Below are 72,089 nucleotides of genomic sequence, written 5' to 3' on the forward strand. Positions count from 1 at the left end.
GATGATTTGCTTATACCATTGTTGGAGAAATATTTTGAGTGAAAATACATTTTATTTAAAAGATAAGGAGGCTTCAGAGATTTTATTTTGTGACCTTCAAAAATGACTATTTCATCTAACTCATAATGAATTTAATTTTTCATAATTTTATGACATTTCTATTCAAATTTTTGTCATCTATAGTTAGGTTATTTCTTTCTAGTTGAAGGAAAAATAAATACTATCACAATCATTTATTTCTTAATTATTCTATAGAGTAGGAATAATATGAATTTCCTACCATTCAAAAATAAGTTGTATTCATGTCTATAGAAATAATTGCATAAGTCATGGAATATCTTGCTTTATCTCATATGGAGATTGATTCAATTTCTAAAATTGACTGTTGACATAAAATACATGATATTCAGTGTTTCTCTGAAATGTCTTGTTACTCAAACCTCAGAGATAAATGAGCAGTAATTAAGATTTTTATATACTCAAAAATGTATGAATCTATATTTTATGTCAAAAATGTTTAGGTTTAAAAGAAGAGAAAACCATGTGACCACAGTAGATAATATTTAATTTAATGAAAAATTACTTCATTCACCCTGACACAGCCTATTGCTTTTAGCTTACATGAGAAATTTAATTAACGATCCCTTCATCACTTTTGAATATTACAGTATTTCAATTTGTGCAAAGATTCTGTCATTTAAATCTTTGAGTGTATATTTTTTCATAAAAATGAAAACTTTTTTCACACTGCAGGTTCGGATTCAATAACTAAATAAATATCTAAATGTTAATTTGTTAAATTGAGCCTCTAGAATTCAAATAAAAAGAAATTTATTTTATTATTACATGTATTATATCAATGCTGAATATGGGTATCTCCAGCTTGTAATCCTCACTAGTCAGGAAGCTGGGGTTCAAAGCCAGCCTTGACAACAAAGTAATCATCTTATAAATATGTTAGAAACAATTACAAGAAAAAAACATTTGAATACTTATTTTAGAGTCCATTTCACCTAATATCAACTTATCTGACCTTTGCTGCTTGTCTCAGACAAGTCCCTCTCCCACTGCTTTCATTATATTTAATGTTGGTATAATTTGTGGAGGGGAAGGGAAAAACTAATGGTTTAAATAAGGATAGAGGTGGATCCATTGCAACTATGAGGTGTAAAAGTCGGTAAGTTGAAAAATGAACTTTACAACTTTGGCCGAGTGAGGGGCAGAAGGGGGGTAGATGGGAAGGGTTGGGAAGGGGAAACAAAGGAGATGGCAACAATGCTTGATAAGAAATGTACTCATTACCTTGCCCATGTAATTATAACCCCTCTGTATGGTATTTTCACAATAAAAAATAAAAATAAATTTAAAAAAAGCCAGACTTGGCAAGAGTTTGTGAGTCGCATTTCAATTAGTCACACACACATCACAACACACACACACACACACAAAGCCAGAAGTGGAGTTGTGGCTCAAATATTAGAGCAATGTCCTTGCGAGGAAAAAAATCAAGGAATAGGTCTGGAGTTCAAATCACAAGAACAACACACACACAATATTATGTATAAATTCTTTAGTTTGAAGAAATAAACAATATCGTGGAAAGTAATATTTGTTACTTATCCTGAAATTTTGTGAAGTTGTTTTTATTACAATTTGTCTTAAGATATAACATAGGTTATTAAAATTAATATTAATATAGTATATTTATAATTACTCATAACTCCTTGGAGTATAACAGTTGGTATTTTTTCAAAAGCCATAAGAAATAGACTGAGTAAAAGAAAGAAAGGAAGAAAAAGAATGAAAGAAAGAAGGAAAGGAAAGGAAGGAAGAGAGAAAGAGAGAGAGGGGAAGGGATGGAGGGAAGGAAGGAGGAAGGAAAAAAGAAAGGAATTAAGGAATGAAGGAACAAAGAAACGAAGGAAGGAAAGGAGGAAGGAAGGGACAAAAACAATTTAATTTATAAAATGTGCTATTTAGCCCAACATAAACTTGTAATTAACCCTTTAGTAAATGCAAGTTTGCAATTTTCATTTCTCTGCATGTTCCCCATGCATGAATAAAACCAACAAATGAAGGTTCAGAAATAACCAGGTGAATCTGTTTGCATCTGTAGTAAATGTGTAAGCAAATCTTTTTCTCATTTTCCATACATCATCAAATAATTATTTGGAAACAATTTACATTTAGTTATAAATATTCTAAAAATTGAGGTAACCAAGGGATGTCAATATATTATATAATGTGAATACTAGTAATTATAATGCTATTAATATTAGTCTTTATGTTATATTAATTGTAACAATTTTATTATGTATTTTATCAGACAAATTAGCATACTCTGATTTTGGTGTTTGTGGGAGTCCTAATAGCAGACAGTAATTAAATGAAAGGAGATCTGTATTTGTTGGCACAAACTAATATTTTTTAAAGCAATTAACTCATTGGAGATTTTTCAAATACATCAGAAGGGCCTTAGAAAGGCTGTACCACGTTAACATGGTTACCTATGATGTGATTCACGAGCCACTAAACAATCATACTTCACTTTGCCATCCCTATAATTATTCCCATTGTAAGAAGAATCATTCACATAATTTACATGAGATAATCTTGTCCTTGAGTTATTTTGATCTGTGAAATAATATCCAAATGTACACCACACTGAGTTAAAGCAAAAGTAGCAAAGTGTTTGGACCATGTAACTCCTTCCAGATACACATGTTAAAATTCGATTCCCCTGACTGGTGACATCAGAATCAACCTTTCAGAGATGACCCTGCAATAATGATCCTGACGAAAGAATCCCAATATAATTACTCTGCCATGTGAACGTCCAGCAAATAGATTATAATGAATCAGAAAATAGACCCCCATAAGACAAAGAATTACTTTGAATAACCATTTTTAAAATCAATGTTTAAGCTTCTAGAATATGGATAATATACTCCTGATGTTTTTAAGCCACTTATTTGAAATATTTTAACAGCCCAATGGCTGACAAAAAGCAAAGTTTTGATTTAAATTTCACAAATTCTGAAAACAAAGATTCATAGGGTTTTATTATTTGAATTTTATTCTCCAAGTCTCTGGGTTAAAAATATTTTTAAATGGGAATTGAGTTGTGGTTCAACTCTCTATTCAACTATCATAATTAATTTTTTGAATATTTTTATTATCTTTAGTTGTACAAAGGATTTGCCATTCACTGAAACAGTGTATGGATACAGTGCATCTTAATCAGTGTCACCCCTTTCAACAGTCTTATCCACCCCTACCAATCATCTCCAATCCTTATGTATCTCAATATTATGTTATGCAATTTCTTGCCATTTAATAAAGCAGTTTATGTGTACAATGCACCTGGAATTGTGTTACCACTTCAACATCTTCAACCCCATTTCACACTACCCCTTGCTTTGTATATTTCAATTCTGAGAAGTATACAATGGATTCTTGCCTGTATTCTATCCTTTTCCCCTTCAATTTCCTACCCCTCTCACATTGCCCCCCACTATCCTCTCTTGCACTACACATTTACTGGTATTTATTTTGTTGGGCTTTGACTTAGCCTTTTAAGAGAATTATAGTATTTTCACTCTCCATGGACTATGACATTTCAGATAATTCATTTGTACTTCCTTGCATACAATCCAGTGTGTTTACTTTTACATTTATAAACACTTCTATCTACCACAAGTGAGGAAAGTCATGCAAACTAAGTTTCTCTGGGTCTGCTTTATTTCACTTAATATTATTTCTAAGTGTTTCATTTTTCCTTTAGAATAGTGCAATATTATTCTTACTGATGGATGAACAGAATTCCATTATGTATGTATTTATATGTTTGTATGTATATATATATATATATATATATGTATATATGTTTGTATACATACATTTATATACATACATATATACTTGTTAATTGGGACAAATAAAATTAGATATATATGTATATATATATATATAGTTTATATATACATATATAATTCTTGATCTCTTTTTACAATGAGAGGCATCTGGGATGATTCCATATGTTGGCTACAGAAAATAATGCAATAATGAACATGATTGTTCTGGTAGCTTCAGTGTGGCCTTGTTTCTGCTCTATTGGATAAATGAGCATAAGTGGATTTGCTGGATCATAGGTAGGTAGCACTCTATACAGTTCTGTGAGCAATTTCATAGTATTTTGCAGAGTGATTGAACAAGATTACATTCCCACCAACAGTGTAATAGAGTTTCCTTTGGGCCACATCCCTATCAATATCTGTGATTGTTCGTTTTTTCATAATGATATTGTAAGAGGGGTGAGATGAATATAAGTGTTGTTTGGATTGGCATTTCTTTTATGGAGAGAGATGTGTCTATTTTTGATTCTTACTTCTTCTTCTAAGAAGTTTTCTTTAAGTCTTTATCCCATATATTAGTTGGGTTCTTGTTTATTTGAGGGTTTATTTTTGTTGGGTTTAATTTTTTGATCTCTAAATATGGGTTAGTTATAAAAACACTTGTCTAATGCTTAACTAGTAACAGTATTCTTCCATTCTGTTCTCTTTCTATATAGCCTGCTATCTTTTCCTGTTGTCATGTAGAAACTCTTCAGTATGATGCGATTCTATTGATCCAGAAAGAATGATATTACACCATTCATAAGGAAATGGAAAGACTTGGAAAAAACATATTAAGTGAAGAAAGACAGACTCAAAGAAATATAGGTTGCCTAAATTCCCTCATTTGTTGTAGAAGAATGTGCCTGTAATTCTACAAGTAATCACAGTTGGGTGGTAATAGAGAAAACATTACTCTTGGACATTATAAATTTTATGGGATTCTAAACATTTATACAGTGAGATCAAAGGAGGATGCCTTTGGAGAGGATCACAAAGGATCAATAGCTGTATGAATATTATCATATAAAACAATGTTCATTAAAATGATCTCCAAGAAATGATTATGAGAGTTTGTTTATTATTTTGCTTTTTCCTTCAGTGTTCTGATGCCGTTTTTTTTTTTAATTTTTGCACCTTTGGTCTTATATGTACGTTTGGATAGGGCAAGGGGGAATACAGAAATCGTGGGACAAAGGCTTAAATGCAGCAGTGCTACTCAATAGACACTACATTGTAAATGAACTATACAACTTATGCGAGAGGGAGGTTGAAAGGGAAAAACTGGGAGAACATGTGTGAAGAGGTGACACTGTTCAAAAAGAAATGTGCTCATTATCTGACTTATGTAATTGTAACCCTTCTGTACATCATATTTACAAATTAAAAAGGACTTCATAAACAGGCTAGAGTAGCTATACTAATATCAGATAAAATTGGCTTTAAAATATAAGTGGTATGCAAGTAAAAAGAGACAAAGTAGGACATTAAATATTGACAAAGAAAACTCTCCATAAGAGGGATATAACAATTCTAAATATCAATGTCCTGAAACCTAGAGCTCACAAATTCATCAGAGAAATACTACTTACCCTAAAAACATGCATACATCCAAATTAATTGTTGGTTGTTTGAACAAATCATTCTTACCTCTGGACAGGCCACCCAGGTAAAAACTTAGCAAAAATCTTTAGAGCTAAATAACTGTATTGACAAGCTATATCTAACAGATATCTACAGAGTATTTCACCTACCAGTATAACAATATATACTCCACTCAGCAGCTTTCAAAATTCAAAAATAAAAATGAAATTACTCTTTGTATCCTGTCAGACCATGATGGGACCAAATTAGATCTCTACATCCAAAGGCATCACATAACATTCTGAACTCACAGAGACTGAATAACACATTGCTAAATCATCAGTGAGTCACTGAAGAGATATGGAGGGAAGTTCCAATGTTTGTGGAATTCAGTGGAAGTGAACACACAAAATATTACCTTCTCTGGGACATAGCAGTAGCACAGACAATACTCAGAGGAATATTTATAGCTTTGATTATGTACATCAACAAATTAGAACAATATTTTTTTGTTGTTGTTCAGTCGTGGGGCTTGAACTCTGGGCCTGGGCCCTGTCCCTCAGCTCTTCAGCTCAAGACGAAGGCTCTACCACTTGAGCTACAGCGCCACTTCTGGTTTTCTGGTGGTTTATTGGAGATAGGAGTCTCATGGTCTCTCCTGCCTGGGCTGGCTTTGAACCGCGATCCTCAGATCTCAGCCTCCTGAGTAGCTAGGATTACAGGCATGAGCCACCAGCGCCTGGCTAGAACAATCTTAATCAGCACTAATGATGCACCACTAAGTCTTTGACAAAACAAGAAAAACAAAATCAAAAACCAATAGACAGAAATAATACAAATTATATTAAAGAAATAAATGAATCAGTCTCAAAAAACATACAATCATAATTGACTTTTATCTACTAGTAGCTCAAAAATTTGCCCAATGAATGTCAATGTAGCTATTTTCAGAGATAGACTCAACCAGCTCAAACCAGTGAACAAAACAAACTTCTAGGATTCTAAGAAACAACATTTTGTTTGCCTTTTTTTAACAGAAATTTGCTCTGTTGTTCTTATTAGGGTGATTTATAGATGGATTACAATTACAAGGATCAGGTAATGAGCACATCTCCTTTTGTGAAATGTCTTCAGTTCCCACACTTGTTCCCAGTCCCACCCTCCTGTCCCCACCCATGTGTTAAATAGTTCACTTTCATCAATGATCAATGAACTACACTGCTGCAATTTTCGACTCTTTTCCCTAAAACACTGTGCCCACCCCTCACCTTCACAATGAATATACCAGGCATAAGGCAAAAAAGACAGAATTATCACAAACTATAAACAACAACGAACACAAAACAAAAAATAAGTTTTCTGTTTCCTTATCTCATAGTTCGTTTGAGTATGTATATCTTGTTATATAAATCTAATTGTTTTTTATCATGAAGTCAATTCAGGGGGTAAGGTGTGATAAGATAATTTTGCTCTCTATTTAATGATATTTTTTATTTTAATATTAAATTTGTAAGTAACACAATTGAAGTACTAGTGAAATTTGAAAGTTCAGATTTAAATGTTCCAAATGTCTAATAATTCCATTTTGGCAACCAAAATGAAAAACAGGTATGTTTTATCCTCAAGAATGTCATTATTTCATGTGTAAAAAAAATAAAATAAATGTAATGTTAATTCAGTGGACATAAGGAATCAAATACTTATGCAATGCATCAGTGCCATAGATTATGACATCTATTAATAAAGTTAATAAAACTTGTTTTAAGTAGATTACTTAAGACATGAAGCAAGTGATAATTTTCTTTTCTAAGTGAAGTTATATAGAAATCACAGTTGAAATATTCCAGAATTCTGTGTGCTTTATACATGTCAATTTACACATATGCTAGGCTCATCTCAACGTTATTTGAAGATAACTGAGAAAAGGATTAGAATAAAAAAATCACGCAAATGGTTAGCTGTATTTTGTGACTAACTAGGTCTATTTTATATCTCTATTTTATTTGAAAAATCTGGAAAATTTATTTAAGTCACATCAAAAAAATGAGAAACACCCTTAGCTCCTTAAAAGACAATAAAAAAAGGAAACAACAAAGAAAAAATTGAACTTCATTTTGCAAGTGGTCTTTTTATATTGTGGTGCTTTGTTATTGTGGATTCTGTGACTATCCCATGAATCTGGGCTCAAATCACAAGGGCTACAGGAAGAAAATTTCAAAATCTAGAGCAGCTAATACAGCTCTGCAGTTGTTTGTAGGTTTCACTAATGTCGCAGCTGGACATAAACAGTACAAAGGAAATAATTCTACTGCTTTGCAGGCAAGAATGTGATGAAAACCATACTGTTATCTTCTTAGATGAAATAAGAAGACCACACTTTAAATGCTTACTAAATGATCAGCCCTTTGAATAACAGTGCCATTTTTAATGCACTCTAGAAAATTCAAATCCTTCATCCCTCCACAACCATTAATGACATTCACAAATAATTGCCGAGGGGAATTTCCAGTTTTATTTGATATTTCAAATGGATTGGGAGTAACATAAACAATGATTCAAGTTGTTGAGAATATTTAATTTAGAATAAGCAAACAAATCAGATTCAACTCCATAGCATAACCTTTAAGAAAAATGAATTAAGGTATATGGCATGTCCTTTGTAATTTAATTATAGACATTAGGGCAAAATGCCAGAAACACTATGCAAGAAGGAAACAGAAGTCTTTGACAAGATATATTAAAGATTACAAGTAATTTTACCTACAATTTCTATTATATGATAGCATATTTTTTCTGCCAATCAGAGACAAATTTATTTTAAATTATGATATGAAAAATGCATGATCATGAATGAATGAAATCAGGGAGTAGATGGCTCAAGTGCTGGTTGGTTCTGTTAAATGTTCTCATTATTTTGAATGATCTGGTGTTTTTGTCTGTGTGGAATTATGAATGTATTTTATGTCTGGGCAGGGAAATTTGATTATTAGATCACTGCTGACACCCAATGTCAGGAATCTAACCTGAGTCAGAGTGGAAAATATATATGTGTATGTGTGTGTGTGTGATTGTGTGTGTGCCTGCAAGTTTGTATTTAGAAGGAAGTATCTTATTTCCTTCAGGGTATATACTTAATTCTATTAGATATACTTCATTAATGACAGCAGATAAAAGTAATTAACATTTTGAGACATATGTTTATGTTCCTATGTTTGCATGAACAAACTAAAAAGTTATATTTTGGGTATGAGTTTTGTGGAAGGTCAGCTGAAAGTATAAATATCTTGAGAAAGATGTCAATGACAATCATTTCAGTGTAGATCAATTTTAGACAACACTTGGAAGGATATGTAATCATATATGAAAATGCAACATTTATTGATTTTCAAAAGCTACACTATTCGAGAAATATTTAGGAAAACAAGTTAAATTATGGAAACATAAAAGGAATATTATTTCTACTGTATAGGAAGGAAAACCCTAAATATTACAGTTTGTGTCATATTTCACATTGAGAAGCTTTGTCTATATCAATGTTTATTTCTTTTGTTTCTGCTTTCCTATTCATAATTCTGCTTCTCATAATATTCTTCTAAGGACTTTTTCTTTCTGCCAGTTTGGGGCTTGAAAATACATTATGCTCTCAGGTTTTTGTTTTTTTTTTTGGTAACACAAGTCAGTCTACTATTTGAACCATGTCCCAGCCCAGAAATTTTTGTAGTTAATTGGAGATAGAACCTCATGAACTTTCCTACCAGCCTGAAAAACCATTATCCCCCAAGTCTCGTACTTCTTAATCACTAGGATTATAGAGATGAGTCTTGGATCAGAAGAGTCAATGACTTTTCGTGTTTTATAGCTTCCACATGTTTGCTAGTAATTGCAATAAGAAACTACCACAGATTGGGTAGCATTAACATTGTAAATACATTTTCTCTGAGTTGGTGGAATTTGAACTCCAAGATTAGAGTTGGCTTCTGATTCCTCTTTCCTTGGCATATTCAAGGCATTCTGCTTCTCTTGGAGTAGACTTCAACTTAAATGCTACATTTGAGATTCTGTTTCCATATGCAGTCACTTTGTAAGACAATAGGTTTTTTATCTTTAGGCTGAGTTCAGTGGGACATAACATATTGCTTAATAGATAGAAGAAAATCTCTAATATGAAATTATTTGTTTGGGGCATGGAAGTTATGGTTATACTTTTAAAAAATAGCAGAAGAGGTAAAGGTTTTATTAGAGCTTGTAAGATAATTATGAAGTCTTGACCTTAGACATGACATATTTAAATTCCCAGTACTACTGGAGGATTGAACTCAAAACCTACACTTGTGAAATAGCATCTCTACCACTATCATACCTGCAGATTAAATTTGATTGCTTATTTTGAGGTAGTATCAATATGCCTGGGCCTGCTTGGACTGAGGTCCTCCTAACACAAGCATGAAACATTTTGCCTGGAACTGGAATTCTCTAAGCTCTGTTTTCCAAGTCGATAATATTATAGATTTGAGCCACTTTATCCAGTAAAATTATACAATTTCAAAATATCTTGATATTGCCTATATTTGTGCTTAACATATATAGCTAGCCTTAATTTTCTCCCTCTTTTGTTTAGTACTCTGGGTTGAAAACATTGGCTTTCTTCATATACATGGCTTTGTTTTGGATGGAATCCCATCACAATCAAAAAAGTCTCTTAAAAGTTTGTCAAAAATCATGGAAAAAAAGGCTTCAGGTTGGAAGAAAACACTGATCTTTAAGTTATAATTGCACTATTATTTATAGTGTTAGTCAATGCTTGCATAAGTATCAGGAGGAAGGCAGAAATGTGAGAGATGTCAGGTCAATGTAGTAATTTTGTAGTTGTCACTTCATGTTATCTTCCTTCCTTAAAGCTTGTTTTATTAAAGCTCTCTGGGTTTATATTTGTTGGACTGATTGGTAATCATCTCTGGAAATAAAGCTGATTTTAAAAGGTTGATGGTGTGGTAAATAAAGGAATGGTCAGAATGAGCACAGATATTGTCACAGATTGAGCCGACCAGGTTAATTGCTGAACAGCCAAAAAAAAAAAAAAACAAAGTTTCAAGTTTGATGATTCACATTGGAACATATACAGATAGAGAGATACATACATATACATATACATATATTCACGAAAAATTAAATCTCCAGCAGATTATAGAGAAACGGCGTGACAGGTATTAAACTATATCAAACTGGTTGCAGGAAAGGTACAGTAAAATATAGATAGTTTAGCATAAATTTTGTAAAGGATGAAAATTCTTCCTTCATTATATACTTTAGAAATATCCTTATTATGTTTTAAGTTTTTTTGTGCAAATAACATACAGAGATGTTACAATTACAGGGACAATGTAATGAGTACATTTTTATCAAGCATTGTTACCTCCTCCTTTCTATCCCTTTATCATCCCTTTCCATCTCCCTTTCCTGACCCTCTCTCCCATCTTGAGCCAAAGTTGTAAATTTCATTTTTCTACAAAACATCTTGTACATCTCATGGTTGCACTGGGTCCACCTGTTTTCCTATTTAAACAATTTGGTTTTTCCCTTCCCCTACACAAATTATACCAACATCAAATACAGTGAAAACTAGGTTAAGTTTTTTTATATTGTAGTAGGAGCATCGATACAATGCTGACAATTTGAATTACACAAAATATGCAGCATGGGTCGGCACTGCTGGTTCAAGGATGTAATCTTAGCTAGTTAAGAGGCTAAGATCTGAAGATCACAGTTCAAATCCAGCCTGCATAGGAAAGTTCATTAGATTCTTATCTCCAATTAACCATCAGGGCAAATGGAGTTCCAGTGCAGATTGTATGTCGAGCACTGGCTTAGAACACAAAAACCCCATCCAGGCACTGAGTTTAAGCCTTGGGATCAACAGAAACAAAAATATAAAATAAAACATGGAATTAGATATTTTATAATGAAGCATAATTTAATATACTCTACATTGTTAGAAAGACTAGACTTCTGTGTTAGCTTTATAACCTACCATAATAAATGATGTTGTCGACTTATTATACAGAAATGCTTATTTAGATTTACAAGTTTGAAGTTTTCAGTGTATGGTCAGTTGGTTTCATTACTTTGGGAGCCTGTGACAAGACAATGGCAAGGTGGGGAGTAGGTCAAAGAGAAAAGTTTTTGACCTAGACTGATTAAAAGATAAAATAAGAAAGTAGTTGAGAGTCTATGTTCTCATAGCTTTCACGCTGAAGAACTTTATCTTCAGAACTATTCAGATATTCTCCACAGTCTGGGAGGAAATAGTCATTTTTCTTTAACACATAGATCTTTCTGGGGCGTTCTAAATTCAGTTGGCAACACCTTCACAAATGATGACTTATCCAGGGGAAGACACAAGTAGATATTTCTGTAAATTCTAATCAGAACTCAGAAGACTAAATGTTTTATGGAATTCCTATTAAAATATTTTCTTGCAGACGGAGTGGGTCTTTATACTACAAATGTGTGTATCTGTGTGTTTGTATGTGTGTATGTGTGTGTTTCAATAAACTAATATAACAATGTAGCAGAGAAAAGTATTAGTGGGCCTGGGAAGATGGCTTAGTTGTGGAGCCCTTGACTTGCATGCATGAGGCCCTTGGTTCAATTCCTCAGCACCACCATAAACAAAAAGAAAAAAGCCAGAAGTGGTGCTGTGGCTCAAGTGTTAGAGTGCTAACCTTGAGCTGAATTGTTGAGCAACAACGCCCAGGCCCAGAGTTCAGGCCCCACAACCGGACCCAAAAAAAAAATTAGTATGGCCTTTCGTTTTTCTTCTTATACTATGAAAGTCTGTCACAATTCCCAATGAGATCTTATCCAAGATTCAAACATTAATGCTGTCCCAAAAGTTTTGCATGCATGAAGGGCTGGGAAGGTTGCTCAGTGGTAGACCACATACCTTACTTACCAAAAGTTTTGCATGCCAACCCAAGTTCATCTACCTCATTTAAGATGGCCATGGTATATAAAATTTTAAGTCCTCCAATTACGTTGTCACCATGGAAACAACATACAATACTTCTTTTAAAATACCTAGATTGTAGAACACTTCACCCATAAAATTGAAGGAATATACTTTATGGGATTTAATTTACATATTTAGTCACTGAAATGGATGTTCTCTATCCACAACTCAGTGCCCTATTAAACTACATAGTTGCAAAACTCATCTATTACCATCTTGCATGAATACAGTCCTTCCTGAAAACAAACCAGATGTGGTAAACAAATTAACATGTACGACATTGTCAAATGCAGCTGTTCTAAAGCATGAAACTGACAGAGCAATTAATGCCTGTAAACAGCTGGTTCTAAGGAGTATGGAAAGTGATTTTTCCACTATAAGTGGAAAAGTCCACAGATTTTTCAGATTGTGTTTCGTTGTTGGCATTTGTGATATATTTTGGAAAGCACAATGAATGAAAGCATCCTGTTTTGTAAAACTTTGCTGGCTGACACACCAGGGAAGAAAAACTTTTGAAGTGTTTCAAATGAAAAGACAAACAATAGGGTGGGTAAGTTGTGGTATGCAGTTTAAATACAGACTGAAGCAAACCAAAGAATGGGAAAAAATCATTTTCCTTAAGAAATGCTTTCTGGGTATATTGTGCTATACACTATAACGATGAAATGATAATTTTATGGAAAAGTAAAGAAAAAAGACTTACCTGTTGAACTTCTTTTTAAAGTGAATCTTAAATGACAAGGATGAAGAAATTTAAATGGGTTCATATTATTATTACTTTAATTTTTGATTAAAAGTTAAAACAAACTGACAGGTGATTAGTCCATGAAGATTTACAGATTAAGTTTCTAGCATATATTTTATTTTGTTCCTCTTTTTTGGGGGGTGATATAAATATTTTATTTCAAAAAGGCTACTTGGTTTTAACCATTTATGCAGTCATAGAATAAGAAATGTTCTTGATTAATTTAAGACAATAGTAGGCTCATTTTATGCCAACACAATATATAAAAACCAATGACATTTTCACTGAACAACTATAAAAAATCATGAAATAATATAGTAAAACTCCAGGTCATTTTTTTTTGTTGGTTGTGGGCCTTGAAATCTGGGCCTGGGCACTGTCCCTAAACTCTTCAGCTCAAGGCTACCACTGTACCACTCGAGCCACAGTGCCATTTCTGGTTTTAAGGTGGTTTATTGGAGATAAGAGTCTCACAGACTTTTCTGCCCAGGCTAGCTTTCAACCACTATCCTCAGATCTCAGACTCCTGAGTAGCGAGGATTACAGGCATGAGCCACCAAAGTCCAGATCCAAGTCAATTTTTAAAAAGCAAGCTTATTGAAACTTTTAGCTTTTTCCAGTAAACAATCTTACTTTTTCAGAATTAGCTTATAACTGAGTTATTTTTAGATGTAACCATGAAGTATTTTTATAGAATCAAATATAATTCTATTACTCAGTATTTCACAAAAATCCACTGTAATTGACTTTCCCCAAAATCAATTATTACATACTATCTCACACACTATAATCATTTCATTCTAAATAGTCTGGACCATTTCATATAAATTCTAGGTGCTATTTTACATTATAAATTCACATCTGTGGTTTTAAACAAAGGAGAAAAGATTTGAAAGGTAAAATCAAATATGAATGTGTAGTGTGGACCAATTAAACCAAAAATTGTGAATTCATACAGACAAAATTATTTTCGTTCCACTAAGTACGCTGAAGTAATACCATCGGAAATAGTGAGGCAGGCAGTGGCAGAATTCAAATCTCTTCAAACAATGTCTCTGTTATTCTGCTAACCCTTCCACTAAGAAGACGTCCCTTTTCCCAGTTGTCACAAAACTTCAAGTGTCACTCTTAGAATTCTATTTGGAAAAGTTCTAAATCACTGATTCTTTTTGTATTTTCTGTTATATGAAACAAAATATAGGCACAAAACAATTGAACTAAAATGCACACATGTGTTGAAGTCATCACAGCTGGAAAAACAACCAACAAATTGGAACTTCTCCAGGAACAAAAACATATTGTGCCCAAATTATTTTTTTAAACTTCAAACACATGTTAATTTAAGTAGAGCTATAAGTATAACTGTCTTTCAGAAATAAGGTTGTGTTAATTTGTAATTAAATTCATCTAGATCAACCTAATATAGAAAATCCCTTGAATGGATCAAATTGTTTAAAACAAATGTAACTGTATGTAAAATAAGATCTGCACATACTTAAAAGAAAAAATGCTACAGTATTAAATTACAAAAATCATAACATTGTTAAAAATTCCGAAATGCAATTAGTAATTCCAAAATATCCATAATGAGAACTAAACACTACTGACTTAACAAGAACAAAATGTGCAAATAACAGAATCTGAGCAGTGTACATAATTTAAAAATACTAAACATTATACGGTTTTGACAAGACTGAATGTGGATTATCTAAAGGAAAACATCAGCACATCATATAAATGAAATTAAAAAATCTCATGAAAAGAGAGAATAGTAGTAGTTTCTGGAATATAATATTTTAATAAATCGTGGTCAAAATCTAGTACTGACTAAATTGTATACCTAATTAGTTAGATCCAAAGAAGACCCAAGTTACTCCAGCTGATTCGAAACTTTGGCAAAGTAGTACAATACAACTGTAACACTATTATGGATGTTGACTCTGGCATGGAATTCATTTCCTCTTTGATCTGACAAATGAATATATGAAAGAACATAACTTCTCCAACTAAATATCAAGACCTAACTAAGCATATAACTAGAAAAGTCATCATGCAATCCATATTGCAACTAGGATAAAAAGAAAAATCAGTCATATTAAATGTTGGCTTTTTTCATAAATTATTTCCTTTGTCTTGCATTTTTTAAACATTGTGTTAAATGATTTATATCTTGGTAACTAAATTTGGATGCCTCCTTAAATTTTGTTCTGGGTATAATATCTCACTTCAGTTCCTAACCAATGAAATGATGTTGTTTACAAAACAAATGCTAATAACCACTGCTTATAATACACAAAATCTCATAAGCATGATTTCAGGAAGCATAGGTTAACATTTTCATATCGTGGTCTCATGACTGATGAGGCCTATCTGCATTAGTAAAGTTGTACCTAGATTTCCCAGCCTAAATTTAGCCACTGTTAAAAAGTATTTATACCTTTATCTGGCACCCACCAGAGATTAAACCTGACATAAAGTCTAAGGAAAATCATAAGGTAAGAATTTAGCTCTTCTGGATATAAAGTAAACCAAAATGCAGCTTAGAGTAACTCATTTGACTAAAGTCAACCTATTTCTCTAAAACATGTTAAGTATTCCTTACAATGTGTATTTTTCTCAAGAAGGGAATGAAGAATGTGAGAAGAGGACTAAGCAAGTATTGACTTCAAATATACATAATTTGGATTTACCGCTTTATTTCGTTATAGGCATTTTTGATAAAAAACTGTTTGGATAATTGATTTCCTGGTTAGGTATAATATATCCTAGTTACATATTCCAAACTGCATTCAGAAAATGGCATATAGTAATTGGGTAGAAAAATATTCAATAAATAGCAAAAAGTATATACCTGTAGAGTAATATTTTGAAGACTCAATTAGAAATATTCTAATATAATAATTTGAACAACTTCACATTGACAGTATTTACCTAGAATACTTTAATGCTAATTGGACAAGATTGTCCTTCTAAATGAGCAAAACCTATTACTCCTTTTACTTTATCAGGTAAATATCTGAGCTAAAAATGGAAATTAACATATAAATCTATAACAACTGGAATGAAATTTACTTTTTATTAGCAAATATTAATTTCACAAAAGTATTTTATTGTGTTATAAACATATGTCCACATAATGCAGCTTGTTACATTTTATTCATTTTATTAATTTCATTTTCCTATTTTTATACTTATATTTTATTATGCCATCATACTAACATATGAAATGTTTGAACATATTTACTCCACAATATTTCTCTTCATCTCCTCTCTTACTTTTTTCAAAACTTAATCAGTTCCATCTTTTACACCTGGGTCATTCATTTCATTTTTCTGGGTCTAGAGTCTGTATATGAGAAATCTAATATTTGTTTTTCACAGTACCGCTAATTGCTTTGATCTGAAGTTTTCCCATTCTATTTTCTTGAAGACGATATGATTTCATAATTATGTGTGGCTAAATAGTATATCATTGTGTGTATATACATATATATATATATATATATTACAGTTTCTCTCTTCAATGAGTGATTAAGGAACATGCAGTTAATTCTGTAGTTATTTATGCATTTTTATGTGGGAGAAAGAAGGATGGAAATAATGATGTTTGGAATAAGAAACATGCTCTTTATGCAGGCAGTCTACTATTTGAAACATCTCTCAGCTGCTCTTTCATCAGTATTTCAATAATGCATTGTATTTAAAAATAAAATTTAATTACATTTACAAAGGTGTTCTTTTTCAGTATTATATATATATATATATATATACATATATATATATATATATTTATTACAATGTTACATTTAGTATGTCATGTGAGTATGGTGATGTATGTGAGCATGAAAATCTAGGCATGTTTGTACATGGAGCTGACTCGAAGGAAACTGAATCTATGTGAGATACAGGAATCAAATACAAGTTTGAGACCTGTAAGTTGCTAAATTGATGTATATGTCCAGTTTGTGGAGTGTGATTTCAAGATCACATTTTGGTAGGTTTTATACCAAGTAAGTAGATGTTTCTAATCCAAAATCGTAAGGAATAAAACAACAACTCTGTTTCATAATCATTCAGTCTTAGTACTCCAGACATTGTAATAAGTAGAAAAAAATGATTGAAAGTATGGTGGGTCAGTAGTAACCCTTTAGACACTCTACATTTTCCCGAAAATCTTCAGATGTACTCTTTTGATATAAATTACAAGTGTATTTATAAACATACAGGTATAGTATGATCTTATATATGTAAATATATGTATATATTACAAATACATCATATATTTACGTATATTTGAAATGTGTATCACAAATATTGATTTATATTTAAATGTAATTCAACTCATCATACATAGATAGATAGATAGATAGATAGATAGATAGATAGATAGATAGATAGATAGATAGATAGATAGATAGATAGATAGATATTTCTTTGGTCAGTCATGTGGCTTGAACTCTGGGCTTAGGTGCTGTCCAAGTGCTCTTCAGCTCAAGGCAAGAGCTCTACCGCTTGAAACATAGCGCTACTTCCAGTTTTCTGGTACCTTATTGGAGATAAGAATCTCATGGAATTTCCTTCCTGAGCTGGCATTGAACTGTGATCCTCAGATCTCATCCTCTTGAGTAGCTAGGATTATAGGCATGAGCCACGGGCACCCGACTATACTTATATCTGAGATTTGTTAATGTAACAAAGGGTACAGAAACTATTATTCTTATCATGAAAGGACTTCACACTGACAGATATGATTACAAGAAGAAAAATAATAACTTTTCACAGTGGCACAAAAATCGTAGGTATCTAGCAAGACAGCATGTGTTTCCCGACAGAGCAGTTTGCAACCCAAGCGACTGTGGAAGGTATTGGACCCTAAACAAACCTGACAATTGCATAAACACAGCGCTCTATGACAGATTTAGCAAGGCCTATCTAAGAGATTCTTGTTAGGGACATTATGAAAAAATGTATAGTTTAGTTGTGATTACAGAACTCTTTTACACATATCACTCAGACATTAACTATATTTAATATAGTTCCTATTGCTCTAACTTATATTTTCTTGGCTCAAAAAACTGTTTTTTGTTTGTGAAAACTTAGCTGTTCAAAACATAGACCTTGGTTTTTAATATTTGTGAAATTACTGTCTGCATAGTGTTGTATGAGATGAGCTTCTCTTTACCATATCATAGGAATAAACTTAATCTGATTCAAACTTGGAAACAGGTAGCTTGTTCTCTCTCCTAGAAAAACATCTATATAGACTTCTTTACATGTAAACAGACCCTCATTTACTAGCAATAGTCTGTCAGTGAGTCAAGCCTAACTCACCCAAGTGAGATGAATTCTTCTCTTATGCTTCCTTTACATTAAAAATGGTAAGAACTGTTCAATAATGTGCATACTTTTTATTATGAAGTGTGACTCCTATTTTTCATAATATGAATCAAGCAGAGGAATCAGTTTAAGATGTGAAAGAGCCTTAAAAAGAGTCTTGGACCTTGAAAATTGTCCTGGGTATGAATTTTTGGAGAAATATCCCTTTTCAAAGAAAAAGGACTCATTTTTTTTAATATTGTGCTGGTACTGGGATTTGAACTCCTGGCCTTGAGCTCTATCTGGGCTTTAATGCTCAATGTTTGCTCTACACCACCTGAGCCACACCTTCACTTCTTCCATTTACCACAAGTGGAGAAAAGAATCTCTTAGGATTTTCTACTTGGAATAGCTTCGAATTGCAATTGTCAAATTTGAACCTACCGACTATCTAGGTGTAAGCCACTGGTGCTGTGCTAGAACTCACTTCTTAAGAATAAAAAATCTCAAAAAGAGGAGAAGAAAATATTTGTTCAATTATTTATGTGTTTTCTGATAAACCAAAGCACTTGCTACTGGAGGAGAAAAAGAGAGAAGATAGAGATGAATATGCAGGAGAGAGACACAAAGAAAGAAGAAAGGAAGGGAGTTTAAATGAGGGGAGGGGAATAGAAGGGAGGATACGAGAGGGGGGGTAGATGAGTAGAATTGTCTACTCCTCACTAAGGTTTTGTTGAACAATCAGTACCTTTGCATTTATGTAGCCAAAGCTTTTTATTTTTGGTAGTAGTAAGCTGAGATATAAAATACCAATTTATGGGTAATAACCTGTTAGTGTGCTTCCTCTGCACCAAGGAAGCCACAGTTAGGTTACTGTCAGAAGGCAAGAGTAAGCAATTTGAGTGATTCTGAGAAACAATAATTGACATGCCAGGAATGCTCCCTTGTATGGTGAAGTCAAGCATCACTCTTGTTCCCTGCTCCAGTCTTCCTCTCAACAAAACCACAGAAACAGAAGAGGAAGGAGATATCTGAGTAATGATCATCTCTCTGTTTACCCTTATCCCTTGGTCTCTCAAAAAATAAAGCAAAAGGAGATTTAACCTGAACTAGTGGGGAACATGGGAGGAAAAAGTTCAGTCTTTTAAAATAATTGGAGCAGCATTTCAAATACTGAAATAAAACTTTTTAAATTATTAACAAAAAGTAACTCGAAATTTATCGAAAATTTAGAAGAATGCAGGGCTCACTACATAGAGGAATCTGAAAATTAAAACTGATTCCTGCTTCTATCATCAGAAATTGAAGATCGTCCCTAAACTTCCAATACTAGGTAAATTACCCTTGATATTCACTTATACTGTGTGAATATAATGCAGAAAATATGACTTTATATTTAGACTGCTGAAGTGAAAAGCGATGGGAATTCATGATGGATAACATAAAGCTGACAGCATGGAAATTATTTCCCTTCCATCTTCAGTGTGTAGAGAATAAAAATGCTCTATCGGATGGCCCTGAAAGTCCAATTCTTAATTTAGGACAGAAGGTGAATAGTAAAGGAGATCTATCTTAGCCATTCAGAGATTAGAAATGTGGAGAAATATATTCATTTATGTAGGTCAAACATGGAAGAGAGGATGTGGCAAGCCCATAGCCAAATGCCAAAGTAGAGATATTTAACAAAATACCATGAAGTTGAAACAAGTCTTAAAAAGGGGTCTGGGCTAAAGGGAGTAGTGTAGAAGAATGGAGAGGGAAATGGTGGACTAATACAGTCATAACATTCAATGTACACATGTCAGAATATAAGTAGGAAACATGAAGGGATAGGTGGGGTTGGGGTAAAGGAAGGAAGAAAAATGTGAAGTTTGAAAATGATCCAGATGCACTGTATATTGAAATGCACATACACTTTATTCAAAACTGACACGATGAAGCAAAACCACTTTACAACTAGCTAAACATACTCTTTTGAAGTTATAATATTAAGAGACCAGAAGCATAAACCTTTAGAGATAAATAAGAAGAGAAAATTGACATATTGTTGAGGCTTGTTTCCCTTTCAAAAGTTAACGTGTCAAATCTGCTGAAAATGTAAATTTTATTTTGCCTATTCTTTTAAGCAAATTGCTTAGAATGTAGCGCCAAGCCCAAAGAAATAAAGGTCCCATGGTTTCTCTTATTTGCAATATCTAGTATATGTATGAGTCAAGCAGAAAAGGTCAGATAATGTGATATTATGAAAATGAACCCCTAGATATGCATTTAAATGTTTTTTTCTTTCATGCATATGTTTCTAACGCATTTATAAGATTATTTCTTTGTTGCTTTGTATGTTCCTCCCCCACAGTATAACCCCTGCTTTCACTATATTTGATGTCGGTATAATTTATGGAGGAGATGGGGAAAAACAAGCCGTTTAAGGATACAGGAGGACCCACTGCAACAATGAGAAGTACAAGTTGTCATGTCGAAAACGAACTTTATGATAATGTACTCATTATCTTGCCGATGTAATTGTAACCCCTCTGTACAGTATGTTCACAAAAAATAAAAAAAAATGTAGAGAACCTAATTTCAATATCCTTTCATTTCCAATAAAAAAATCTTTGGAGGGGGAGATTGGGTGGGGGGGTGAGTGGAGGCTAGGAAGAGATGTGAAGGGTAAACAAAGGAGGAGGCTGCAATGCTTGATAAGAAATGTACTCATTATCTTGTCCATGTAATTGTAATCCCTCTGTACAGTATGCTCACAAAAAATAAACATTAAAATTAAAAAAAAAATCTTATGCACATTTAAGTTATTTCTAAATACCTTAATGCAATGCATTATTGGAACTAATTTCATTCCATATTTAAATTTATTTTTTTGTTTTTGTGAAAATACTGTACAAAGGGGTTTCAATTACATGGGTAAGATAATGAGTACATTTCTTATCAAGCATTGTACCCTCCTCCTTTGTTTCCCTTTCCCATAACTTCCTGTCCTCTCCATGCTCCCCACCCAATTCTCCCCCCCCCACACAAAAATTTTAAAGTTTGTTTTCGACATAATGACATGTACATCTCATTGTTGTAATGGGTCCAGCTGTATCCCTATTATTTAAACAATTTGTTTTTTCCTTTCCCCTCCACAAATTATACCAACATCAAGTATAGTGAAAGCAGGGTTTGTACAGTGGGGGAGGGACATACAAAGCAAAAAAGAAATAATCTTTTAAATGTGTTAGAAACAATCACATGAAGGAAATAACATTAGAATATATATCTTAGGGTTCATTTCCCTCACATCAACTTGTCTGACAGTTTCTGTTTGTCTCAGACATATACTAGTTATTGCAAATAAGGGAAACCATGGGACCTATGTTTCTGTGGGCCTGGCTTATGTCACTTAATAAATTTTTTTCCAAGTCTTTCCATTTCCTAACAAATGGGGCAATGTCGTTCTTTCTGATGGAGGCATAGAATTCCAGTGTGTATATATACCACATTTTCTTGATCTACTCATCTACTAAGGGCCATCTGAGTTGGTTCCATATATTAGCTATGGTAACTAATGATGCAATAAGCATAGTTGTGATGGAAACTCTAGTGTGGTCTTGTTTGTGAACATTTGGGAAAATACCCAAAGTGGGAATGCTGGGTCACATGGGAGCTCAATGAGTCTTTTGAAGAACCTCAATACTGATTTCTAAACTGGTTGAACAAGTTTACACTCCCATCAACAATACAGTAGTGTTCCCTTCTGTCCACATCCCCTCCAGCATCTGTTGTTATTACAGTTCTTGATTATAGCCATTCTAACTGGGGTGAGGTGGTATCTCAATGTTGTTTTGATTTACATTTCTTTTATGACTAGGGAGGTTGAGCATTTCTTCATGTGTCTATTGGCCATCCTTTCCTGTTCAGAGAAGTTTCTCTTTAAGTCTTTAGCCCACTTATTTATTGGGCAGTTGTTTCTTTGAAGATTTATTGGGGGATTTAAATTTTTGAGTTACAGGTATATTTTAGATATGAGACCCTTGTCCATTTTATGGCTAGTGAAGATCTCCCAATCCATGGGCTTTCTATTAACCTTGCTATCTATGTCCTTTGCCATGCAGAAGCTCTGCAATTTTATGCAATCCCATTTGTCCAACCTTTCTATGATTTTTTTGTGTTTCTGGGTCTTTATTAAGAAAATTTCGGCCTATGCCAACAAGGCCTAGGGTTTCTTCTATTCCATCCTGTAATGTTTTCAGAGTGTCTGCTTTTATTCCAAGTTCTTTGATCCATTTGGAGTTGATTCTGGTAGAAGGTTATATATAAGGATCTAGCATTATTTTTCTACAAGTAGTTAACCAATTTTGCCAGCACCATTTACTGAAGAGGCTGTCTTTCTTCCATTCTATTTTTTTAGCTCCCTTATTGAAGATTAGATGGCTATAGGTCTATAGGTTCATTTCTGGGTTTTCAATTCTATTCCATTGGTCCTGAGGTCTGTTCTTGTGCCAGTACCAAGCTGTTTTGATTATTGTGGCTTTGTACTTGAATTTGAATTTGGTATTGATATTCTTCCAGCACAGTTCTTTCTGTTAAGGATCATTTTTGCTATTCAGGGTCTTTTATTTTTCCATATGAATTTTTTGATTGCCTCTTCTATTTCCTTGAAGAATGAGGTTGGAATATTGATAGGTATCACATGGAATTTTTAGATAGCCTTGGGAAATATTGCAATTTTCACGATGTTGATCTTTCCAATCCAGGAGCATGGGAGTTTTTGCCACTTTCTAAGTTCAGTTTTGATTTCCTTTTTCAGGTATTTAAAGTTTTCATCATAGAGGTCCTTCACTTCGTTGATTAAGTTAATACCTATGTATTTTTTTGTGGGCAATTACAAATGGATTTGTTTTCCTAATTTCAGCCACACTTTCCTTTTTGTTGGCATACAGAAAAGGCATTGAGTTTTGAGTTTTAATTTTGTACTCTGCTATTTGCCAAAGTTTTGAGCAATTTTGGAGTGGACTCTGCGATTTTTTAAATACAAGATCATGTCATCTGCAAAGAGGGAGAGTTTTAATTCTTCTTTCCATATTTGGATCCCTCTTGTATTTGCATTTGTCTTATTGGTCTAGTTAGGCATTCCAATACTCGAATGAAGAGAAGTGGAGAGAGTGGGCATCCTTGTCTCATTCCTGAGTAAAGAGGAAATAGCTTTAGTTTTTCACCATTAAGGATAATGCTGGCTATAGGTTTGTCATATACAGCCTTTATTGTATTGAGTAATGTTCCATGAATTCCTAATTTTTCCAAAACCTTCATCATAAAAGTGTGTTGGATCTTGTCAAAAACTTTTTCTGCATCTATTGAGATAACCATGTGGTTTTTATCCTTGCTGCTGTTGATGTGATGAATTATATTAATTGATTTGAGTATATTAAACTAGCTTTGCATCCCTGAAATGAATCCTGTTTTATCGTGGTATGTGATTTTTGTTATGAATTGTTGAAGTCAATTGGCCAAAATTTTGTTGAGAAACTTTGCATCAGTGTTCATCAGAGAAATGGTTCTATAGTTCTCTTTCTTTGATGAGTCCCATCCTGGTTTTGGGATGTGTGTTATGATGGCCTCATAGAATGAGTTCAGTAGTGAACTTTTTCTTTCAGTTTCATTGAAGAGTTTGAGGAGTATTGGTGTGATGTCTGCTTTGAAGGCCTTATAGAATTCCGCTGTAAAACCATTTGGTCCTGGGATTTTCTTAGATGGGAGGTCTCTTATTGTTGTTTCTATTTCAATGCTTGATACAGGCCTTTTAATATAGTTTGACTCATCTTGGCTTAGTTTGGGCATGTCAGTATTTGCTAGGATAAGGTCCATTTCTGCCAAGTTCTCAAACTCATTAGCATAAAGTTTTGAGAAGTATTCCCTTATAATGTTCTGAATCTTAGATGTTTCTGTGATGATGCTTCCATTCTCATCTCTGAGTTTATTTGGGTGTGTTCTCTTCTTTTTCTGATAAGATTTGCTAAGGGTCTGTCAATTTTGTTATTTTTTTCGAAGAATCAACTCTGGTTTTTTTCTATTTTTTTACATTCCACCTCATTTAATTCTGATTTAATTTTAATTATTTATTTCCATCTACTGGATTGTGTTTATCTTACTGCTCTTTTTCAAGGAGGCTCAGATGTCTCATTAAATTGGTTCAGATCTCTCCAATTTGTTTGTGTAGAGCTATAAACTTGCCTCTGAATACTGTGTTTGTTGTGTCCCAGAGGAGCTAGTACTTGGTGTGTTCATTTTTGTTGAATATCATGAACATTTGAATTTTCTTTCTAATCTCTTCCATAACCCACTCGTGATTCAGCAGTGTGTTTTTCAGGATCCATGTGTTACATGACTTTCTTTGATGGCTTTTGGTGTTGAGTTCTAATTTTATCCCCTTGTGGTCTGAGAGAAAGTGAGGTAAAACTTCAATGTTTCTGAATTTGGACAAGTTTGCTTTGTGGCCTAAAATGTGGTCTATTTTGGAAAATGTTCCATGTGCTGCTGAGAAAAACATATTGCCTAAAGCTGCTGTGTGAGATATTCAGTAGATGTCTGTTAAATCTAGTTGGTCTATACAGTTGTTTATATCTGAAGTTTCTCTGTTGAGTTTCTGCGAAGTTCTTCTATCTAGTGGGTAAAGTTGTGTGTTAAAATCCTCAACAATTAATGTCTTTGGATCTATGTGGGATTTGAGGGAAAGTAGTGTGTCTTGGATAAATTTGGGTGCTCCGTTTTTTGGCAAATAGATATTTAGAATTGTAATATCCTCCTGAGTGATCCCTTAATTACTATGCACCGACCTTTTCACTAATATTAAAAGTCTATTTTATCAGATATTAGGATTGCAATTCTGATTATGGGGGCCATTTGCTTGGTAGATTTTGTTCCAGACTTTAAAATTGAAAATGTGTTTGTTTTTGTGGGCAAGATGTGACTCCTGAAGGCAGCAGATAGAAGGATCTTGCTTTTTAATCCAAGTAGACAGACTTTGTCGCTTAATTGGTGAGTTAAGTCCGTTAATGTTGAGAGATAGAACTGAGATGTATTTGGGAGTTCCTGCCATTTTATCCAACTTCTTCGTGACTGAGGCAACTGTGTTCTTTCTATGGCTCTTGGAGTCTCAGTTTGGGTGCTGTTGCTTGGCCTTTATTGTGGTCTTGTTGGTTTTCACTGTGTAGGACATCTTTAAGATTCATTTGTAGGGCTGGTTTGGTGGAGATATATTGTTTCAATTTTTCTTTTCTATGGAAGGGTTTTATTTGACCTCCAAATATTAAGGAGAGTATAGCTGGATAAAGTATTCTTGGTTGATAGTTGTTTGTCTTTAGGGCATGGCTTACATCATTCTAGGCTCTTTTTTGCTTTGATTGTCTCTGCTGAGAAATCTGGGGTGATTCTAATTGGTTTCCCTTTATAGGTGATTGATGTTTACTCCATGACAACTATAAGGATCTTTTCCTTGGTGTGAATTGATCCTGTGCATATTATAATGTGACAATGGGATGTCCTGGTCTGGTCTGGTCTATTGGGAGTTCTAAAAGCTTCTTGTATCTGAATAGGCCTATCTTTTTGCATGTTTTGGAAGTTTTCTGCTAGGATCCTGTTAAACAAATTTCCTAGACTATTGACTTCTGGCTCTAGGTGCTCTTCTACACCCATTATCCTCAGATTAGGCCTTCTAATGGTGTCTTCCAAGGGTTGAGTGTTGAATAGATCTATCATATTTCTTGGATTTGTCATGGATGGTTGTATGTTCTTTCTCTATAATATCTAGGCTGTCTTCTTTCCTCAGGATTTTTCTGCATGATCCATCCTACTATCCACACTTTCTACTTTTTTTTTCTTTTCCTTCTACTTGGTCGCTGTTTGTGGCTTCAAATTCTTTGTTGGATCTTTGTTTTAGATCTTATATGAAATTTTTTACTTCCTTAATTTGGTGTTCAGTGTTTATTCTCAAATCACTTATTTGATTGGTTGTGGTTTCCTTGGACTCCCATTCCTTCTTTTGGCATCCATTCAGCATTCCTTTTGTGGACTCCCTGATGTCTTTCAGCTCTCTCTTTATGGATTCCATGAATGCCTCTAGTGATCTTTGTCTATTCTCATCCTGCCCTCTCATTTCCTGTATTACTCTTTGATTAGTTTCTTCACATTCATGCAATTCCTGTGGTTCTCTGCCTGATCTCAGCCTGCTCACACAATTCCTTTATTTCTCTTTGAGTGTTCTCAAGCTGCTCATACAATTCCTTTATCTATCTTTGAGTAGCTTCCTCACACCAATGAGCTTCCTGTTTTGATCTTTGGTTTGCCTCCTCTCTCTCCCTATCATGCTCACACAGAGTCCTTTCCAGGTTTTCAATCTTTTTATTTACCATGTTTACCATTAGTGTTTGTAGAGCTTTTTGGGAGCTCTCCTCTGGATTATTCATTATCTGTTCTGTCCACTGATTATCATGAGTGGAAGTTGAGATACCCGGACTTGCCATTTTTCTTGTGTTTTTCCTGCTTATTCTGTCCATTTGGGATGAGAGTAACACCACTTTTGTGCTAGAAAACCATCTTAAGGCAAGCATCAACAAAGTATGTAATTGCAAAGTCAAAAGCCTGCAGATATAATCTAGTTCAACAGATATATTTTTCAACATCAAACAGCTATGTATTAATAAGCTACAAACTGCAGAGAAGAATTTGGCAAACCAGAAGTTATTAGGTTTAGCGAGAGATGTGGGTATAAATAGGAATAGAGGGTTCTGGAAAGGTAGAGGGAGAGCTAACTTAGTCCTAATCTCAAAGCAGGAAATAGGTTGGATAGAATGATAGTAAAGACCGGGGAAAAAAGAAAGAGAAAAAAAAGACAAGGAAAAATAGTAAAACAAAAATTAAAAAATGGAACACTTAAAAATAATGCAAATTAAAAACGCAATATTCAGATTAGGATGGGAATAGGATAAGAGAAATGGAGGGATAGAAAGGAGACATGAAAAATTAAAAAATAAAAATGCTTAAAATTTTATATAGGTATATACAGGTAGTACGGCTAATAAGGAATTTAAGTCTAAGAGGTTTTGAATTCAGTAATAAATTTCTGGATTAAGTGTGTATACAATGGGTTATAAGGTCTAATAATCGAATACAGGTATATCTGAGAATGAACAGAACAGCGATTAAATCATGCAAAATAAAGAACGAAAGAGAAGAAAAAGTGAAAAGAATGAGAAAGAAAGGAAAAAAGGATCAAAAGGTCAGTAGAGCTAAACAAAAGTGAAAAAAGCACACACACACATATAAACCTAAAATAAAAATTACAAGAGGAAGAAAAAAAGTTAATAGAAAACAATTTTTTAAATTAAAAATGTTAAAAATTTTAATAAAAGGTACCAAAAAAGAGTTCTTTGCTTTTTGGGGGGTGAGATTGGAAGATCCTCTACCTCCCTTGTGTCCATAACCAGTCTCTTGTTGGAGTCTCTGGTCTGCTTGTGGTGTTTGATTTTCCTGTAACTTGGTTGTTTTCTTAAGTCAGTTTGTTTGAGCAGGCAAAAAAATGCTTTGCTTTACCCAGGATTTTGTCATCCTCCTCCCAGGCTAGTTCAATGGGAAGGAGATCTTCTTTGAGTATCACAAAAGAGGGTGATGGCTGTTTCTTTTAGTTTGGAAATGCTGTGATGGGGCTAGGTTCTGGGCAGAGTTGAGGCCTTTCAGCAAACAGTAGCGTTTCCCCGAGGGGCTAGCTTCTGAGGCAGTCACAGATTCCAGCCAGGAACCATTCTCAGGGTTTATTGTTACTGAATTTCAATTGATTGTCTAGGCTGTTGTAGGCAGGGGCAGCCTCTGGCTCTGTTTACCTAGTGAAGAAAGCCACTCTTGGGCTGGGTGAATTTTCCCTGGGTGGAGCTGAACCTGGCAGGTCAGGTTAGGTTCCTGTGACCTGCTAACTGACTTTTTGTTTTCATCCAAGGACTGAGTTGGAGCTAGCTGATCAGCCAGGCCTTTGCCAGTATCAAAGATGGAGATCTCCGGTAGTGGGCAGAGAGTGGTAGCCTTCCCTTCTCTGCTCCCTTAGAAGGAGAGAGGAAGTCAGGCTTCTACTCACACAGGAGTCTGGTTCCTGGGTCATCTCTGGTCTGTGATCTGAAGAATGATGTCTGCTCCTTGTCAGTTCTTGCTGGTGTTTAGTAGAATCCTCTCTCCTGCTGCATCTGCTGCCTTTGTCCTAGACTCTCTGTGTTGCAGCTATGGCGGCTACGGCTGCCACCATACCCGCCACAGCTGCAACCATGGCTGCTGGCAAGTGCTCAGATTTGTCTCCTTGCCTGGATTTTCCCTCTTTGGCCTAACTCTTAGTACTGTGATGGCACACTTGGTGTGATTCTATGGCTTAGGACTGTTCACTGGAGCACTTAAACTGCTTTCTATGTGAGAGTTTGTTTAGCTTCCAGCTTCTCCTCTGCTATCTTCCCGGAACCCTAAATTTAAATTTTTAATGATAAATTATTTTAAAATCTTTCACTCGGGCACAGGTATGGATAGATAAGTGATGTGTGCAGAATCAGAATTATTCAGAAGGTTGTAAATGGATGCTTACCTAGTTTTCTCTTGGATGAATCATAGAATACAGACTGTCCTAATTGGAAAAAGTTAGCCTTCTGAGATTTTCTCCATATAAACACTCTATCAACATTTTATTAGAGGATTATTCAAGATTAGCTATATGTTGATTGATAATGACTGATCATGACAGAAAGTTGAGGGAAAACCATCTACACTTCAGTGAGGTTCTGATTTGTGCTTCACAAACTGTTATGAAAGCTCTACATGAGAAATCTAGTAGCTGCATTTCCAAAAATTCCTTGGGTTGTTACACTTTCTGATATTGTCTCAATTCAAGTACTTCTCCTTGAAGTTCCATACTATTCAATGATGCTGTATTAGCTCTTTTTTACAATTTGCAGACTGGTCTTTCTGATGAAATTTGTGCTTTTCAAAATTGCTCTCCAAATTCCATCCACAAACTGCATACAAAATTTATCTGAAAAAATTTCTATCAGTTGATAGTGCATATACTTTTAGTTTTCATTACAAATATAGAATGTAGTAAAAATTCTCATAGCAATTATACTGCATTAGCTTGTGGGCAGATTCTAATATAAATAATATACTGTGTTCATGTAGAGATTTTGAGTATCCAAAGTAATAAGCCTGTGGTCCTAAAACCTATACCTTACTTATATTGAGTGACAAATACCTCTTCATATAAATACAGAAGTTCTCCTTGTATCTTTTTAATATATATTTTTTTATTATAAATACTGTACAGAGGGGTTCCAATTACATAAATAAGGTAATGAGTACATTGTTACCCCCTCCTTTGTTTTTCCCCTACCATCTCTTCCCTTCACACGTCCCCACCTCCCCACTTCACCCATCCTCTGATAGAGAGTCTTGTATATCTCATTGTTACAATGGGTCAATCAGTATCCTTTCCTTATATCTTAAATGAAGAAATGCTGGATTGATTTATGCTGATTCTATTTGTGTAGACACATCTAAAATCACTGGCCAAGTCCAGGAGCACATAAATGAAATGCCATCATTTTTTTGTCAGTTAGTATAATTGTGTTCTACACATTTATTGACAGGCTACAAATTATTCTCAAACATAAAAACATTAAAAATAATTCTTTTTTTTTCTTATTTTCTTGGCCAGAAAATCAGCAAGACCTCAGTCAGCATTTCTCACATAGGAATTTTCACATGGGTTAGTTAAATGTATATGTAGAGTCCAGTTTCCTGAGGACTCACTCATCTGCCTAGGAATTCATGCTTGGCTGTTGGAAAAAGAGCTCAAGTAAGGATGCCATTTAAAGCCTTTTAACTTTACTCTTTACCAGGGTATTCTCCTGCTACTTTGGTTGTTGAGAGTTTCTACAAAAGTAAGCATTCTGTGAGGAGCAGGGAGACACCATATGACTTATACTTATTGAGATTTCCAAGTGACTTGCTATCCCTTGTACTGCATTTTGTAAGTCAAATCTCTCTAAAACTACCAGTTTTAAGAGATAAGAGGAGTGGTAAAAGAACTCTTAGAGACAAATACATCTTCAATATATATTGTTCCAAGTATTCAGTTTAAGGCATATTCAAAAACTGGTGAAACTTTTGTTGGCTGTAATTATGTGTCTTTCTCCATGTGTGCATGTATACATGTATATGTATATGTGTGTAAATAGTAACATACATGTGTACATTATGGCTTATATCATCATTTATTCCTTGCTAACAAATAAAGTAAGGAATCCCTAAAGTATTAACAGAAACTGTGTAAAGTCTTAATTCTTCACTCTGCTTCTTTACACAAAGACTTTGCAACTTCTCATTAATAAAGTTTCCTTAAAATCTGAAATGTACATACTTAGTACATAATGTCTGCTACCATAAATCTTAATTACTTTGCAGAAAAGTTTTATACCTGCCAAAGAGTCCTATTTTTGGCATATATAAGCAAAATCCCAAAATTAAGCATATTTAAAACATTAAAACTTTTAACAAGCCTTAACACTTGCTGCAATGTTCATTTTGACAGGTTCCTTGTATAGAATAATTGAATTCCTCCTCTTACACATCTCTTGAACTACAAATTTCTGGAATTATTTTGTTTTTGGCATGTCTATCTTGATTTTATTCTTCAATGTGTGCTTATAAAGAAATACATGATTCTAAAATTTCACAATTCTTTTGAACTTACTTTCTGTTGAATTGTCTAGTTTAATAAAATCAATAAAAATTATACTTTATATATAAAAAATGTTCTGTGCTCAAGTTAGCATCACATACACTAACATTGGAACGATACAGAGAAGATTAACATGTCCCCTGCACAAGGATGACATGCAAATCCATGGAGCCCATATTTTTACAACAACAGATGTTGAAAGGTATGTGGCCACATGGAATCGTACTGCATTCTTGGTGGGAGTGTAAACTTGTTCAACTACTTTGGAAAGCAGTATGGAGGTTTCTCAAAAGACTCCACATAAAACTCCTCTATGACACAGTAATCCCACTTTTGGGGATTTACCCAAATGATCATAAACAAGACCATACTAAAACTACTAGCACTACTATGGCTATTGTAACATTATTTACGATAGCTAAGATATGGAACCAACCCAGATGACCTCATTAGATGAATGGATCAAGAAAATGTGATATATATATACAAAATGGAATTCTATGCCTCCATCAGAAAGAATGACATTGCCCAATTTCTTAGGAAATAGAAAGACTTGGAAAAAAAATTATTGAGTGAAGTAAGCCAAGTCTAAAGAATCATAGGTCCCATGATTTCCCTTATTTTCAATAACGAATATATGTCTGGGATAAGCAGAAAAGTTAAAAAGATATGTGCATATAACCAGATAAGATGATGTTAAAGAAATTGAACCCCAAGATAGGGACACAAGTTGTTTTTTGTTTCTTGCTATTGTTTCTAACATACTTATAATGTGCAATGTCATTTTTTGGTTTCTTTGTATGTTTCTCCCCACGCCATAACCCATGTTTTCTCTGTATTTGAAGTTGGTGCACTTACATCTTGTATGTATGCTTCTCTAATTTGGGGAGGGGAAGGGGAAAATATGCTCAAATAGGGATACAGGTTGACCCATTGTAACAATGCGATGCACAAGACACTATGTTGAAAAATGAACTTTACAATTTAGGCAGAGGAAGGAAGGGGGAGGGGAGTGTACTTGTGGAGGTGGGAGGGAAGGGATTGTAGGGAAAATATAAAGGAGGAGGTAACAATGCTTGTTAGGAAATGTACTAGTCTCCTTTTTCATGTAAATTTGACCCTTCTGCATAGTATTATTAGAATAAAAACATAAAAATGTTCTGAGATGGAAAAGTTTATTTCCTCTATTTTACCCATATAATATCGTTAACAAAGAAATTAATGTAGAACACTGAGATGAAGGTAATTTGAATAAATGTGTGTGTGTGAGTGCAGCAGCGTGCAAGCAAACACGCGCATGCATGCGAACACACGCCATGTATGTATATTGGTGTGCTTAGAGTTTAAAATCAGGGATTCAAGGTCTTGCTAGGCCTTTCCTATCTAGATTGGTGAGCTACTATATAAGCTACATCTCAATTCCTGGCTCTTAGCTAGTTAATTAAATATTTTGAAAAATAATTCATTGAAGTTTTTTTTTTTTTTGGGGGGGGGCCTGATTGGCTCCCAAGTGTTATCCACAGATCTCAGTCTCCTGAGCAAATATTCAGAGTAGATAGGATTATAAGGGTGACCAGCCAGCACAAGGCTTTTAGAATAATTTTAAAAATAAAAGAAATTTTATTTTATGGGATCCTGTTTTATCATCACATAATTTGAAAGACTTTTGGAGTGATTATATGCCAATTTAATTCGTTTGGAGATTAAAAGATAGTAAGTGATGATATTTAAAAATTTTAGTACTTTTTAAAAAAGAAACTGGAACTGTGGGACAGAAGAAATTTGGCTGTCTTCTGACTTCAATTTGTAAGCTCAGCTCTGTGCATGATAACCAAATTTCAACAACACAGTCTGTGTTGAAGACAAAATGTGACAAAAAACAATCACTATGGGCAATATTTGCTATGCTATTATTTCTTGGACAATATGAATATTGAACTGAGAGTGTAAGAGAATGGAGAGATTTTACCCACATTTTTGGTATTGCTGAAAGACTTTTGGAAAATTTGACTCATTTCCTTCCTCACTGTGTGTGTCTTTGGGCCATGCACTTACTGTCTTTTACTACAATTTTTCCTAACAGTAAACTGGTAATAACATTAGCATTATAGCAAATGTTATCTTAAGAATTAAGAAAATAAAACTTGTGAAACACTTAACATAAACATATGAATGAGCTTTGAGTTTAGCCAGCATTCTTTTTTAAATACTAAATAGAATGTGATAAGTAGTACAGAAACCATTACATGTAGTGTGAGCAACCAGAAGTAATATCTATTGACCATGCTCTGCTTCCAAGGAAGAAAGGTGGATAACTTCTCATGCTGTAAATCAAACAGGTAATCTTATGTAGTGATAGTGTAAAAATATCAGGGACAGAATGATGAAGGAATGTTGTAGACTGAGGTGAAATCCATATGAAAATGTGCAAAACTGATAAAACATAAAAGTACCTGAACAGTATATTGTGTTTTACATCATTTAAGTTACATCGCAAAGATAAGGAAGAGCTAGAAGAATAAATTTTCTTTTTGATATTCTATCATAGGTCCTTAGAAGGATGAACACTTTCCTCATTCTTGTAGAGGCATCATCAGATGAGGGGAACTATATATTTGTTTGCTTCCTTCCGTTTATTCTTCAGTTTGAAATCTGAACTACATGAGACTGAAAGAAACCAAGTGAAATCAGTCATGTAGGCTTTGGAAACAACAATCAAAGTAAAATAAATAAAATATATATAGCCTTGTAAATTGAGTTATATAGTCTCAAGCATTAACAGAAAATGATTAAAACAATATCACTTTATTAAAAATTTTAAAATGTTAGGAGCTGCTTAATTTTTTCCTTTCTACTACCTTGAATTAATTATTGATTTTCTATAAAGAGATTAAAGATAAGATTAACAAGAAACTTGATTAAAAATGGACAAAAGTTCTGAATAGACATGTTTTCCAAAAAGCTCTGAAAATCGCCTGTGGATTTACAAGTTTGTATTTAATACAACTTCTACGCTGGCTTAATGCTTTGTGAGCAGAAGTCATTAGAGAAATGCAGTTCAAAATTACTATGATACTACTTCTTAACTATTATAACTCTTATCAAAAATATCCAAGGAACCAGGTGTGGTGGCAAAGGCTGGTAATTCCAAGTGATTGGAGGTTGGAGTAAAAGGATTTTAGTCTAAGGCCAGTCTGGGATACTGCCCACAGTAAAAACTTGCCCTTTAAAAAAACTCAAAAGGTAATAATGTTGGCTGGCGACACTGTGGAGAAAAGGAAATTTTCTACACTCTTGGTCAAAATACATGTTAGTGTTCTCGTTGTAGAAAGTAGTATGCACTTTTCTAAAGAAATCCAAAGTTGAAATATCATCTGACCCACCAATTGTGTGATTATTTCTCTCTGGGTAACTCATAAATACATCTGTATTTCATTGTTAGTCACATTATTCACAACAGCCAAGATATAAATCGAAGTCCAGTGTTCAACTACAAACTAATAAAGCAACTGTGGTTACATGCACAAATATCTTTTTCTGTTGATCCCAAAGTAATTTTTTTATTATTTTCCTGTTTCCATGTGATTAACCTCCAAATTAGAAATCCAGATATATGATTTAATTTTACCAAAACTATTTATTGAGTATAAGGACCTTCTACTCTCTACATTCTTCACACTAAGATCACCAAATATGATGAGTCTGAAATAATTAGTCTCTTTTTGACCTATGTTAATATTCTTTACAATGTGAAGGAAATGTTTAAAAAGTAGTATTTGTTTTAGCTTAATTGTTCTGAAGAGACAATAAATGATATTATCAAAGCTTAAAAATGATTTGATTTAAAATTTAGAATTCAGTAAATGGTTTTGACCACTCTGGTTAGTGGAGCCTTCACTACAACCTCATGAGACAATTTATATTGATGAAGCAAAAATCTGAAGTTAAATATTTATGAATAAAAAAAATCATGTCATTCTGAATATGTAGAGTTACATATGAAACATAGAAAATTTAGCTTTTAAATACCTAAATATGCTAGTACATTTAATTACAGGGTAAGTATTTTTCTGAAAGGAGATAAAATTGCACTTATTTTGAAATGAAAACTTAAGTATTTATTTGAATAAAAGACAATGTTTAAAATATCACTCATTCAAGAAACAAGATGTACAGTTAGTTGTTTTTCATGCCAATTATGTTCTCTAAACTTACTACACATACTAGATTAGTAAACCTAATTCATTGCTTTGTGGGGAAATAGCAATTCCGTTTCCTAAAACTCATGACAATAACTTTTTCTCAAACAATTGCTAAGTAACTGTTTTATATTTTTTGTCATGGAATCTTATTCGATAAATTTATATTCATTAAGTTAAATAATTGGCAAACAATATAAATTATGCATGGACACAGTTTATCTAACACGAGTTTTTTTTTTTTTTCAGAAGACAGATCATGGCTCTCTTAAAGAACACTAGAAGGCTGTGTGTTCTTTATTAATTTTTAGTGATTTTCTTAATGGATATTAATTGTCAGAAGTGACAATTCCATAATATATTTAACATTTGATTATACTCCCTCTATTTCCTTCTCATTACTCCTTCCTCCAAAGATCTTCTGTTTTTCACATAAAATTACATCTTTATACATGCGCATATAAACTAATTTGGAAGATTTAAGCTGAACTGCAAATTAATTCAAGATGTACAGTAAATTAATAGGATGAATAAAAACCTGAATATTTTCATTAACTTTTGAATTCAGCTATCATTATTATTTTGGTTAGGGTTAGGATCCCAGACAAAATTAGAATTAGGATTAGAGAAATAGAAAATTTAGGTTCATCACAGGATGACCCATTGCAACAATGATACTCACATTCACTATGTTGAAAATGAAGTTTATACCATGAGAAGGGAGGGGTAAGGGATGTGCGGAGGGATGGGATAGTGGCAGACCAAGAAAGAAATGGATAACAATGCTCAACAAGAAACATACTCCTTACCTTACACATGTAACATATCCCTCTTTAAAGCATCTTTTCAACAAAATAAAATTTTTAAAAAAATAATGAACAATAAAACCTGACAGGAAATAGAAAAACACTTAACATTTTATGTTCAAAATGCAAATAAAATTTAGACCTACACGCTGAGCAAGCGTTAGGATAAATATGAAAAAAGTGGCTTGCTATTAACATGATGATTCGGTTTTATGTAGGCTTAGGATTAGGCAAGGTGTGCCAGTTAGAGTGGAGTTAGGATGAAAAAATCATGTAATACATTGTGTAAAACTGCCACATATTTTAAGAAGAATGAATGAAAACCAGTCTGTGTTACTTTAAACATTCAGATACAATTTGGTTTAAAGTGTGAGATACTTTTTTGTTCTGGTTAGGGTTAGGGAAGGATAAACTTTAAGGTAAATTTTAGTTTTCCAATAAGAAGTAGAAGCCAAAAAAAATGTGCGATTGAATAGAATCTAGACAATTTTCCTTACAATAACCATTTGGTGTTAAATCAGAATGTGATTTGCATTAGGTTTCTGGTTAACCTGGGATGAGGATATAGTCAAGAAATGGGTTAAACTAGTGGCTCGCGCCTATTATCCTAGCTACTCAGGAAGCTGTTTTCTGAGGATCTCAGTTCAAAGGTAGTCCAGGCAGGAAAGTCTATGAGACTCTTATCTCAAATTAACCACCATAAAACACAAAAGCGGTGCTGTGGCTCAACTGGTTAAACGCACACCTTGAGCTAAAGAACTCAGGGATCATGCCCTTGCCCAGAGTGCAAGCCCCATGACTGATAAAAAGAAAAAAAAAAGAATTAAATATTAAGTAAAGCTGAACCTTTTTTTATGTTCTAGGAATTCACGAAAAGCTGGGATAATGGAAGTACAATATGTTTCATAATATCAGGATTTGAGATCAATGGGTATAATGATTCCTGTTATGGAACAAAATACATTCAGAGTTAAGAATGAAAAAATCTTTAGGGTTTACAGAAAACCTGCAATTTATTTCAAGAATTACCAGTGGAATTTCAGTTAGGATTGCACAAAATGAGCATTTTTCATAAATTTTAGAATTGGGATACGATTAGTGTCAAGGTTATGGTTAGGATTCCAGCCATGGTTAGGCTTAGAGTGAAGGAGAAAAAAATGAGGGTCAAATTGAAGGTAAATTTTAATATGAGCCTGGTAAGAATTAAAATGAATGCAAACTAGAGTATTGCTATTAATATTAGAATCTACTTACAATAAGGCTGATGGTTATTCTCAATGTTCCAGTTAAGAAAGATTAAGTTTAGGGTTAGAAAATGACTAAGATATTGGAAAAAAATGAAACCTATGTTTGGAAGGATGAGTGAAAACTAGTGTACTTGCTTTAGTGTTAGTATTGTCATATAATTTGGATTAAGATTAGGGTCAGTAATTTCTTCTGATTATATTTATATATAAGAAAGCTTTTAGTATAAAATTGTGTTCACTAACAAGTAGAAGCAAATATGCAAGGCTGAATAGTAACTAGAACATTATCATTATATTTATTTCTCAGTGATCATTCTTGTAGTGATTAATGAGAGTTTTCCAGCCAAGTTTAGGTTGAGAGTTAGCGTTAAGTAATGGACTTGATGGTAAGTAAATCTGAAACTGTTTTCAGATACAGTGGTTCAGGAAAAGGTAGAATCAATGGAAACTACAGTATTTTTCCTGGTAAGAGAATTTGAGGACAAGTAATATAATGGCTTATGTTAGGGAAGAAGATAACTTTAGAGGTAGAGTCAGAAAATTTGTGGGAATTAGAGCAAACAAATTCATTTCCAGAGTGAAAACTAGAGTATTCATTAGAATGATTAAAAACTAGAGTGTTTTTCTTAAACATTAGAATTAGATTATCATTAGGGTGAAAGTTAGGTTTTAGTTCCAGCTAGGCTTAGAGTAAGCATTAGGAAAATGGAAAAATTAGGGTCAAACTGAAAGTAAATCTTTGAATCACAAATAGAGTTAGAATTAGGATGAATGTGGAATAGAAAACTGCTAATAATATTAAGATTAGAGTATGATTAGGGTGAGGGTTAACATCAATATTCCAGTTAGGGTTAGGGTTACAATAAAGACAAGATAATGAGTGAAACTACAAGCTATTTTTAGAAAGATGAGTTGAATTGAAGTTAGGATGAATAAAAACTAATGTATTTGTGTGGCTTTTAGACTCCAAAGGCCATTAGTTCTAGGTTTAGGTTTACTTTCCTAATTCAGTTTAGGCTTAGGATTAGGGAAGAGTAAGCTTTAAGGTAAAACTGAATTTCTACTAACACTTTCAAGTAATGTAAGTGCGAAATTTAACAAAAACTAGTTTCCCTAATTTTCCTATTCAGGGTTCAATAGGGTTAAATTTAGAGTTAGGTTTCTGGTAAGGATTAGATATATAGTTAGGGTTTGGAAGTATAGTAGATTTTAAGTAAACCTGCAGCTTCTTTTTGGATATACAGGAGTTCAGTAAAAGTTGAGATCAATGAAAACTATGGTATTTTTCATGATATGAGGATTTGAGGTTAATGATTCCTAATAGGGAACAAGATAGATTTCAGGGTCCAAGTTAGGGAATCTGTATTATTTGGAGCAAATTGCAAATCATTTCAAAGACAATGGGTATCTGTAAATATGTATCTAAACTCGAGTAATTTTCATTAATTTTAGGATTGGGTTACTATTATCATCAAGGTTACTCTTAGGGTTTTGACCAGGATTAGAGTTAAGATTAGGGAAATGGAAGTTGAGAACTTGAGTGACTTACTTCATTTGTGTATATATATGCACTATTCTAAGGCTTTAACTCAAGGCTTGAGTTCTGTTCCTGAGCTTTATGCTGTAGGCTACAATCCACGAATCCACTTCCAGCTTTCTTTGGCAGTGAATTTGAGACAAGAATCACACAGACTTTCCTATCCAAGCTGATACTGAACTGAGATCCCCAGACCTCTGTCTTCTGATTAAAGTTAGAATTAAAGGCATGAGCTACCAGTGCCCAGGAAAGTGCTTGATTTTATTGATTGTTTTTACTTATGTTTGAGATCAAGACTTGAATTCAATATCTGAGAGCTTTGCTCACGAGGTAGACAATGCCACTTGAGCCATAGCTCCCAAAATGATTATTTTAAATAGCTGGAACTCATTAAATTTTCTTCAGATGATAGGCATTAGAACAACATTACTGTTGTTCTAAAACTCATCCTAATAAAAAAAGATTTATAGACACTAGAGATGATCTGAGCACATTCTCATGCTTTGTTTCTAATTGCATAACATTTTAGGGACATGATTTTTAATCATTATTTTGAGTTATCATTAAATAATGAGTTATCATTAAATAAATCAGTTAATGCATACAGTATACTTTGATCAATGCCAAGCCTTTCAACATTCTCATCCATCCCTCCTCTATGAATATCTTCCTTCACTCTTCATAATTTTGTAGGAAATGTACTGGATTCCTCTCTGCACTTCCTCCAATTCCTCTTGGTCATTCTACCTTTTCTCCCTTCACCTCTCTTTTGACTACCCACTTCCATATTATCCATCAACTCTACTCCTAAACATTTACTGTCCTTGTACTGCAGTAACTGACACATGCAAACTGATGTAAAAGATTTTCAGGGTTATTGGCTAGCCATAGATTCGTGAATATGAGTTATTTGCTCCTTCTCTTTGTCTATTCATGCCTTTGAGTAGTGATTGTGCAGATTCATTTGTACCATTTGCTACACAGAAAAGAGATGAACTACTTGTACATATATTTACATACATGTATATACATACGTACATGGATATATGCATTTTGATTTTCAAGAATTACAGAGCTAACAAAACTCGCATGCATTTTCCTTCCTTTTAAATTCTTTCAAAGCCTAAATAACTTTGTCTCTTTAGAACACCTAATTTTAAAGAGAATATCACCATCTCTGAACTGTCAGTGGCCTGGAAATTAGATGTTCAAATAGGAGAAACTTATTTAGGCTTTTTGGTGGGAGAGAGGAGTATTACTAGGGTCCTATCCAGGAGTTCTCTGCTTGCTAGACAGGACTTTTGTTGTATAGCACCAAGCAGCTCAACCACTGTTGCCATACTTCTAGTCCATATTATTTGCTTGAGATCTTGAACTTTTTGCACAGATGTGATCTTAGATTGACTGAGACTTTGTTACCTATGCCTCCCACATAATTAGGTAGGATTTCAGATGTGAGTCACGATGGCCAGCTCATTTGTTGAGATGGGAGATGGCTGTCTTGGCAGTTATTTTTGTGGTCTTGCCTCAGACCATGATCCTTGTCATTTCTTCTTCCCAATCAGCTGGGTTTTCAGAAGTGGACTACTATACTTGGTGTACATGACACCTTCTTTTTTTTTTTTTTTTGAAGAATTTTTTATTGTAAAAATATTGTATAGAGGGGTTATAGTTACTTGAGCATTGCGATGAGCGCATTTTCTATCAAGCAGTGTTACCTATTCCTCTGTTTTTCCCTACCCCCCCTTCCCTCCCACCTCCACCACTTCACTCCGCCTCTCCCCTCTTTCCTGCTTCCCTGCCTAAATTGTAAATTTCTTTTCTCAACAAAGTCTCTTATGCATGTCATTGTTACAATGGTTCGGCCTGTATCCCTACTTAAACATTTTGTTTTTTCCCTTCTCCTCCCCAAGCTAGAGAAATGTGTATACAAGATGCGGGGCACCGACATCAAATACAGTGAAAACAGGGGTTATACCATGGGCGAGGAACATACAAAGAAACAAAAAAAATCACATGGTTTATTATAAACCCCTATCTTGGGGTTCATTTCACTTCACATAATCTTATCTGGTCTTATATAGATAGCTTTTGAACTTTTATCCTTGTCCCAGATATATACTAGTTATTTCAAATAAGGAAAACAAAGGACCTATGTTTCTTTGGGTCTGGCTTGCTTCATGTAATATAATTTTTTCCAAGACTCCAGTTATAGCTCCTATGACCCAGCAATCCCATTTTGTGGCATTTACCAAATGATCACAAACAAAACCATACTAAGCTACCAACACAACGATGTTTATTGCAGCATTATTTACCATAGCTAAGATATGGAACCACCCTAGGGGCCCCTCAGAAGATGAACTGATCAAGAAAATGTGGTATATATACCCAATGGAATCCTATGCCTCATCAGAAAGAATGACATAGATCCATTTGTTATGAAATGGAAAGACTTGGAAAAATCATATTAAGTGTAATATGCCAGGCCCAAAAAAACATACTTCCCATGGTTTCCCTTATTTGCAATAACTAATATATATCTGAGACAAGTAGAAAAGGTCAGATAAGTTGATCTGAGGCGAAATGAACCCCAAGATAAGGCTTCAAACATTTTTTTCTTTCTTTTGCTTGTTTCTAACATATTTATAAGATGATTTTTTTGTTGCTTTTTATAGCCCTCCCCCACCGTATAACCCCTGTTTTCACTGTATTTGATGTTGGTATAATTTGTGGGGGGGAAGGGAAAACCAAATTGTTTAAATAGGGATATAGGTGGACCCATTGCAACAATGAGATGTTCAACACATTATGTCGAAAAACGAACTTTACTACTTTGGTTTGGGGTGGGGGGACGTGGGGTAGGAGAGATGGAAAGGGATGGGAAGGGGAAACAAAGGAGAAGACAACAATTCTTGATAAGAAATGTACTCATTACATTGCCCATTTAAGTGCAAACCCTCTGTACAGTATTTTCCCAATAAAAAAAGAGAAAGCGTGATATATATATATATATATATATATATATATATATATATGTATATATATGTGTATATATACATATATATATATGTGTGTGTGTGTGTGTGTGTGTGTGTGTGTGTGTGTGTGTGTGTGTGTGTGTGTGTGTGTGTGTATAGTGGAATTTTATGCCTCTATCAAAAATGACATTGCCCCATTTATAAGGAAATGTAAAGATGTGAAAAAAATTATATTAAGTGAAATATGCCAGGCCCAAATAAACGTAGTTCCCATAGTTTCCTTTCCTTGTAGTAACTAGTACATGGTACCATATGACTATATAAGATGATGTTAATTAAAATGAACCCCAAGATAGGGACACAACTGATTTTTTATTCCATGAGATTCTTATCTCTATATAATCCCCAAAATAAAGTTGGAAGGGGAGCTGCGTTTCATGTATAGAGCAACACTCATTAGGGAAAAAGATTAAGTGAGAAGGTAAGATCCTGAGTTTAAACCACAATATCAGCACTCAAAATAGTTGATTTCTTTTCCTTGATGTTTTTATTAAATTGCTCAGAAAATAATCAACATTTAATTTATGTTTAGCATTAGAATTAAAATCTAGTTATATTTGTTGATGTTATTCTTTGTTTTCCTAAATTTTACATACACATTAATATCCAATAATGGAAAGAGGTGATTATTGTTTCACTAGTTTTTATGGCAGTTGAATATGTGGTTGATAGATGCATACAAGGAATTTGGACTGAAAATAGATATGTGCAGCTCTTCACATAAAGAAATGATAGTTGAAGAAGCTGTGGGCATGTATGAAATAAACTAAAGAAACAGCAAGGAAAGATAAGGTATGATTCTGGAAAACACAAAATTTTGAAAGAAAAATAAACAAGTAAAATATATATCTTTTAGCAAGAACTTTGTAACACACAGACACATTTTTTTCCTTATTTCTTCTGTAAGGCATTTCAGTAAATTTTATTTTACAAAGTTAAACATAATTGACAATTAATACTAACTGGCTTCTGTCTCAGGTAAGCAATTATTCTAGCCAGTTGCTTATAATCCTAGCTACTCAGAGGACTGAGATCTCTAGATCTTAGTTCAAAACCAAGTTGAAGAGTAAAGTTGGTGAGACTTTTCTGTTCAATTAACCATGAGATAAGTGGAAGCTTCACTGTGGCTCAAAGTGCAAACACTAGCCTTGAGTAATAAATTTCAGAGACAGAACCTAAGCTCAGAGATTTAGCTCTCTGAAATTATTCTTAAAATACTTGTTCTCAGGATTTCTTTAACTTGTCTAAAGAATGTTTTAAACTAAGGTATTTTTTATTTCATGTTATCATCATTGATATTGAGGATGTGCAGAAAACAATTATTTATAGTCAGAACTGGTTTGTATTGCTTTGTATTACACATTCTCTCTACACCCAGAGATCAGCTGGAAAGCAGATGGCCAAATCCTGGTGGTTGGCAATGAAGATACATATGTGTTCTTTGGGCAAAGAAACAAACTTATGAAATGGTAGCCTTTATATATAACACCTTAATAGTAACAATAAAATTAATGTTATTACTATTATTATTTTTTGTCATTTGTGATGCTTGAACTCTGGGTCTGGGCATTGTCCCTCAGGTCTTCAGCTCAAGTCTAGCATTCTACCACTTGAGCAACAATGCCACTTTACATTTTCTGAACCTTTAATTGGAGATAAGGGACTCACAGACTTTCCTCCATGGACAGGCTTTGACTCTTTAGTAGCTAGAATTACAGGTGTGAGCCACTGGCCCCAGGCAGTAAAATTATTTTGAAAAAGAAAAAAACCCACGATTGTATCCTTAAAAAATTACAATCTAGAAAGTGTATCTGTAATGTTAGTTGTGTCAAGTCACCATCGGCAGCAATCATTTTTAGATCTCACTATGTCCTGTCTAATGCCAGATAATATTTCATTAATTTATTTTACTTTTTCCTAACAAAGTTCATCATGAATGGCTACAGCAAAATTTTCTTGTGAGCATCAACAATTCTTCAACATATTTATTTCAACAAACAGCATTTTGCATTTGGTTGTTGTTGTTGTTTAATTTTGCCAGCGCTGGGGCTTGAAATTAGGGCCTGGGCCCTCTCCCTGAGCTTCTTTGATCCAGACTAGCACTCTACCAATTGAGACACAGTACCAATTCCAATTTTTCTGCTTATGTCGTACTGAGGAATCAAATCAAGTGCTTCATGCATGGGAGGCCAGCACTCTACCAGTAACCACATTCCCAGTTATTGGGACTTTTGGTGTTGTTGTTTTAAGATAGCATTTTACTATGTGTCCTTCTGTTGGCCTAAAACATAGGCTGGTCTCAAGCTAACTTCTAAATCATCCTCTCAAGTTCAGAGATTACAAACATTGACCACCATATTTGGCTCAGGATTCTTGGTGAGACAATACTCTTTCAGATATAGAAAGAGTTATTCTGTCTTCCTTGGACTCAATGGATTTTGCATTCTGCATTTTAATCACATTCTGTCCTGGTGTGTTTCCACTTCTAGATCAATAGAAATATTTTAGGATCAGAACTTGAAGCTGATCCCTGCCATCCAACAACATCACATTCTTGTGAATAGCACTAGCTGGCCTCATGAGCATAGCAGCCAGTTGGAGCTCAGCTATCTGATGGCCTTGGGCTCCAACAGTGCAATTATTTCTGTGCACAGACTGAAATCTATCATAGGTAATTTTGATTTATTCCATTCTATTATCAGCTAAATTCTATTCTCAGCTTTGTATGCTTTAAAATCTCTTAAATATTAATTACTATTTTCCTACATTCTCAAAAGTAACATCTATGTCTTACTCTAAAATTTATTCAAACATGCAAAAATATTAATGTAGTTGCTGTCCAACTATGGCTCATATTTTAAAACCTGGCTACTTTAGAGGAAAAATCAGAGGATCCTGGTTTAAAGCAACCTATGCAGAAAAATCTGAGATATTTCTCCAATTGAGAAACCAAAATCCAGAAGTGTAGATGTGGCTCTCGTGGTAGAGTATCAGCTTTGCGCAAAAAGACTAAACAGGAATATTAAGTCTACTTTTGACTCCATTATTTACTCATGGAACTCACACACACACACACAAACACACACACACACACACACATACACACACACACAAACACACAGACATAATCTACATTCTCTTTGCCTCCCCTTCTTGAGCACTATTCAGTGCCATTAACTTAATGCATGTTTTCTCCAAATTATTATGGTAGGGAATAAACTATATTTGCATTTATGATAATGCACTTTTTTGTACTTTTTGTTTTGTGTTTTTTGTACGTATGTGAGAGAACAGTGTTTTGTGAAGACTAACCAGAAATTAATGTGTCAGTAAGTGGGTAGGTTACAGAATGAAAAATGCAGATAATACCACTTTAAATTTTATTTCTCAAAATTTAAATATATATACATATGTATGTATTTAAAATTTCTGCCAAGATTTTATTTCCATTAACAATAATTAATTTTTTTCCATTATATAAATTTAACATATTGTACATCTCATAGTAGATTTATATTTATAGATTTCCTTTCCTTGGAGAAAAGGTTCTGCAGTGTAAATCTGGCTTTCCTCAACTCCTAATTGTGTCTGGCATTACCATGTGGTAGTATAGTACCATGTCCAGCTATATTATTTACATTTTGTACAGTAGAATATTAATATGAACAGCTTTAAGTCACATATCTTCATGAGTATGAATGAATTTCTTGCAAAAAAATGTTATAGAGATACTGAGTGAAGCCAATTATGGTAGATATGCCTGTAATCACAGCACCCTGGAGGATTGTAAGCTTAAGAGCAGCCTGAGCTACACAGCAAGTCCCTTTTAAGACAAAACAAAACAACAACAACTTTTGAGCTTGGAAGTGGGAAAGTATTGTTAAGTGGGGTGATAGGAACATACAAAATTGTGTATGTGTGTTTGTGTATGTGTGTTTGTGTTGTGGGTGTGCGTGCGTGTGTGTGTGTGTACTCGTGCTTGTGCTGGTCCTAGGGCTTGAACTCAAGGCCTGCACACTGTTCCTGAGCTTTTTGCTCAACCCTAGCACTCTACAACTTGAACCAAACTCCACCTCAAGCTTCTTTAGAGGTCAATGGAAATGAGTCTGCTCCATTTTCCTGTTCTTGCTTAGAACCTTGATCCTCTTTTCTCTGCCTCTTTTGTAAGATAACAGGCATGAGCTGTATAGTTGCTGTATTACTGTTAAGTAATATAGTAAACATCATACCAGTTTATACTCCTTCCAGCAGTGTTTGAGTGTTGCACACACACCTAAGATAAAACCCACTCCAGGATTGATGACATCCAGATCTCATAATGTGAGGTATGTATTGTTATGCTCACTTTAACTATGAAGACTTTGAGCTCCAGAGAGTTTAGTTAATTTTGAGTCCCTATCTCATATACAGTGGAGCCTGTATTCAAGTTCAACTAGGTCTGTTTATTTCAGGAAACATGGAGTCATCATGTGTTCTAGTCAACACGTGTTCTAGCAAGTACTTCTCCTTAAAAGCACAGTTCTGTGCCTGACAGCTTACTTTTCTCTCTCTTTAACTGTTTGTACCCCTGTTCATAAGCTAGGCAAAGCACACATGATGAGAAGAGCCATTTTTGAAGGGGAAATTGATAATGGGTTTTGAACTTGGTATCAAAAACATATTAGTTGGATCTTCCATTTGAGTTATGCCTCCAGCACTATATTTCTGTTTTTTTTTCTTTTGTATTATTATTACAAAGATGAGTTACACAATGTTTATAGTCATATAAGTGAGGTATGGATATATTTCTTTTTTGAAATGTCACCCCTTCCCTTGCTCTCTCAATTTTTCTCTCTCACTGGTTTGGTTTTATTAACTTCTCCTGTCCTCCTGCTCCTGCTCATGCTCCTGCTCCTGCTCCTGCTCCTGCTCCTGTTCCTGCTCCTCCTCCTCCTCCTCCTCCTCCTCCTCCTCCTCCTCCTCCTCCTCCTCCTCCTCCTCCTCCTCCTCCTCCTTCTGCTCCTTCTTCTTCTTCTTCTTCTTCTTCTTCTTCTTCTTCTTCTTCTTCTTATTATTATTATTATTATTATCATCATTATTTTGCTTTAGAGGGGATAGTTACATACGTGTGGTAATGACTACATTTCTTTTGTAGTTGTTTTTGTTTCAGTCAGTAATCAGGCTTGAACCAAGGGCCTGAGCACTGCCTTTGAGCTCTTTTGCTGAAGAATGGCACTCGTATTGAGCCACAGCTCTACTTCCCTGAGTGCATTTCTTTTTGGACAGTGTTACCCTTTCCCTTCATCTCTTAGTTTTCCCGTCCTTCCCCACAAATAAGTTGCATAGGTCATTTTCAATATAATACCAATTGAATACCACTGTTGCACATATTCATAATTTGTCTCTCTTTAATATGACCTCTTTAACTTTTCAAAGAGAGATAAATGAAGAAACATGACAAAAATGAAAGAAAATAAAGAAAAATACCATCTTGTTTCTGTTTCCTGGTCACTGGCTATTTTTGAGATAAAATGTGTTTGTGTGTTTGTGTGTGTGTGTGTGTAAATACTTGGGCTTGAAATCAGGGAGTTGACTTTTAGCTTTTTATTCAAGGGTAACTGTATGTGTGTGTGTGTGTGTGTGTGTGTGTGTGTGTGTTTGTGTGTGTGTGTGTGTGTGTGTGTGTGTATAATGGAGCTTGAACTCAGGGAGCTGACCATTAGTTTTTTAACTCAAGGGTAGCCGTATACCACTTGAACCAACCTTCACTTCTTGATTTTGAATGGTTAATTGGAGATCAAAATTTCACAGATTTTTCTAACCTGGTCTAGCTATAATCCACTTTCCTCAGATCTCAGCTAGAGTTACAAGTGTGTACCACTGGCCGTGATTGGCTTACATTCTTTTTGTTAAGTACTTGAAATGTAAAAGACAGTTGCAACCATAGTAAAAAAGAAATCCATTTAACTTTCCCAGCTTCATTAACTTTTAATACTTTGTCACATATGATATGTACAGAAAAACATTTTTGGTTTTTTTCTTGTTTTTTTCTTCATGATGAACTTGATTTTATATAGCTTTTAACCTAGTAAATATTGATGAGAATATGTCAGATGGCATTAATGACCTTTTGTTGTCTTTCATAAGGAAATGGTGCAAACTAACACTTGTGATAAATTTGTGTGCAGGACCCTGATAATATATCCACATTCTTAGCCAGAAGACAGCAGTGACTGTTACAAATCATCTAGATCTGACAAAACCCAACTCAGGCCTTATTACCACATTCCTGCATGTCCTGTTAGAGTATAATCCTAACCCTCCAGTGAACATTACAGAACCTTTCTGGACCTTCTCAGGACACAGCCAAGGTCACCAGTCAGGCGTGGCACCTACAGTGTGATGGGAGACTGGTGACAGCTTCCTAAGATGGAACAACACAGGAAATGTTACGTCCTTAAGCTGGCATCAGTCCATAGGGTTCCTCATTGAGCATTCGACCCTAAGATTTAAGGAGAAATCAAACTCTTACTTCCTTGTGCCACTTGTGGACCTGTATATCTTCTGCTGCTGTCATCTGCTGTGGAAAGAAATGATCGGAGCTGTATAAGCCATTTTGCTTCTTCTCTTAGTGTAAGTCTGGCTTCTATACTTAGAAGAAAAGAAATGTAGTGATATAAAATAGCAAACTTAACCTTTTTCTAGTCTATTTTATTACCCAAATATGTTTTCAGATTCTACCAATAATTATTATTAGTAAGAGGCACTTAATTACAGTCATTTTCTCAAACTCCTAAGCTGTGTGAGAGAAACAACAGCAAGTGTGAAGGGTCTTCCAGTCTAACTTCTTGACCAGGGAGGAGTGCCTCCAAATTGAACAAAGAATACTACTTATATCTCAGATTACATGTCCAAGTTATACATACCAAAGAAAGTTAAGGACAAGAGATTAGTCTGACTTGGGAACAGTGCAGATAACAAACACATATTCTATGTTAACAGAAACAAAAACAAATTTTCTTTTATTCATCTAAAAAAGTACAAAGCGCTACTTTTCTCATTATCTCTTAATTTTGGTTATATGTACTTAGTACTAGCTTCTTGATAGTCCTGAAAAACTCTTTGACACGAACTCAGAAGTTCCATTGGTATCAGCTTGAGATTTTATGAAAAAAATTTAATTTTTATATTTTTAAAAATCTATTTTATTATAAAGATGCTGTATAGAGGGGTTACATCTACATGAGTAAGTTACATTTCTCATTAAACATTGTTAACCACTCCAGTGTTTATCTTCCTCTGTCCCTTCCCTCCAATCCCCCCACCCCGTTGTAAAGTTAATTTCTGCCATAGTGTCCTGTGAATATCATTGTTGCAATGCATCACCATTTAAACTTCTTTCAGCATTTTGTTATTTCCCTTCCCTCCCCCCAATCAGATAAATGAATATACAGAATGCAGGGTACCAGAATCACAGATGAGAATTGCCATGGATAAAACCAATAGGAGAAGAAAAATAACATAAAGTAAGAAAAATGAACTATCTGCAGTACATTGGTTACATCAAGCTTAACAACGAAACAAAAGAAGACCTGCCGTTTCTATGTATTAGCATTCATTTCAGTTAGCATCATTTTGTATGGTCATGTATATATTCATAACTCCTGTGCTACTATGATCCACTTTCAGGAGTAATAGGCTAATGATAATCATTGCAAGTGAAGGAAATCATAGGGCTCATGTTTCTTTGGGATTGGCTTGATTAACTTAGTATGATTCCTTCAAAGTCTTTTCATTTTTCTTACAAAAGGAACGATGCCATTCTTTCTGATAGAAGCATAAAATTCCATTCTGTAAATATACCATATTTTCTTGATCCATTCATCTATTGAGGGGCAACTGGGTTGGCTCCATATCTTAGCTATGGTAAACAATGCTGCAATGAACATAGTTGTGCTGGTAGCTTATTGTGCCCTAGTTTGAGATCATTTGGATAACTGTGAGGAGTGGGATTCCTTGATCTTAAGGGAGTTCTATATTTAGTCTTTTGAGGAACCTCCATACTGCCTCCCAGAGTGGTTAAACCAGCTTACATTCCTACCATCAGTGTAGTAGGGTTCTCATTGAGGCATATCCACCCCAGCATCTGTTATTATTTGTTTTTTTGATAATGGCCATTCTAACTGGGGTGAATGGGATCTAAATGTGATTTTGGTTTTGATTTGCATTTCTTTTATGACCAGTGATGCTGAGCATCCCCAAGAGGCCACACTATAACAAGTTTCTAGTGTCTCAACAGAGGCATAGGAACTTGTAATATTGTATGCTTTTTGTTGTACATTCACTTCACTTGGAGCTTCCAATGACTCCTATAACTTACAGAAAAGGTTTATACTATTTACCTTACTGAAAAAAAACACCAATTTTCAAAAAGCATAGAAAAATGTATCTTTGTCAGGGGTCCCAGTGAATACTAAGGAAGTTTCTTTACTGGGAAATTTTACTTGGTTGCTTTTTCGTTACGTCATTTGAACACAGGTTGAATTTGGGGTTTCCCGGTCTACTCTTTAACAAACTAGCAACTATGTTCCTCATTGGATTTTGCTTCACAAGTTACAAATATTTTGACATATTTTTGGTTTGGTGTTTGGGGGGGAGGTTGGCTTTTGAAGTTCTAGTGGGCCAGTACTCAGGCTTGAACTGAGGGTCTGGAGCTCGTGCTTAGATTGCTTTGCTCAATGTTGTCACTCTGCCCCTCGAACCACATCTCCACTTCTGGCTTTTTCTACTTAATTGAAGATAAGAATTTGAGGATTTATTAGCTTGGGTTGGCATAAAACTGTGATCCTCAGATACTATCCTTGTGACCAGCTAAGATTACAAGAATTATCCCGAGGATGGATATATTGTGCTCCCTATGAAATCTAAACAAGGGCACATAATTCTGAAGCATGTGTGTAAGATTATGCATTTCTCTGTACAGTATTTTCACAATAAAAAAGAAAATTAAGGGACTGGGAATGTGGCTCAGTGGTAGAGCGCTTGCCTTGCATGCTCAAGGCCCTGGGTTCGATTCCTCAGCACCACATAAGCAAAAAGAAAAAAGCCGGAAGTGGCACTGTGGCTTAAGTGGTAGAGCACTAGCCTTGAGCTGAAGAGCTCAGGGACAGCGCCCAGGCCCAGAGTTCAGGCCCCACGACCAGACCCCACCCTAAACAAAAGAAAATTAGTTAGAAAATATAGCCCTTATATGTGTGTATAAATAATATAAATGTGCAGAGTGTAATGAGGATGTATCTGCTGATTTTGAGGAAAGATTTCACCTATCACTTTTCACAGACTGGGCTACGCTGTACAGAATGCTTGAGACTAAAGGTGAGGTAATTGATGTCATCATTCCATTCATCTATATCCCTTGTTAACATGTGCATATCCTGTGGTGTAATCATGATTATTTTGTGTATGAGAGGCAGTATTGGGCAGTACTGGGGTTAATTCAGGACCTAGGTACTGTTTCTTAGCTTTAATATGCGATGCTAACACTCTACTATTTGAAGCACAGCTCAGCTTTCTCGATTTACTGTTTAAATGGAGGTAAGAGGAGGTAATTTGATAACCATTCTAGAATTTTAAGCTTTAATGCTTATTAACTCAAAGGAGGATTATAAACATTCAGAATAGTGGAATGTGGCTACTACTCATTTGATTTATGTGGAAAGATGATCAGAATTCTTATGGTAAAAAAAATATATCTTCAAATTTCCAATGGTTGACTGCTATGCTAACTGGGAGGAGACATTGGTGCTGCCAGGGGTTTGAAAGTTGGTAATGAAGCAAAATATCTGGGGAGAGCATTTGCTAAGGATATAATTTCCAAGACTCATACCAAATACATTGAACGAGAATGCTAAGTGATGAATGACTGAGCACCAAATTTTATTTGTTGGCTTCTTTGTTTTTGACGTCCTGGGTTTTGGTCCTAAGGCCTCCGTGCTGTTTCTTAGTTTTTTTCCTCAAGGCTAGTGATCCTCCAGTTGGACCATAGCCTCATATCCATATTTTTGGTGTTTAATTGGACATGTCTTACCAAATTTCCTCTTTGGGATTCCTTAAAACTCATCCTCAGATATCAGCCTCCTGAGTAAATAGGATCCCAATTGTAAGCCACCAGAGCCCAGCAAGAATCACATTTTAGAAGTATTATTTCGGTGAATCAGATGTGTCCGACTGCTAATTTAGCACTTTGTTTCCAGTGGGTCATGTCAGTTTTATACTAAAATCAGAACTTTTCATCTTGTAATCCACAGTATCCCATATCTAACTATTTTATTCCTATCTTCATTTCTGACCTCTTTTTGCTTCTTTGTACATTTCCATTCTTACTTCACAAGCAAGCATGTCTGGGCAGTTTTCCTTTTCTGAAGTAAGTCAGGTCCATTTTCATCAATGGGGGATGTACTTGCTGTTCTTACTGCCTGTAATACCTGCTCCTAGATAATTGCCTGGATGATGGCTATCATATCAACTATCTCTTGTTCAGGGTTGTCTCCTCCCATCTTCACTGTGAAGTTGTTGCTACAAAATCACCAATGTCATGTCTCTGATTTATAGGAATTATCATTATGATTTCTGGTTTTCATTTCAGCATGAAACTGGTGAGCAGAGAGCCACATTCACTTCTGTTTCTCCAATACCTATAATAGTGCTTAATCCTTAGTGTTCAGGAGTCTTACATGGAGATCAGCCTTGCCCAGCTCAATTTATCCTAGCTTCTGGTGAGGACAGCTCTTCAAGCTGAAGTCTGGTGGCTAATAGTCATTCCCTCTCATTCTTTGTGCCTGTTGGTGTGGGAGAGCCCACTTCAGGGCAAAACCAGTGCCTGACACCTATTTGTTGCTATGGCAAAGGTCGCTGTGGCATCATAGAAGTTATAGCCATTATTTTGTGAAGCTGTGTGAGGATATTCACCCCCACATAATTTCTTCCATATATGTGTCTCCTTTGCCCAGGAGTGCATTCAACAATTCAGCAACCAAACTGTCACTCAGTTCCTGATACATTCACAGTATGTTTCCATTTCCTTTAAAAAAAAAAAAAAGAAAAATACAAGACATGCTTTTGTGATTTGTCATTGAATTACTGAACCAGAATATATTATTTTATGTATTTGTAAGTCTTTGTCCATCTCACGTGAGCCCTTGCCATATTTCTATGTGTTTGCAGCTTGGGAAGGGAAATAAGGTTTATTTCAGTATAGTCAGAGATTATAGTTCAGAAGGCTCTTTTTAGACCCTTTTGGAGGGAATGCCTACTTTTTCTCTGATGTTCTACATATAGCCATCTTGGTACAGAAACTGAGTAGAGTGTCATAAGAGGCTTGTCCTGATTTCTACTGACTTTCCTCTGGGTTTGGGGAGTGTGATCCCACTGCATATGTGTCCCTTTGCTAAACTGAAGGGCCCAGACCTCCTCTAAAAATCTAAGGCCCTGGGGGTAAGAGAGACTAAACCTCAGAACCCACCTTCCCACATCACTAGGATTACAGGCCTGAGTCTCTTGGACTCAAGTCATAGGTGCATTTTAATACATAGTGTAGTCAGTTTCATTATATTCACTTCATAGACAGATATATACAAATATATGTATATGTTTATTCATCTATTAATAATCAGTGTTAGATCTAGAAACACACAAATATATATTCATATAATCATATAATTATAATCAAATTATAACTGTATTTCACCAAAAATATTTTACACTAATATTTTATGAAATAATTACTTAAGACTAAAAATTTAAATGCCTGTGTAGTTTGAAAACTCATATTCAATTTTATATATTATATAATATACTATATATAACATCAAGAATATAACATGTATTTACATACAACTGATTTAATTGTGTTATTTTCCTTCCTGATTTTGTGTTTGTTCATCTGTGTAAACCTTCTTTCTTCTATTGATGATGGTTTTGACTTTCCAGTATAAATATTTCCTATATATTTTGTCAAATATCAACCATAAGTAGATTTTTATATTATTGGAGCCAAATTTTTCTTCCATATTTACCCAAAGCACAAAGAAAATCTATACAGATTTGAACTCACTGTTGGAAGGATGTCCCACATACCACTATAAATATTATGTCATTTGTCCCAATTGACAGAATAGCTTTGTAGGACATCTTATCTGCTGTCCAAAACCTTTTCTAGCCACCTTATCACCCCAGCCAGGCATGGCCTGCCTTCTTTGCTGCTTCCTGTGCATTTAACAGTTCCATTTATACACAGTAGGCTCTCTTGTGCAGCCCCCTGTCACTCTGTGTTTCCCTCCCAACAGCACACGTATGCACGATGCTTCAGATTGTAGGCTTAAAAAGAAACATATTTAGGATTCATGAGTCTACAATATATCAAAAACATTGACATTTTAATAAAGTTAGAAAACTAAATAGAATTAACACTTTACAACAATCAGAACAAAAGGAAAATAAAGATTTTTCCAGGAAGGGGGAATGGAATCTCTAAGTCTAGATTGGCCTCTAAGTTGCCATCAGGCAGAAATTCTCCCTCTGAGTACTCAAAGGGATTTACTTCCTCATTAAAGACAGGATTTTCTTCCTGAGTCCAGGGAGGGACAGATTCTAATTTCTTAATTGGAAATTGGATCCCCTGCAAGAGGACAGATTGGTCTGGGTATTCTGTGAGGAAAGATTCTCTTTCCTCAACTGAATCTAGATTTTGGACCTCTCTTATTGATTTTCCTGAGCATAGACTGGGGTCATTTTCCATTAGCACACATTTACCCTGCACACCAAGACGAGTCTTTTTGACTGGTTTGGCGCCGATCTAGGTGGATTGTGAATATCAATGGGAGACATTCTGGATCATCTTCTTCCTTGGTTGTATGTGCAGGTGCACCTGCATCACATGTGGTGTTCAGAACCAGTGAGATGTCTACAAGACTCAAAACTTGCTTGGGCCTTTTCACAAATTAAAAAAAAAGCCCTCTATATTCACATGCTTTCTGGAGATTAGTGATGGCTTCCTATGTCTATCAGCCACCATCGATGACATCACTGATGGGTTCTTTATCTGGTTCAGGAGTCTTAGAACTATAGAAGTTAAGGTGTGACTAAACATTCATGAGGATCTAATGGGGGAAGCTGTAGAACTTGAGTTTGGACTGAACACTGATGAGAAGGTAGGGTGTTTCTAATGAGTGATTACTTCCAAGTTCTTTCAAAAGGAGAACAGATATTACTTGGCAAAGAATATCAATGAAAGGACATTTTGCCAAACTGGGGCGTACTAAGGGCTCTTGGCCAATCAGGCACAGACCTAGAGAAACAGGTTCCATCCATACTCACCAGCTCTAAGGCATCTAAACAAGGACTTCTTCCTCTTTTTCTTGGTCTCAAGGATAATGCGTTCTTCCAGCTGCTCCAGAAGAATATGTGAGCAGAAGAGCAAGTCTGAAGAGGGCATGTTGAGCTTGACATACTGTGTAAGTTCTTTCATGGTGTCATGGTACTTGTGCTCATAGAAATCATCATGGTAGAAGTCCATCCACATAGGAAAGATGGATCAAACCATGCTGTGTGCAGACAAGGAAAATTAGAGCCCGCCCACCACATCCTGAGCCTATAGCTTTTTTGTGGCGGGACATTCATGTTGGGAGGTGGGAAGAGACTCCTGCAAGCAGGATGCTCCTCACAATTTCTCAAATACAATACTCTAAAATTCACCCCGTGATAGGAGGAGAAATTTGTTTCCCCACTGAATCTGACTTGTTATACACAGACCTCCTTGTCATCCATGAGAGTCCACAACAGCAACTGCATCCATGATGTGTAATCTGCTATCCACTGAAGTGCTAAGCCTCAACCCCCTGGTGAAAATCACAACTGGTGTGCAAAGAAGAATGTTGATTTTGAATCAGAAACCTCAAAGATACCCATTTTTCAAGGACATAACTTCTCTTTGTCCCAACGTCCACTTTCTTTTTCATCTTGTTCATCTTCCTCTCAGTTTCGGTAGAAGGATCTGTACCAATGGGAGGAGAGAAGGAGAATAACTATGTGCTTCTCCTTGTTCTGAACTAACAGGATACACATGGGTCTGGTTAAGTCCCACAGAGTAATGTAAACATGACAGACAAGAAGTGAAGATATGTCTACACAATTTCAAGAAAATTCAGTGAGGATGCTTATATGCATCTGTCCAAATAAGTGCACAATGGCTCATGCCTCTAATACTACTAACCAGGAGGGTGAAACCTGAGGATCACTGTTTGAACACAGTGTAATTTGTAAAATTCTAAAGATACTTCAATTAACCAGCCAAAGGCCAGACCTGGACCTGGGGATCAAATTATAGAGTACTATGAACAGGACAGCACTCAGGCCCCGAATTCAAGCTCAAGTTGCATTCTTTCTTCTGTCTATATTCCTTCAAATGCCTCCAAGATACTGGTTTCCTAGGTGAGGGTGGACGTGGGTGCCACTGGCTCATTCCTATAATCCTAGTCTCTCAGCAAGCAAACTGCTAAGGCTCCACTAGTTTCTGTGGCAAATGAAATGTTCTGACAGCCCACTCCTAAGGAGTTAGCCATGGAGTGAACTTCTTTGTCTCAAGACAAGCTCCTGTGATCAGACCCTAGTGAAACAGTCTCAGAGAGGTACCAAGTTTTCCAATCATCTGCCAGGGTGTTTCATCAGCCCTGTTTGAAAGAGGAGCACTCACTTTTTAAACAATATCCAGCAACTGCTCCATTGTCTCCTGCTCTATATTGGCGAAGGATGTTTCTAACATAGAAAAGATCACCTTTCTTGTAATCAGGGACAAGGTCCATTACCAGCACTTCCAACAAGCCTGAGTCCAAACTCCCTATATTATAAGGCACATTCAGGGTTTGGGCTGACTCATTGTCACACTGAGGTGGTAAAAAGAATGGATTTTTGAAACATGGAATTGGGAGTACACTTTAAAATGAGTAATAGAGTGGATTGAAAAGTACAAAGTAAATATTTTCTCAGTATACACATATAAAAGCACACAAGAAGAAGGTTGTACTGTGGGCTACGATGAGATTAAATAGGTTTCCTGTCAGTTATAACTGGCCTGAATTGCCTTGGGATTTCCTTGGTTTCTTCTTACAAAAAGGCCCGAGAATATGGATTCGTGTTTTAGCACTGATCCAATGTCTACAGCATTGAGTGAGGCATTCACACCTCTTATGCCTGAGACCTGAATCTCTTGAACTTTGAAAACAACACAGGAATATTTTTCTTGTTCCTGAGCTACAGGCCACTTGAGCAGGCTTGAGCTGTCAGTTACAGTTGCCTGGCACTCAGAGTTCCATATTCTGTTCCATTGTGAGGTAGAGAGTGTCATCTCTCATAGCCCAATGATCTAAGTTGCTTGCTCACATAAGACCATCCCAACGACATACTGGAGACTGAAATCTTCCCTCATACATCACTCTATACACATGTGAACATTGTCAAATCCCAACATCCTCAGCTAGGTCTGGGAATCATCATGCTCTCAAGGAACACTTCCTAGGTCAGATCCATGCCTTATTTGTCACTATTCCTCTCATCCTGCAGAAATCATTTTGCCTCTCAGGGCCCTCTCAGCCTGCCATGTACTTCATGCATCTTTTTTTTGACAAATACATAGTAGGACTTTGTTTGTTTTTTGTTTCCTAGTCTTCTTTGCTCTTGAAGCTCCAGTGTGTTGTCATCTGGAAAAAACCTAAGTACTTAGTGGTGGGAAAATCATACAAGTATTGAAAAATAAACCTTACACATATTGTCAGACATTTTTAGAGATGTACATTCTTGTAAGATAAGAGAGTATTTTTGATACTTTTGTCATATTTTATGACAGAGGGGCGGGGGAGGAGGGAAGAGGTGCTGCATTGTCTTCTCATGATTCAATGATTATTATAGAAAAATTCTATAGTTGAAGGAATGTAAGCTTTAAATAAGAAAACTTTGCTCCTTTTTTTTTTATAATAAGCTTGTCGTTTATAAAGAATTCCTCACTAAAGTCTTGTCATCTTTGTCCCATGAACTATTCTCCTCCTTAAAATAATCAGGAAAAAAACCTTCACAAATGAGTGGGCTGTTGCCCAATCTCTGGATAAGAATTTAAGATACAACATTGCCAGCGAATCTGTTTGTGTACATGTGTGTTGAGTGTGTGTGTATGTGTGTAAGGTTGTGCTGTGCATAACTGTGTTTTAGGTCTTGAATTCAGGGGCTATATGACAAGCCTGAGTATCTTTCTGGTGACTGTAGTGATCTACCAATTGTGCCACAGTTCCACTGCAAGCTTTCTGTAGTGAAATGGAGAGGAGAGACTCATAAAATTTCATGCTCAGGCTCTCTGAACTAAATCTCAGGTATCAAACTCGTTATTAGTTAGAGTTATATTTGTCAGTCTCCGTAACCTGATGATCAAACTGTTACTGGAGGCAGTGGGGTTGCAAGTTTCTGTCTAGCTTCACAACAGTTTATATCATGAAACAGCAACAGTAGAACCCTATATAAAAATACAATAATAAGATGTAATTAGAATATAATTTAGTGATATAGTCTGTTAGCATAAATTTCAGGAAAGCATGGTCTTAATGATTTAGCATCACAAATCCAAACAAAATGAGATAATTTCAGTAGACTCTACAAATTTTTAATTCCATCATATAATAATTTCAAAACATTATATTAAACAGGAAAACGTTCATACTTATAACGTAAAAAGATGTAAAAAGACGAAGATGGCAGATTATGAAATGGTAAATTCTACACTGCACGAAAATTATTGTCATGGTGAATATATGGTGGTATTGTCATGGTGAATATATGAAAATATTCTTCAGAGGAGCAATAGATAAATATATATTTACTACACATTCTAACTTGTCTCTATCTCTATCAACTTCCAATATTCTGCACATTGTCAGTGTATTCATGTTTATGGTATATTCCCAAACAGCAAGCAGAGTCAGGAGTTAACCAAACTAAATTAGCTCGAATGTTTTAGGAGATAAACCTGCTAATTATATTGACTATTTTATATATTTAACATGTAGTATGTTATCATTGTACTCTCTAAGTATATACATAAGCTATCCAAAGTAAAATGGAATATAACATTGTTTTGCCTGTAAAGGTAGGTATTTGGGACATCAGTTCCAGACCAGTGTAGAGTTACCTGCAATGCTCCCCAACCACTGGCTATGCGTGATGGAATACTTCTATCATCCCAGGCCCATGGGGAGCTGAGAACAGGAGGATTTCAATTCCGTGCCATTCTAGGAAAGATCGTCCACATGGCTCCATCTCAACCAAAGAAAGTGCAACACTGGCTAGCACTTATCACCCCCACTTAGGTGAAAATAAAAATAAGAGCATTGTAGTATAAGAAACAAACAATATTATAGCATGGCAATATAAACCATCATGAACAACACTTAACTAGTGTTTGTTTCTCCTAACTGTAATCCTAACGATATCTAGGATTATATATGTGAGCCAGAGGCACCAAGCAGTTCATTTTAAAAATGACTATTTGAAGCCAGGTGCCAGTCTCTCATGCCTGTAATCCCAGCTAGTCATGAGGCTGAGATCTGAGGATCGCAGTTCAAAGCCAGCCCAGGAAGAAAAGTCCCCATAAGACTCTTATCTCCAATTAACAACTCAAAAAACAGAAGTGACTCTGTGGCTCAATTGGTAGAATGCTAACTAACTTGAGTACAGAGTCTCAGGGACAGTGCCCAGGCCCTGAGTCCAAGCCCCACAACTGTCAAAAAAATAAACAAACATTTTAAAGTCTGAATTTTTTGTAAATTAAAATGACAGCTGTGGTATACAATTCTACAGACTACTACAGATTTCATCATATTTGTAGTTAGAAAAAGTAGCAGCAGTTGAATAAAGGACATTTTTTCATAAACTAGGGCAGATTGGTCTCTAATTTGATGAAATTGCTGGACTCATAAGTAATATTTTTTGGTGACTTTTTGTTTTGTTTTTAGAACAGGATGAGAAACCTTATTTCTGCCAATGGCCATTTGGGTGTGTCTAACATTATTCACAGGCCATGAAAAATTAACAGTAAAAACAGGGCACAGTCAACTGGCAATAAATTTACTTGTCTTTATGCCACGTTCCAAATGAATTGTTTAGCTTATATGTCCCTATGGCGTATAGTTTCCTATTCCTGCCTTCCTCAAAATACAAGCATGTTCCACCAATTCAGATTTGAGCCAGGCAATATGGAGTATTAGTGCCAAGTGTCGAGGAAAATTGTAACACAACCAGATAAGCATGAAACTAACACGTTATTAACTGGACACTGGGGACTCAGTCGTAAAATCCTAGCTACTCAGGAGACTGATGATCACAGTACAAAGACAGCAGGAGTGAGAAAATCTGTGACTCTTCTCTCCAATTAACAACCAAAAAGCCATAAAAGGTGCTGGGACTCCAGAGGTAGAGTAGCCTTGATTACAAAAACTCAGGTGCAGCAACCAATCCTGAGTTGAAGCTGATGGTTAGGCACAAAAACAAAAACAAACTACAACAAAACAAACAAAAACTGGGAGAAAGCTCAGGAAAGGATGGCATTGTCTACAAGGCAAATGTACACATTACATGAATTGTGATATGGTAAACACACTCTACACACCTTAGTAACAATTACATTTAAAAAAGAATCTGAGAAATCCCAAAACCATGGACCTTATGATGTGCATCTGCTTCCTAGTTTTTCAAAGTCCCATCATCTGACCTGGTAGCACACAGGTTGTAGCCCAGGGTGATTAGAAAATATGACGGTAGAGATCTTTCCAGATTATCCCACCAAATCTTTGATTACTTTAAGCTAAAAACAAAACAAAGCAAAGAAAACAAAATAGACTTTAAGGTTAATTAGGCTGCTATTAAAAATTCAGATGTTGGTAGTGTTTGTGGAGTGCAAGGGAAAAAACAAATTATGTAAATAAGGATACAGGTGGATCCATAGCAACAATGAGATGTACAACACATTATGTCAAAAAACAAACTTTACACCTTTGGAGGAGGAAGTGGGAGATGGGAACTGATGAAAAGGGGAAACAAAGGAGGAGGCACCAATGCTTAATAAGAGATGTACTCATTATCTTGCAAATGTAATTGCAACTTCTCTGTACATTATTTTCAAAATTAAAAAATTGAAAAAAATACTCCAGGCAGAATTATACTGTTAAATTATGAGTTAGTACATATGTTTTGTAGATACTGATCTCACATATGTCAGAAAAATATCCATTAATTCATAACTAAAAACTATGAAGTGTAAGGTGTATTAATTAGGTAAGTATCATTAGGTAACCAATGAAGAGAACACCACATGGAATTCAGTCAGGCAAAATAGTTTATTTACTGAACTGCTGCCCATGTCATATGTGGTGGAGATGCATGTTAAAAAAAGGGGATTGACCCAACCTCAGGCCAGGACATATCTAGGCCAAGGACCGGATGACATATGGCCTGGAGGGGGAAAATTCTGGCCACACTGGATGTGACCTCCGGGTCTGGGAATCTCCTCTGGTCAAATGGAAAGTGTGACCAGAGGCTGAGCAAGTTGTGACTTAGTAGGAGGGGGAGGTGTCTGCCTCCAGGCATGCCAGATACCTGGGTAACACAAAAAGGATGGAAACTTAGCCAAGAAGAGGGGAAGTGTCTGCCTTGGGTCTGCATGGCTTGGGCAGACCTAATACCAAATACAGGTATCACCTCTGCCATGTAAATCCTGACTCCAAACCGTTCATTCTCAATCATTATCTTTCTTTTCTTTCTTTCTCTCTCTATCTTTCTTCCTTCCTTTTTTTCTTTCTTTCTTTCTTCCTTCCTTCCTTCCTTCCTTTCTTTCTTTCTTTCTTTCTTTCTTTCTTTCTTTCTTTCTTTCTTTCTTTCTTTCTTTCTTTCTTTCTTTCTTTCTCCTTTCCTTCCATCCTTGTTTCTTCTTTCCTACCTTCTTCCTTCCTTCCTTTCTTCCTTCCTTCCTTCCTTACTTCCTTCCTTCCTTCCTTCCTTCTTTCCTTCCTTCCTTCCTTCCTTCCTTCCTTCCTTCCTTCCTTCCTTCCTTCCTTCCTTCCTTCCTTCCTTCCTTCCTTCCTTTCTTCCTTTCTTTCTGTTCTCTCTCCCTCTATCTATCACTCCTCTCTTTCACTCACCCTCCCTCTCTCCCCTACCTCAGTATTCTCAACTCTCAAAATATGGACAATTGGTGAGTTGAACTCACAGGCTGTGAAGAACAGCTCAATTGGAAAATGTGAAATTTAAGTTACTGTTACCTTATACCTCTACCACAGGTCACTGGAATCAAATAATGAGCACTCAGCAGCATGACATCTCAAACCATTTGGAGGAGGAAAGCGTGCACATTCACTGCATTCTCGAGGTCCACCCTGGGAAGGTGGGAGAGACTCCTCCCTCCTCTTGGCTAAATCTCAGCCCAGTTTCTGCATCAGGACAGGTGACTGCCTCCAAGTGAGCCAGTTACCTAAGTGACACAGGTACTGGGCAGAGACTTAGCCTCTTGTGGTGTTGAGATTAATGGCATGATTCAACATGATCCACTAGATTGTTGAGATTGAGACTTCCTAAATTTTTGGTTAGGCTATGTTCAAATTATGATCTATTTATTTCTGATTGCTAACCATGATTATAGATGTGAACCAGCACATCAGACCATTCAAAGATCTTTACCACGCATGGAAGACATTAAGTTTATTTTCCCAAATGACATACAAGTTGACAGACAGCAATGTAAGTCCTGAATTCTGGTCGAAGTGTTTTGTCATGTGAAGCAAAATTTACTTAGCAAAATATATGACTACTGTGATTGTACTTTCAAACTTATCCTACATTTTAATATCAAATCACCTATGAGCCAATGATTCACTCAAATTACCTGTAATCATTTATTTCTCTCATATCTTCTAGAGGTAGGCAGAGCTGGAGCACACACTATTAACTAAAGTGGTAGAAATTTGAGAGGATCACTGTTCTGAATCAGTCTAGAAAGGAAAGTATCATCCATATCAACCTACTAGGTAGGTATATTGGAATGAAATCATAGTCCCTGCTTTTGGGGCTGGGTGCAAAAATTGCTACTCTATGAGTAAAGTAACTTAAACAAGAAAGGATTGGTGGAGTGACTCCAGTGTTGGAGTACCTGTCTGGCAAACACTACATCAAAACTGAAATCAATATCCTAAAGATAAAATAAGGAAAGGAAAGAAAGAACAACTCATACTGAACATGTGTTCAATGTAAAGATTTAGACTAACTTATTGCAGTTATAATGCCATCATTTATTTCTAGGACAAACACATTTTGTGTCAGGCCTAAATGAAAAAAATAACACACGATATACAAAGCTTTGGTAAAACACAGGTCTGGCTTACAATTGTGAACACTTATGTTTGCATGTGCAGTGATGTTGCAGGATTGTTAAGGTTTATGGAAGTCCATCCCTTTGATGAACTTGACATGATGAAATTACCTAACCATGCAGTTCACTGGACAGATATTGCTGATAAATATATGCATATATATGTATATATGTGTATATATACATATATATATGTGTATATATATATATATATCTTCACACTTGTATGTATTTATGTGTTAAGTGACATGTAAATAAAATGAAATTTACAATGAATAAATTTAGTGAACAGATACCTTTCCTAGATAATTATTTAATGAATAAATTCATGTCTTATAGTCTCCAATGCTATATCACACTTATATGGTTGCTGATCTGCTTCAGCTTTTTTATGATATTTTTTCAGATGAAAAAGCCTGCCAATAAATATACTTGTATGACATTCTTTTCTTTATGAAATGAAAAGAAGCTGTGTAATATAGCTCTTTATGTGTCATCAATATATTTTTTTATAGTTTCAAATGCATATTGCCTTATACTTAGATTTTACTCATCTTCCAATAATACCTATGGGAAGGAGAAAATGAAGGATCGTTCTGTTACTTTGGGAGTTCTGTTATTAATCACTGCAATAAATATTATGAAAATGAAACTCTGAAATTATTTAGAGAGGTGACTTGAAAGTTTCCTTTCTACACACTCATGCTACTCCCTCAACTAAATCATAGAACTTAAAATAAGTAACATTTTAGCTGGGAGCCAGTGGTTCATGCCGGTAATCCTAGCTATGCAAGAGTTGAGATCTGAAGATGGTAGTTCAAAGCTAGCCCTTGCAGGAAATCTGTGACACTCTTTCCTCCAATTAAACACCAGAAAACTGGAAGTGGCACTGTGGCTCAATATTTGGAAAGCTATTTTTTGGACATGTTGTTGGAGTGTCAATTGCTGCAGTTTGTTCAAGTGTCAGTAAAAGGGTACAGTTTTTGCACAATGATAGAAATCTTTCCGGGATCTGGTAGATTTTCCCACTGTCTTCAATTTTCCTTTTTTTCTGAGAACTAAAATGTCATTAAGTTATCAGATATTCAGTCTATCACATGTATAAATAATAGAGAATGGCACCAGGTCTACATTGAGCACTCACAGGAGACAGGTTTCTGGACATTCTCAGGAAGAGCCTTCTTCAGTTGTGGAATTGAGAGGGCTGGATAATTTACAAAACAGCCATCATAGATGGAAAGTATTCTGCTAATTTGACCCCTGAGATATTGGATGTTTTATCAGCATTGTATTGATTTTTATGAATCAGTTAATCAGATTCTTTATACTACATGATGTTACTAAATTGTGAAATGCATGTTTATTGCATTTCCTTTGTATAACATATAGTATGTTTTGAAATTTGGTATAAATCATTCATGATTTATTTTTTCAGTATGGATTACTCCTAGTTCTCAAGAGTGGGGAAATGCTTTGGAACTTTGGAACTTGAAGTCATATGTTGCCATGTGTTATATCCTATTTTCCTTGTACAGAGTTGGTAATAAATTATATGTAATTTATTTTTTATTTTTATTTATTGTCTATTGCAGACTTTGAACTTGGGTCCTGGGCACTGTTCCTGAGCTCTTTGGCTCAAGGTTATCTTTCTACAACATTGAGCGACAGCATCAATTTTAGTCTTGATTGATTAATTGGAGATAAGTGTCTAATGGCAACTTTTCTGCCCAAGATGGCTTTGAACTGTGATTCTCAGAAATCAGCCTCCAGATTAGCCAAGATTACAGGCATGAGCTACCGGCACCTAGCTATATGTAATTTCAAATGCAATTTTCTTCAAGTATTTCATCCTGCACTGAAGTTTATTTTTCTGACAAACTTTCTAATAAATATACAATCTATTTAATTTTTAAAAGTACTGCTGTACCTCTTACTTATTTGTGGCATTTCTGAAATCCAAGTTCCTCTGTGTGCCAGGGTAGATACTTTTGCTTGTAACAAGTATTGTTGTTGGACACATGACATATAGCTACTAAGAGAACAAAGGATATGAAGCTACAGTGGCCAGATGAAGAACTCCCAGGACAATTCAAGTGCAACTCATGTACTCTCTGTGTAGGTGCATAGGGAACATAGAACAGACATTCTTTATTTGGGGGAGAGTCCAATCATGGGGCCTGAACTCTGGGCCTCGGTGCTGTCCCTCAGTTCTTCAACTCAAGGCTAGTGCTCTACCACTTGAGCCACTGCACCACTTCCGGCTTTTTTCTTATACTTGAAAGTGATTGAGTGTGTGTGCACATAGATGTTGACTTAATTATCTGTTGCTATAGTTTCACACATTCACTAGTATAAAACAATATTTCATATATATGTGCAGATCACAGTTTCTAGAATCCAGAGAACCACCTCCATGGGCACCACTTGCCTATATTGCTCTTTGGGTAATAAGAATGAAACCTGAAATTGTCCACTGGTAGAGAAATTACTCAGAGATTCAAGCATTTGTCTTTCAATATGTTGCTTGTTCCTAACTCTAAAATTAGGAAGTCTGTTAATATATATGTTATATTATAGTATATTTATTATACTATATAATGTATAATATATTGTACAATATATATTACATATAATATCTGACAGAATTATGTATTTATAAGGAAAAAAGTAATAAACACATCAATGTCCATACTTTCCTAGTCATGATTAAGTTCAGCAGAGTTAGGTGCATTATATCTCAACAGGAAAACTCTACTGAAGTTCTGATGACCTTGAACGAGATAAGAATGCCTGTTTGTTTGTTTTTTAAAAAGCCTCTCCTCAATTATGAGAAAAGATAAGTTTGGAAGTTTATTTTGTTTTGTTTTTTTGGGTTTTTTTTTTTGGCAGGTAATGGGGCCTGAACTCTGGGCCTGGGTCTTGTCCCTCACCTCTTCACCTCAAGGCTAGTGCTCTACCACTCGAGCCATAGCAACACTTCTGGCTAAGGAATTGAACCCAGGGTGTCAAGCCTGCAAGGCAAACACTCAACCAATGAGCCATGTTCTGAGCCCAGGTTTGGAAGTTTTTGGGCAGAGGAATTTGGCATTTGCTTTGCATCCTTGATTAGTAATGAATAGGTATCATTTTGCTCCAAAATTTTCCTCCTTTTATGTTCCCTAGACAGTTACACAGGATCATCATTCCATCGTATATCTATAAGTCCTTCTTTTATTTCTTTTTATCATTATGGTTTTGTTGTTGTTTTGATGATCCTGAAGCTTGAACTCAGGGCCTAGGTAGTGTCTCTGAGCTCCAGGCTAGTGCTCTACCACTTGAGCCACAGCACTACTTCTGGCTTTTTCTGCCTGGGCTTGCTTTGAATCATAATACTCAGATCTCACCCTTCTGGGTAGCTAGGATTACAGGTGTGAGCCACTAGTGCCCAGCAAGTCCCTCTCTTTTAGATATTATTCTAAAAGCCTCCTGTCCAAAGTAACTCCTCTGATAGTAAATGGACTTATGCCAACCATTCCTTCACACTCTCATTTCCTGCTATGGCTATTATGTGTCTTTTCCATGTTATCTTGAACCTATTTCACTGTTTTCTTCCTAATCCATGATTGTATATGTGTTACTAATAATTACCTAAATTTAGTGGTTATACACCCTAAATTACTCAACCATTAATTTCATTTACTTATTTTTTTCAATATGATTGTTCTTCAGTACCAATCTGAGCTTATCTCACCTTCTCTACCTCTTGGCATGTGCAAAGCCTGGGCCTTTTCTACCTTCAATGCAAGAGGTTAGCCAAAGGATAGCCTACAATATTCCTGCTTAGGATTCAGGACAAGTAGTTGAGTGCCTGAAAGAAGCAATGCATTCTTGGCATGGGAAGAGATGGGAGAGACAACAGCCTATAGAGTAAACTGGTAGACACAACATTTAACAACTTCTTTGAGGAAACTGACCTCCTGCACAGTGGCAGTGAGATAACTCACCTAGTGAATTTTCATATATAAAGGAAGTTGTCATGTCTCACTGCACAACTCACTTTTAGTCAAAGAGAGGATCATTCTTTTGTGTACTCCTTAGGCCCAGTCTCACTTTATCTCCATCGTAGACTTTGCCCAGACTCTGTTCCTCCCAGAAAGGTGACTGATAAGGAGGAATATGTGATCTGTTGGTTTCTGACTGGCCCTGTGAAAACTGAGGTCACTTTTAGTTTTGAACCTATTCCTCCTGACAAAGCTGTGGTAAGTGGTGGGAAAGCTCATTCTCTGAATTGTGGCCTAGTACCAAATCTCTTCAGAGAATGTCAAGGAATGATAGATCCTGCCTGAGGGATTGAGTTTCTCTATTTCCAATGAGGTCAATTAATATCTGATTCTATGTTCCAGGTGAAGCTCTTTTACTAGATCCTCCAAGCTGGTGTGGATGTTGCTCAGATTCCAGACCATCCTCATATTTCTCAAGCTCTTTCCAATAAACCAAAAGGTCACAGGAGTTGAGTTTAGAAACAAGGAGAAATGAGAATAGCAGAAGAATTATTGGCAGGGGAAGGAATTAGAAATTTTGGGTTAAAAAGGGCCCAGAAAATCTAGGATCACTCACATCATTTGGGAATCATATCATAAGATTAGGGAATAAAAGTAATAAATTACTGCCTAAATTAGTAACTCCACTGTTCTGACTACATTACAAGTGTTCTGTCAAAAGGTAGCTGTCCTAGCTCACTGTTGATGAGCAAAATGGAACACATTTTTTCCTCACAAAGTTCTACTGAGTATCTTCATCTATGGCCCAGGTTGTTCTTACTCTCTACTTCTCTGTTACTTTCCTTTACTGGATTCAATCAATGATACTTGTAATCACATTTTCTTTTAATCCATTTGTTATAAATTAAAACAAATTATGGGGAAAAATATATCTATGGTACATTTTCTTCCATGGCATACTTATTTGATGTTATTATTATTTTAATTGTTTCATTTTTAAAACTTGAGGAAAATATTTTGTTAGTATTAGCACTAATCAGTTGCACACTTTTAAAAAATGTTCCATGTCTGTGTTTTTGTTATTAAGCTTCTAACATTGTCTTATCCCCCAACTGTTGCCTTCTTAAAATTGGATCAAATTACAAACTGTATATGATGGTCCTTTATGTGTTCATTGTTATATTTAAATTTCTTCTAATATCCACATATTATAGGATATCTTCAACCTATTGTAACTCCTCTAAAAATTAATATGGAGGTCCCTTTTAAAGAAAAACACTAAGCCACAAAACCTGTGAAATTAGGATTAGGTATATATCCAAAAATATTTAGCAGTGATATTGGAGAAATTTACTTCTCTTATATACCAGAACATGTTTATAGTTATGAATAGCATATTTCCTTTATTCCCTCTTTTTTGTGCATCTAGGTTGATTACACAGCTTTCTTTCTTGCTGCCATGCACATGGATGTTGATGTTGATTTATATTCCTTCTTTATGTAGTAAGGTTGCAGTAAAGGTCATCAATACATGTGTCTTTTTGGTATTGTCTAAACTTCCATTATGATCTTCTTATGGGTTGCACTAGTTTACAATATCACAAAAACAAATACAGTTCCTGATTTATTTCAACCTCCCAGATGTTTATTTATTCGAGTGGTGATAGCTATTCTGGTGTGTAGGATGGGATTTCAGTGACTTTCCTATTTATTTTCCTTTGTATTTCCTATGTGGATAAGAATCTCAAACATTTCATTTATTTATTAAACACTTACATTTGTACTGCATTCCTGATCAGTGTCTTTGTTTTTCTTTTGGTATTTGATCAGTTTTTAAGTTCTATAATAATTGATTTTTTTCATATTCTAAATACTCACTTTAGTAAGAAGATTTTTTTCATTGCTGTGGTGCACATTAACTAAAATCAACAAATTGTACATTTATACCACTGGAATTTTTGTTTTACAGCCAGGAAATTGTTTCAATAAAGATGCTGAACATTTTTCACTAGATAGACTGAAATGATAATATGTCATATTAGCCTAAACTAATCTCAGAACTAACAGTCACAGCCTGGGCCACAACAGTCTGGGCTAAGTAAAACCACTAACACAGCACATGATCCATTTAAATAGAGCAAAGGGCTTCATAAAAGTAAGAAGAAAGGCACCCCCTTTATGAAGCAAATTCTGAAGTTCACAAGCAGATGTTAGGAATCTGAATATTAAGAAGATCTAAGGATAAAACTATATAGAAGAAGAAATTTAGAGTTCATCATTCAGGAGGAGGAATAACCACTAGATACCAAAACTCAATGCTTAAGGGAAGAAGAGTTTTACACCAAACCTCAGCTGTGTCTAACTCTCTCACACCAAACACACCTACCCCCCCCCCCACACACACACCTAGTGAGAGACCTTAGCCAAAGTATAGCCATTCTGGACTTAGTCCATTTTGAAGGCCTCTACTGACAGTATCCATTGTGAAGGAATTTACTGAAAGTATCCATTGTAAAGACTTTTACTGAAAGTTAGGACTCAGGTTCCTGGAAAAACCATTAAATGTCCCAATAACAGTCTTCCCGTAACTCTCCTAGCAATAGCTATAAGCGGATGACAGGAAGGTACCTAAAGCTACAGATGTTTCTTAAGATTCCATAGTTAACATAATTTGTTTCTTACTGCTAAGCCTGCACATGTTAGCCAATAAGATTGTTACAATATTAACTCATTAAATGTATTAACTCATTAAATCATGTAACTGACAAGCTATGAACCCACTTACTTCAGCCCTATGCCCTATAAAAACACTGTTAACTGAAGGTTCAGGGCTCTCAACTCTGACCCACTGCGATGCTGACAGTTGTGAGTCCAGGCTTGAGCTTGCAATAAATGACCCTCGTGTGCTCGCATCAGAAATGGCTTGGTGGTCTTTGGGGATCATTATCTCAGCACAAGAGTAGTGTACACAGAGAACTCCAAGGGCAGCTGTATCTGGGACAATGAAGCATTTCCCTTTTCCAAGCTGAAATGGGGGTCCCCTTTGCCTGGAGGATGGCACCCTGTGAGCCCTGCATGCATGGTGAACCAGACGTGGGAAGCCATGTGAGCATCTCCGGGATGGCCTCTTAGAGGCTGGAAAAGTTTACTCCTATAGTTGGACATGGCACGAGGCAGGAGGACAGTGGGAGTCCAGAAGATGGGAGAGGCACAGGAGCAAATATGCCTATCCGTGGAGACTCCTTGGCCATGTTAAGGAATTTCCAAGCCCACACATAGCAGCCACCATGCAAGTCAACAGAGGACACTTGTCTGGGGGGAAAGTCCCTGGTCCTGATCCAGAGCCAGAACTTCCCTTCTGGCCCTGTGCCTGGCTAGGGTGGAGCAGTGCCCACCAGCCATTCTTCTTCTGCCCTGCTGCACATAACCTGCCAGCAGCTGTCCAGTCCCCAACACTCATTGCAAGCCAGCTCTGTGGGGCAGAGGTGGAGCAGTGCCCACCAGCCATTCTTCCTCTGCCCTGCTGCACATAACCTCCCAGCAGCTGCCCGGTCCCCAACACTCATGGCAAGCCAGCTCTGTGGGGCAGGCTGAGGCTGTGCCTGAGATTCCTGGTGCCTGCTTCAAGGCGAAAGTGAGGCCTGTTGCACAGAAGAGCTGGCCCTCACTCTTGTCAAGGGCCCCAGAGAGGCATGACCACCACTGATTCAGCACTGCTGCCCTTTCCACCCCCAGAGTTTACCTACAAGTCCGTGCTTTTTTTCTTGAAATTCTTCAGCCACTGGTTGTCTCATTTCTCATTGCCTGTTTGGGTGGGATTTGAGACTCCTTGCTCTCCTCACCCAGCCACGAGGCCCCAGGGGCCTAACTCTGCACCTCACAAACACTCCCCAGAACCCAGCTGCCTTTGGGGCTGCTGCTTCCTGAGCCATTGGCCTACTGCCTCCTTCCTCCCTTCACTAGCCTCTGCTAGGGCCTCCCATACTCTCCCTACTACCCCCATCCCCAACCCCAGCTCGGCCTCACCCTAGGCCTCCCCTCCTCTCCACACAGCTCCCAGTGCCAACCACAGCAGGGCCACTGCTCTGGGGAAGACAACTGTGGGCCTGGCCCAGCAGAATCAAAGGTTCCACAATGTGCAGCCAGCTTAGAAATGGAGGCATCATAGGTCACTGATCAGTGTTTTTCACTTCGCTTACACAAGTATTAGTTGTATTAATTTGGTATTTAATTTTGGATTTTGTTACCTCTTATTAAGCCTTTGAAGAATAGCTGGTAGAAATATAGTTCCAAAATTCGGATTTTTCCTTGTTTAATTCTTTCGAGATTCAAAGATGTTTAAGTAGTTATAACCAGCATGAACTCTGATTTATATAGCAGAGTCTATTCAGAAAAGAATTGCTTATGCATCTGTTATCAATTACTTACAAGACTTGAAACATTTAAAGTTTCAAATATTACAGGAAGACCTTTGATTCATGTTGAATGGAAGTGAGTAGGTTGAGCTGGTGCATACATTTTTGTGTGTTCGTGTGTGTGTGT

General features: G+C 35.5%; 1 non-coding gene across 1 annotated transcript; it reads left to right on the forward strand.

The window, feature by feature from the left end:
* The first annotated feature begins 31,382 nt into the window (after window positions 1–31,382).
* Window positions 31,383–31,486, forward strand: LOC122111771. The gene has a single exon (XR_006148047.1). It is a non-coding gene; the product is annotated as a U6 spliceosomal RNA (small nuclear RNA).
* The last annotated feature ends 40,603 nt before the right edge of the window (window positions 31,487–72,089 follow it).

This window comes from Dipodomys spectabilis, unplaced genomic scaffold (genome assembly GCF_019054845.1).
Source record: "Dipodomys spectabilis isolate Male_0828 unplaced genomic scaffold, ASM1905484v1 ptg000088l, whole genome shotgun sequence".
NCBI lineage: Eukaryota > Metazoa > Chordata > Mammalia > Rodentia > Heteromyidae > Dipodomys > Dipodomys spectabilis.